This window comes from Triticum aestivum, chromosome 7A (assembly GCF_018294505.1).
Source record: "Triticum aestivum cultivar Chinese Spring chromosome 7A, IWGSC CS RefSeq v2.1, whole genome shotgun sequence".
Lineage (NCBI taxonomy): Eukaryota > Viridiplantae > Streptophyta > Magnoliopsida > Poales > Poaceae > Triticum > Triticum aestivum.
The window spans coordinates 674213193-674285281 of NC_057812.1; the positions used below are offsets into that span (position 1 = coordinate 674213193).

At 44.0% G+C, this 72089-nt stretch overlaps 2 protein-coding genes, 1 long non-coding RNA gene and 1 pseudogene across 3 annotated transcripts; all 4 read right to left on the reverse strand.

Moving 5' to 3' along the window:
* Nucleotides 1-21571: 21571 nt before the first annotated feature.
* Nucleotides 21572-29612, reverse strand: LOC123149187 (MADS-box transcription factor 29-like). The gene is made up of 7 exons (XM_044568746.1): nt 28826-29612; nt 28492-28696; nt 22584-22668; nt 22309-22473; nt 22171-22212; nt 22027-22068; nt 21572-21941 (listed from the first exon to the last, which is right to left on the reverse strand). The coding sequence occupies exons 2-7, from the start codon at nt 28683-28685 to the stop codon at nt 21792-21794; spliced, it is 678 nt and encodes a 225-aa protein (XP_044424681.1). The 5' UTR covers nt 28686-28696; nt 28826-29612; the 3' UTR covers nt 21572-21791.
* Nucleotides 29613-29800: 188 nt separating this feature from the next.
* LOC123149188 (uncharacterized) lies at nt 29801-31204 on the reverse strand. Its single transcript, XR_006474476.1, has 3 exons — nt 31048-31204; nt 30693-30955; nt 29801-30565 (listed from the first exon to the last, which is right to left on the reverse strand). It is a non-coding gene; the product is annotated as an uncharacterized lncRNA (long non-coding RNA).
* Nucleotides 31205-48853: 17649 nt separating this feature from the next.
* LOC123153704 (aspartic proteinase nepenthesin-1-like) lies at nt 48854-51995 on the reverse strand. Its single transcript, XM_044572693.1, has 2 exons — nt 51989-51995; nt 48854-50130 (listed from the first exon to the last, which is right to left on the reverse strand). Exons 1-2 carry the CDS (start codon nt 51993-51995, stop codon nt 48854-48856), a joined length of 1284 nt encoding a protein of 427 aa, XP_044428628.1.
* A 794-nt stretch (nt 51996-52789) lies between these two features.
* Nucleotides 52790-54186, reverse strand: LOC123154931 (aspartic proteinase nepenthesin-1-like; annotated as a pseudogene).
* Between the last annotated feature and the right edge of the window lie 17903 nt (nt 54187-72089).

The window sequence follows — 72089 nt, forward strand, 5'->3', positions numbered from 1 at the left end:
GTGAGTGGGAGCACTATAGTATTTCTGATAAGTATATGTGAATGACATATTGTTGATCAGAGATAATGTAGAATTATTCCGCAAAGCATAAAGAAGTGTTTGAAAGGAGTTTTTCAAAGAAATACCTCAGTGAAGCTGCTTACATATTGAGCATTAAGATCTATAGAGATAGATCAAGACGCTTGATATGTTTTTCAATGAATACATGCCTTGACAAGATTTTGAAGTAGTTCAAAATTAAACAGTCAAAGAAAGAGTTCCTGCCTGTGTTACAAAAGTGTGAAACTAAGTAAGACTCAAAGCCCGAGTACGGAAGAAGATAGAAAGAGAATGAAAGTCATTCCCTATGCCTTGGCCATAGGTTCTATAAAATATGTCATGCTATGTACCAGATCTATTGTATACCCTACACTATTTTTGGAAGGGGAGTACAATAGTGATCTAGGAGTAGATCACTGGACAACGGTCAAAATTATCCTTAGTGGAATAAGGATATGTTTCTCGATTATGGAGATGACAATATAGGTTCGTCGTAAAGGGTTATGTCGATGCAAATTTTGACACTGATCCAGATGACTCTAAATCTTAATCTAGATACATATTGAAAGTGGGAGCAATTAGCTAAAGTAGCTCCGTGCAAAGCATTGTTGACATAGAAATTTGCAAAATACTTACGGATCTGAATGTTGCAGACCCGTTGACTAAACTTCTCTCACAAGGAAAATATGATCACACCTTAATACTCTTTGGGTGTTAAACAAGGCGGCAGCCGTCGCAATAATTTGCTTGTTGACCTGGAGACAAAGTACATTGCTTCATCATTAAAGAAGAAACGCAAAGCATAATGTCTTTATTGAAGTTTCATCCAAAATTTTGGTCCATGGCAACTTCTTAAATCACAATCTTTGTTTTGACATTACAGTCATAACGCTTCAAGACTTTTCGCAATCCCTTACTTATCGGGACGCGGTTCTCTTCAGCCAGCTGTGATTTTTCTCCAGGCACCAAACTTGGCATGCAATTCTGTATGCCCCACATCACCTCCATCACAGCTGGATTATATAGGCACTCTATTTCCTGCAAGAAGTCGCAGCAAAAATGGCGATCAAAGTTGTTCAGAAATATAGTTAAACCAGGAACTTAATTATACTCACCAATCTCTCTTCAATAATTTCCTTATATTCAGGCTTTCCAACTGCCAGTTTCTTCCCGCCGATCCACTTCCTGATCATCTCAGTAAGCCTTTCGTTGACACCAGTGTTTTGATTAATGGCACTCGACTTGTCCTCAAAAGTTTGAAACTCTTTCAGCGGCCTGAGGAAGAAATAAAACAAGGATGAGCATGTTCAGGGGTAAGCAGAAACAATTAATCAAGTATCATGTCATGTCTCTCAATGTCAATGATGAGAGGGGGCTAATTCAGTAGGTATATACTGTACTATATCTCAACAGTAGCGATGTAATAAACTAGTATGTGTTCATGTTCCTCCCTCAAGGGTCAAGGCAAAACAAAGTAAAGTAATAGAAAATGATGATGTAATCATGAACGGTGCAGGATAAGTAGTAGGATTAATTTTGCTGCTGCAAGCAACATGAGGAAATAGAATCAGAAGCAGGGAACCAAAGGAAAGAAGGAGGCACTAACAAGTTTTGCCGTGCAACCGTTGGTGAAATGAGACCATATGTCCTGCAGGAGACGAGGATAAAAAATAAAATTAGGCAAATGACATAGACAACAAGAGGAAGCAAGCAAGCGCATCAGTGACCAAGGAAGAAAGAACATGTAGATAGTACCTCCATAGATTCTGGTCGGTTAATGAATGTCACACAAAAATGGAAAAGTGCAAAGCCAGAGGGTGTCTCGAACAGAAGGAGGATGAAATATTCATCTGCAGACAAGAAGTTATTGGCAAACTTAAGCAAGCATGCATGATTTATTCCACGAAAAAAAGAGAGAGAATAGAATTCAACATATTTCTTCGGTTCCCTTGGCGAGCCCTCGAACCCTAGATAGCATTGCCTTCGTCCCAAATTAGCAGTACCTAGGTACATCGGCATTGAGACAAATCTAAGACAGGCACTCAACTGTTCCATCCCATTCACTGAATGTTCGAGCAATGGAAGGCAACTGTTCCCGCCAGTTGAAATAAACTTCAGACCTAACCTAGGGTGTCCGGATCTGTTGGTCCAGACCCAAATTGATTTGCATGCAGAAACGCCCCCACGGCAGGTATGTGCTAGCTAGGGTGTAGATGAGATTGAGAGGACAGAGGTGGATCACGGCGGGCACCTAAAATGCGCTGGATTGTCGACGAAGGAACTGGAGCACGCCGGCGTCGCCTCTTCATCGCCGGAGGAAACGAGGTTGAGGAGGTCCTCGATCGCGAGGTTCTACATCTACGGAATGGAGTCGGTTAGGTTTAATAGAGACGGATCGATCAATCTTGCTTGAAACGACACGAGCATCGGCCGTCCCAGCTATGGGAAGCGGACGTGTCGGTTTAGTTTGGTTTCCTTCCCATGTGCATATTTCCCATGTGCACATTTTCCAAATTCATGAACGTTTGTTGTGAAAAAAAACATGATTCCTAAAATTAATAGTGAACATTTTAAAATTTATTAAGAACGTCACGAATATTTTTTTATTTTGACATTTTTTTTGAAATTTTAATACCATTTATTTGAATTCGAAAATACGTTTCTAATTTGTGAGCATTTTTATATTCAATTAAAAAATCATGAAGATTTTAGAAAACACAATATTTTTGTAATTTTGTGAAAAAAGTAGTTTGCAATTTATACTTTTTAATACGTTAAAACATTAACCGGTTTTAGAGCTAAACGAAAAGAAAAAAACCTAACTAAAAGAAAAATAGTGTCGGATCTTGGAAAGCATCTTTGCGTTACCTCGACAATTTGACGCGAAGAGCTTTCCCAGGGCGCCAAGGTTGCCGGCTTGCGTGTTTTGGTCCCTGCGGGGCGCTTTGAAACGCGCGCTTATGGGCAACGAAAAACAATAGGGAGAGGTGGCCCCGCGGGCCAATGCGTCATGACTCCCGAGGAAAATCAGTTGAGCGTGGAGAATACTTTGCAATATACTCCCTCGCACGATGTTTCCAGGAAGCCAACGGCGTTAGACTCGCACGAAATTGATGGCACAAAGGGCACTCGCGGGCAACTTTGGCCTCCATCGAGGTGTTCCGTTGTACTCCAAGGCGGAAACGAAGCAAATAATGGATAGATGGCCATATTTACAACATCGTTCACATAAAAGCTTGAGGACATTTCATAGTAAAATGACCAACATGAAGGAAATATGCCTTAGAGGCAATAATAAAGCTATTATTTATTTTCTTATATCATGATAAATGTTTATTATTTATGCTAGAATTGTATTAACCGGAAACTTAATACATGTGTGAATACATAGACAAACAGTATGTCACTAGTATGCCTCTACTTGACTAGCTCATTGAATCAAAGATGGTTAAGTTTCCTAGCCATACACATGAGTTGTCATTTGATTAACGGGGTCACATCAATAGAGAATGATATGATTAACTTGACCCATTCCGTTAGCATAGCACTTGATCGTTTAGTTTGTTGCTATTGCTTTCTTCATGACTTATACATGTTCTTATGACTATGAGATTATGCAACTCCCGTTTACCGGAGGAACACTTTGTGTGCTATCAAACGTCACAACGTAACTGGGTGATTATAAAGGTGCTCTACAGGTGTCTCCGAAGGTACTTGTTGGGTTGGCGTATTTCGAGATTAGGATTTGTCACTCCGATTGTCGGAGAGGTATCTCTGGGCCCACTCGGTAATGCACATCACTATAAGCCCTGCAAGCATTGCAACTAATGAGTTAGTTGCGGGATGATGTGTTACGGAACGAGTAAAGAGACTTGCCAGTAACGAGATTGAACTAGGTATTGAGATACCGACGATCGAATCTCGGGCAAGTAACATACCGATGACAAAGGGAACAACGTATGTTGTTATGCGGTTTGACCGATAAAGATCTTCGTAGAATATGTAGGAGTCAATATGAGCATCCAGGTTCCGCTATTGGCTATTGACCGGAGACGTGTCTCGGTCATGTCTGCATAGTTCTCGAACCCGTAGGGTCCGCATGCTTAAAGTTCGATGACAGTTATATTATGAGTTTATGTGTTTTGATGTACCGAAGGAGTTCGGAGTCCCGGATGAGATCGGGACATGACGAGGAGTCTCGAAATGGTCGAGAAGTAAAGATCGATATATCGGACGACTATATTCAGACATCGGAAAGGTTTCGAGTGACTCGGGTATTTTCGGGAGTACCGGGGAGTTACGGGAATTCGTATTAGGCCTTAATGGGCCATACGGAAAGGAGAGAAAGGCCTCAAAGGGTGGACGCACCCCTCCCCATGGGCTGGTCCGAATTGGACTAGGGAGGGGGGCGCCCCCTTCCTTCCTTCTCCTTTTCCCTTCCCTTTCCATCCCTCCTACTCCTACTACTTGGAAGGGCTCCTAGTTCGACTAGGAAAGGGGGAATCCTACTCCCGGTGGGAGTAGGACTCCCCTAGGGCGCGTCATAGAGAGGGTCGGCCCTCCCCTCCTCCACTCCTTTATATACAGGGGTAGGGGGCACCCCAAAGACACAACAATTGATCTCTTGATCTCTTAGCCGTGTTCGGTGCCCCCTCCATCATAATCCACCTCGATCATAATCCACCTCGATCATATCGTAGCGGTGGTTAGGTAGAACATCATCATCGTCACCACGCCGTCGTGCTGAAACTCTCCCTCAACACTCGGCTGGATCGGAGTTCGAGGGACGTCATCGACTTGAACGTGTGCAGAACTCGGAGGTGTCGTGCGTTCGGTACTTGATCGGTCGGATCGTGAAGACGTACGACTACATCAACCGCGTTGTGCTAACGCTTCCGCTTTTGGTCTACGAGGGTACGTGGACAACACTCTCCCCTCTCGTTGCTATGCATCACCATGATCTTGCGTGTGCGTAGGAATTTTTTTGAAATTACTACGTTCCCCAACAGTGGCATCCGAGCCAGGTTTTATGCGTTGATGTAATATGCACGAGTAGAACACAAATGAGTTGTGGGCGATATAAGTCATACTGCTTACCAGCATGTCACACTTTGGTTCGGCGATATTGTTGGATGAAGCGCCCCGGACCGACATTACGCGTACGCTTACGCGAGACTGGTTTTACCGTCGTGCTATACACACAGGTGACTAGCGGGTGTCAGTTTCTCCAACTTTAGTTGAACCGAGTGTGGCTACGCCCGGTCCTTGAGAAGGTTAAAACAACACAAACTTGACAAACTATCGTTGTGGTTTTGATGCGTAGGTAAGAACGGTTCTTGCCCAGCCCTTAGCAGCCACGTAAAACTTGCAACAACAAAGTAGAGGACGTTTAACTTGTTTTTGCAGGGCATGTTGTGATGTGATATGGTCAAGACGTGATGAGATATAAGTTGTTGTATAAGATGATCATGTTTTGTTGAAGTTATCGGCAACTGGCAGAAGCCTTATGGTTGTCTCTTTATTGCATAAGATGCAAGCGCCAAATAATTGCTTTACTTTATCGCTATGTGATAGCAATAGTTGGCGAGACGACCATGTGACGACACATTGATATAGATCAAGATGATGGAGATGATGGTGTCATGCCGGTGACGATGGAAATCATGATGATGCTTTGGAGATGGAGATCAAAGGCACAAGATGATGATGGCCATATCATGTCACATATTTTGATTGCATGTGATGTTTATCTTTTATGCATCATATTTTGCTTTGATTGACGGTAGCACTATAAGATGATCTCTCACTAAATTTCAAGATAAAAGTGTTCTCCCTGAGTATGCACCATTTCCAAAGTTCGTCGTGCCCAGACACCACGTGATGATCGGGTGTGATAAGCTCTACGTCCATCTACAACGGGTGCAAGCCAGTTTTGCACACGCAGAATACTCGGGTTAAACTTGACGAGCCTAGCATATGCAAATATGGCCTCAGAATACCGGAGACTGAAAGGTCGAGCGTGAATCATATAGTAGATATGATCAACGTAATGATGTTCACCATTGAAAACTACTCGATATCACGTGATGATCGGTTATGGTTTAGTTGATATGGATCACGTGATCACTTAGATGATTAGAGAGATGTCTATATAAGTGGGAGTTCTTAAGTAATATGATTAATTGAACTTAAATTTATCATGAACTTAGTCCTGGTAGTATTAGCATATCTATGTTGTAGATCAATAGCTCGCGTTTAGCTCCTCTGTTTTATTTTTGATATGTTCCTAGAGAAACTAAGTTGAAAAATGTTAGTAGCAATGATGCGGATTGGAACCGTGATCTGAGGATTATCCTCATTGCTGCACAGAAGAATTATGTCCTTGATGCACCGCTAGGTGACATGCCTATTGCAGGAGCAGATGCAGACGTCATGAACGTTTGGCTAGCTCAATATGATGACTACTTGATAGTTTAGTGCACCATGCTTAACATCTTAGAATCGGGATTTCAAAGATGTTTTGAATGTCATGGACCATATGAGATGTTCCAGGAGTTGAAGTTAATATTTCAAGCAAATACCCGAGTTGAGAGATATGAAGTCTCCAACAAGTTTTTATAGCTAAAAGATGGAGGAGAATAGCTCAAGCAATGAGCATGTGCTCAGATTGTCTGGGTACTACCATCACTTGAATCAAGTGGGAGTTAATCTTCCAGATAAAATAGTGATCGACAGAATTCTCTAGTCACTATCACCAAGTTAGTATAACTTCGTGATGAACTATAGTATGCAAGGGATGACGTAAATGATTCCCGATCTTTTCATGATGATGAAATCGATGAAGGTAGAAATCAAGAAAGAGCATCAAGTGTTGATGATTAACAAGACCACTAGTTTCAAGAAAAGGGAAAGGGAAAGAAATGGAACTTCAAGAAGAACGGCAAGCAAATTGCTGCTCAAGTGAAGAAGCCCAAGTCTGGACCTAACCCTAAGACTAAGTTCTTCTACTGCAAAGGAACTGGTCACTGGAAGCGGAACTGCCCCAAGTAATTGGCAGATAAGAAGGATGGCAAAGTGAACATAGGTATATTTGATATACATGTTATTGATGTGTAATTTACTAATTTTTATAGCAACCCCTTAGTATTTGATACTAGTTTAGTTGCTAAGATTAGTAACTCGAAACGGGAGTTGCAGAATGAACAGAGACTAGTTAAGGGTGAAGTGATGATGTGTATTGGAAATGGTTCCAAGATTGATATGATCATCATCGCACACTCCCTATACTTTCGGGATTAGTGTTAAACCTAAAATAAATGTTATTTAGTGTTTGCGTTGAGCATGAATATGATTGGATCATGTTTATTGCAATATGGTTATTCATGTAAGTTAGAGAATAATTGTCGTTCTGTTTACATATCTGGGCTCATCATCGCTTCCTCATAGTTCGTAGGCTCGTCATGGTCAAGTATCATGACCTCCAGAACAGGATTACCGTACCACTCTGGTGCGGATCTCACTCTGGTTTACCTACGAGGTTCGTTAGTAACTTGATCTGAAGTTACATGATCATCATCATTAGCTTCCTCACTAATTGGTGTAGTAGTCGCAGGAACAGATTTCTGTGATGAACTACTTTCCAATAAGGGAGCAGGTACAGTTACCTCATCAAGTTCTACTTTCCTCCCAGTCACTTCTTTCGAGAGAAACTCCTTCTCTAGAAAGGATCCATTCTCAGCAATGAATATCTTGCCTTCGGATCTGTGATAGAAGGTGTACCCAACATTTTCTTTTGGGTATCCTATGAAGATGCACTTCTCCGATTTGGGTTTGAGCTTATCAGGTTGAAACTTTTTCACATAAGCATTGCAACCTCAAACTTTAAGAAACGACAGCTTAGGTTTCTTACCAAACCATAGTTGATACGGTGCCGTCTCAACGGATTTAGATGGTGCCCTATTTAACGCGAATGTAGTTGTCTCTAATGCATAACCTCAAAAGGATAGTGGTAAGTCGGTAAGAGACATCATAGATCGTGCCATATCTAATAAAGTACGGTTACGACGTTCGGACACACCATTACACTGTGGTGTTCCAGGTGGCGTGAGTAGTAAAACTATTTCACATTGTTTTAACTGAAACCCAAACTCGTAACTCAAATATTTTACTTCTGCGATCATATCGTAGAAACTTTTATTTTTGTTACGATGATTCTCCACTTCACTCTGAAATTCTTTGAACTTTTCAAATGTTTCAGACTTGTGTTTCATCAAGTAGATATACTCATATCTGCTCAAATCATCTGTGAAGATCAGAAAATAATGATACCTGCCGCGAGCCTCAATATTCATCGGACCAGATACATCAGTATGTATGATTTCCAACAAATCTGTTGCTCGCTCCATTGTTCCGGAGAACGGAGTCTTAGTCATCTTGCCCATGAGGCATGGTTCGCAAGCATCAACTGATTCATAATCAAGTGATTCCAAAAGTCCATCAGCATGGATTTTCTTCCTGCGCTTTACACCAATATGACCTAAACGGTAGTGCCACAAATAAGTTGCACTATCATTATTAACTGTGCATCTTTTGGCTTCAATATTATAAAAATGTGTATCACCACGATCGAGATCCAACAAACCATTTTCATTGGGTGTATTGATGTCTACTACACAACCTTCTTCTTGTAGACGTTGTTGGGCCTCCAAGTGCAGAGGTTTGTAGGACAGTGGCAAATTTCCCTCAAGTGGATGACCTAAGGTTTATCAATCCATAGGAGGCGTAGGATGAAGATGGTCTCTCTCAAGCAACCCTGCAACCAAATAACAAAGAGTCTCTTGTGTCCCCAACACACCCAATACAATGGTAAATTGTATAGGTGCACTAGTTCGGCGAAGAGATGGTGAAACAAGTGGTATATGGATGGTGGATAAAGGTATTTGTAATCTAAAATAATAAAAACAGCAAGGTAGCAAGTGATAAAAGTGAGCGTAAACGGTATTGCAATGCTAGGAAACAAGGCCTAGGGTTCATACTTTCACTAGTGTAAGTCCTCTCAACAATACTAACATAATTGGATCACATAACTATCCCTCAACATGCAACAAAGAGTCACTCCAAAGTCACTAATAGCAGAGAACGAACGAAGAGATTATGGTAGGGTACGAAACCACCTCAAAGTTATTCTTTCCAATCAATCTGTTGGGCTATTCCTATAAGTGTCACAAACAGCCCTAGTGTTCGTACTAGAATAACACCTTAAGACACAAATCAACCAAAACCCTAATGTCACCTAGATACTCCAATGTCACCTCAAGTATCCGTGGGTATGATTATACAATATGCATCACACAATCTCAGATTCATCTATTCAACCAACACATAGAACCTCAAAGAGTGCCCCAAAGTTCCTAGCGGAGAATCACGACGAAAACGTGTGCCAACCCCTATGCATAGGTTCCCAATGTCACGAAACCCACAAGTTGATCACCTCAACATACATCAAGTGGCACATGGTATCCCATTGTCACCACAGATATCCACGGCAAGACATACATCAAGTGTTCTCAAGTCTTTAAAGACTCAATCCGATAAGATAACTTCAAAGGGGAAACTCAGTTCATTACACGAGAGAAGAGGGGGAGGAGAAACATAAGATCCAACTATAATAGCAAAGCTCGCGATACATCAAGATCGTGCCAAATCAAGAACACGAGAGAGAGAGATCAAACACATAGCTACTGGTACATACCCTCAGCCCCGAGGGAGAACTACTCCCTCCTCGTCATGGAGAGCACCGGGATGATGAAGATGGCCACCGGAGAAGGATTGCCCCCTCCGGGAGGGTGCCAGAACGGGTCTAGATTGGTTTTCGGTGGCTACGGAGGCTTCTGGCGGCAGAACTCCCGATCTATTGTGCGTTCTGCAAGTTTTAGGTCACGTAGGTATATATGGGTGCAGGAGGTACATCAGGGGAGCCACGAGGGCCCCACGAGACAGGGGGCGCGCCCTAGGGGGGGCGCCCCCACCCTCGTGATCACCTCATTCCTTCCTTGACGTGGGGTCCAAGTCCATCAGGTGTGTTTCCTTCCAAAAATAACTTCTCCAGTTGATTTCGTTCCGTTTGGACTCCGTCTGATATTCCTTTTCTTCAAAACACTGAAATAGGCATAAAACAGCAAATCTGGGTTGGGCCTCTGGTTAATAGGTTAGTCCCAAAAGTAATATAAAAGCGGAAAATAAAGCCCAACATTGCCCAAAACAGTAGATAATATAGCATGGGGCAATCCAAAATTATAGATACGTTATAGATATTGCACACCCAAGCTTACTTCCTGCTCGTCCTCGAGTAGGTAAATGATAAAAAAGATAATTTTTGATGTGGAATGCTAGTTGGCATAATTTCAATGTAATTCTTCTTACTTGTGATATGAATATTCAGATTTGAAAGATTCAAGACAAAAGTTCATATTGACATAGAAATAATAATACTTCAAGCACACTAACTAAGCAATTATGTCTTCTCAAAATAACATGGCCAAAGAAATTTATCTCTACAAAATCATAAAGTCTGGCTATGCTCCATCTTCACCACACAAAATATTTAAATCATGCACAACCCCGATGACAAGCCAAACAATTGTTTCATACTTTTGATGTTCTCAAACTTTTTCAATCTTCACGCAATACATGAGCATGAGCCATGGACATAGCACTATGGGTGGAATAGAATGGTGGTTGTGGAGAAGACAAAAAAGGAGAAGATAGTCTCACATCGACTAGGCATATCAACGGGCTATGAAGATGCCCATCAATAGATATCAATGTGAGTGAGTAGGGATTGCCATGCAACAGATGCACTAGAGCTATAAATGTATGAAAGCTCAACAAAAGAAACTAGTGGGTGTGCATCCAACTCGCTTGCTCATGAAGACCTAGGGCATTTTTGAGGAAGCCCATCATTGGAATATACAAGCCATGTTCTATAATGTAAAATTCCCACTAGTATGTGAAAGTGACAGCATAGGAGACTCTCTATCATGAAGATCATGGTGCTACTTTGAAGCACAAGTGTGGTAAAAGGATAGTAGCATTGTCCGTTCTCTCTTTTTCTCTCATTTTTTTATTTTTATATTTGGGCCTCTTTGGCCTCTTTTCTCTTCTTTTTTTAATTTTTGTCCGGAGTCTCATCTCGACTTGTGGGGGAATCATAGTCTCCATCATCCTTTCCTCACTGAGACATTGCTCTACTAATGATGATCATCACACTTTTATTTTTCTTACAACTCAAGAATTACAACTAGATACTTAGAACAAGATATGACTCTATATGAATGCCTCCGGCGGTGTACGGGGATGTGCAATGATGCATGAGTGAAATGTATGGAAGAATTATAAACGGTGGCTTTGCCACAAATATGATGTCAACTACATGATCATGCAAAGCAATATGACAAGGGTGGAGCATGTCATAATAACGGAACGGTGGAAAGTTGCATGGCAATATATCTCGGAATGGCTATGGAAATGCCATGATAGGTAGGTATGGTGGCTATTTTGAGGAAGGTATATGGTGGGTGTATGATACCGACGAAAGGTGCGCGGTATTAGAGAGGCTAGCAAAGGTGGAAGGGTGAGAGTGCGTATAATCCATGGACTCAACATTAGTCATAAAGAACTCATATACTTACTGCAAAAATCTACAAGTTATCAAAGCAAAGTATTACGCGCATGCTCCTAGGGGGATAGATTGGTAGGAAAAGACCATCGCTCGTCCCCGACCGCCACTCATAAGGAAGACAATCAATAAATAAATCATGCTCCGACTTCATCACATAACGGTTCACCATACGTGCATGCTACGGGAATCACAAACTTCAACACAAGTATTTCTCAAATTCATAACTACTCAACTAGCATGACTCTAATATTACCATCCTCATATCTCAAAACAATCATCAAGTATCAAACTTCTCTTAGTATTCAACACACTCATAAGAGAATTTTTATTATTCTTGAATACCTAGCATATTAGGATTTTAAGAAAATTACCATGCTATTTAAGACTCTCAAAATAATATAAGTGAAGCACGAGAGTTCATCTATTTCTTTAAAATAAAACTACGCTCTAAAAAGTATAAGTGAAGCGCTAGAGCAAACGACAAACTACTCCGAAAGATAAAAGTGAAGATCAATGAGTAGTTGAATAATTATGCAACTATGTGAAGACTCTCTAACATTTAATAATTTCAGATCTTGGTATTCTATTCAAACAGAAATCAAAGCAAAATAAAATGACATTCTAAGAATGGAAAACATCATGTGAAGAAGCAAAAACTTAAGATCAACCGATACTAACCGATAAATGTTGAAGAAGAAAGGTGGGATGCCAACCGGGGCATCCCCAAGCTTAGATGCTTGAGACTTCTTGAAATATTATATTAGGGTGCCTTGGGCATCCCCAAGCTTGAGCTTTTCTGTCTCCTTAATTCCTCTCATATCAAGGTCTCCCTAAATCTCAAAAGCTTCATCCACACAAAACTCAACAAGGACTCGTGAGATAAGTTAGTATTAACCATTGCCAAAACCTTATCATACTCTACTGTAGCAAATCACTAAAATTATTATTCAACATTGCAATAAATTCCTCTGCATATTTAATAGTCCTATCCTCAAATAGAATCATTAAAGAAGCAAACATATGCAAACAATGCAAACATAACAGCAATCTGCCTAAACAGGATAGTCTGTAAAGAATGTTGCAACATCCATACTTCCCTAGCTCCAAAAATTATGAAATAAAATTCCCACTGTAGTAAATTTATCAGAGCTTAACATGCAAAAGGTTTCAACATTTTATCACGTTCTGACTTTTCTAGGGAATTATTGCAACAGTGGTAAACTTTCTGTTTTCAAACAGCAACATGTATACTTGTAACATAGGCATAGTAAAGGCTATCAATGCCACTTTTATTGAAATAAAAGATGCAAAACATTGTTCTAAATAACAGCAAGCAAATCCTAACAAAATAAATTGACGCTCCAAGCAAAACACATATCATGTGGCGAATAAAAATATAGCTCCAAGTAAAGTTACCGATGAACGAAGACGAAAGAGGGGATGCCTTCCGGGGCATCCCCAAGCTTAGGCTCTTGGCTATCCTTGAATATTACCTTGGGGTGCCTCGGCCATCCCCAAGTTTATGCTCTTGCCACTCCTTATTCCATAGTCCATCGAATCCTTGCCCAAAACTTGAAAACTTCACAACACAAAACTTAACAGAAAACTCGTAAGCTCCATTAGCGAAAGAAAATAAATCACCACTTCAAGGTAATGTAATGAACTCATTATTTATTTATATTGGTGTTAAACCTACTGTATTACAACTTCTCTATGGTTTATAAACTATTTTACTAGCCATAGATTCATCAAAATAAGTAAACAACACATGAAAAATAGAATCTGTCAAAAACAGAACAGTCTGTAGTAATCTGGATCAAACGTATACTTCTGGAACTCATAAAATTCTAAAATAAATTGCTGGACCTGAGTAATTTATCTATTAATCATCTTAAAAAAGAATTAACTAAATATCACTCTCCAAATAAAAATGGCAGCAATTCTCGTGAGCGCTAAAGTTTCTGTTTTTGACAGCATGATCAACAAGACTTTCCCAAAGTCTTCCCAAAGGTTCTACTTGGCACAAACACTAATTAAAAGCATAAAACCACATATAAGTAGAGGCTAGATGAATTATTTATTACTAAACAGGAATAAAAAGCAAGGAAAAAATAAAATTGTGTTGCCTCCCAACAAGCGCTATCGTTTAACGCCCTAGCTAGGCATGATGATTTCAATGATGCTCACATAAAAGATAATAATTGAAATATAAAGAGAGCATCATGAAGAATATGACTAGAACATTTAAGCCTAACCCACTTCCTATGCATAGGGATTTTGTGAGCAAACAACTTGTGGGAACAACAATTAACTTGCATAGGAAGGTAAAACAAGCGTAACTTCAAAACTTTCAGCACATAGAGAGGAAACTTGATATTATTGCAATTCCTAAAAGCATATATTCCTCCCTCATAATAATTGTCAGTAGCATCATGAATGAATTCAACAATATAACCAGCACCTAAAGCATTCTTTTCATGATCTATAAGCATATAGATTTTATTACTCTCCACACAAGCAAAATTCTTCTCATTCGGAATAGTGGGAGCATCAAAAGAGACTCGAATACTATTAATTGTTTCCACATTAAAAGAGTAATGTTCAGAGAAAGGGTACTCATAATCATGACAAGTTTTATAAATATAATCATCACTACTCTTTATAACATAAGTTTCATCACAATAATCATCATAAGTAGCAACTTTGTTCTCATCATAATCAATTGAAACCTCTTCCGAAATAGTGGATACATCACTAAATAAAGTCATGACCTCTCCAAATCCACTTTCATCAATATAATCATCATAGGTAGAAGGCATGCTATCATCATAACAACTTTGCATATCAAAACTTGGAAGACTAAAAATATCACCATTATTAAACATAGCATCCCCAAGCTTGGGACAAACATTAATTACAGCAAATATATTCTCAAATATGTCATCCTTATCAAACATAGCTTCCCCAAGCTTGGGCCTTTTCGTATCGTAAGCATAATCACTCTCATAATTAATAGTATGAATAGCACCAATGGTATAGCAATTATAGTATTCTTCCAAGCAAGTGCCAAAAAGATTTTCAAGATCATAAGGAGTATCATTATCTTCCCAATCATAATCATCACAACAAGCAATAGGCATAACGAGATCATCATCAAGTGTATCATCTTCATTTTCATGAGGCACAACAATAATAGGAGCAACTTTATTTGGAAGAGATAGCTTTTTACCTCTCTTCCTTTTTCTTTTCTTCTTCTTCAGCACATCATGTGTGGGTTCAATCCTCTTTTTGGAGCTCCTTATTGATGAGATTGGTTGAATAGAAGGCTCCTCCTCGTTACCTGATTCATTATAAGAAATAATAGGAGGATATTGGGAAGTCTCTTCCCTTTCATTAGTATTCTCTTCATCTTCTATTTGTTTTCTTTTCTTTATATAATTGGCAATATAAGGATTTTCAATGCAATTCACCGCACAATACATATAAATCTTCTCTAGATCAAAAATGAAGAACTCTATCAAGATTAAATTTTGGAATACGCTTAGTTATACGTTTCATTTCTTCGTAACCCAAAAGAAGGCTAAGCTCTTTATGATGCTCAAGGGTAATCAAATTATCATAATGTTTGGACACGACTTGATCATGAAACAAATAGCATTGGAGCTTTAAATGACCATGTTCATTGCAAAGTTCACAAGGGGCGCGAAAAATATTGAATTTTTCAGCACAATCATCAAGACTTTCTTGCAACAATTTAGTTTCTAAGTACTTATGCCTCTTGCAATATCTATCTTCCCTATTTGGTGTGTACTTGCAAACCCAGTCTACTCCACAAAAATTGACATGTTTATAGGAGGCATTTTCATCATAACTCGTGCAATCATCATTAGCATCATGGATATTCAAAGAATTTGTACTAACAACATTGCAATCATGCTCATCATTAAAATATTTAGTGCCAAACATTTTATAGATTTCTTCTTCTAGCACTTGAGCACAATTATCCTTCCCATCATACTCACGAAAGATATTTAAAAGGTGAAGCGTATGAGACAAACTCAATTCCATTTTTTATAGTTTTCTTTTATAAACTAAACTAGTGATAAAACAAGAAACTAAAAGACTCGATTGCAAGATCTAAAGATATACCTTCAAGCACTCACCTCCCCGGCAACGGCGCCAGAAAGAGCTTGATGTCTACAACACAACCTTCTTCTTGTAGACATTGTTGGGCCTCCAAGTGCAGAGGTTTGTAGGACAGTAGCAAATTTCCCTCAAGTGGATGACCTAAGGTTTATCAATCCGTAGGAGGCGTAGGATGAAGATGGTCTCTCTCAAGTAACCCTGCAACCAAATAACAAAGAGTCTCTTGTGTCCCCAACACACCCAATACAATGGTAAATTGTATAGGTGCACTAGTTCGGCAAAGAGATGGTGAAACAAGTGGTATATGGATGGTAGATAAAGGTATTTGTAATCTGAAATAATAAAAACAGCAAGGTAGCAAGTGATAAAAGTGAGCGTAAACGGTATTGCAATGCTAGGAAACAAGGCCTAGGGTTCATACATTCACTAGTGTAAGTCCTCTCAACAATTCTAACCTAATTGGATCACATAACTATCCCTCAACATGCAACAAAGAGTCACTCCAAAGTCACTAATAGCGGAGAACGAACGAAGCGATTATGGTAGGGTACGAAACCACCTCAAAGTTATTCTTTCCAATCAATCTGTTGGGCTATTCCTATAAGTGTCACAAACAGCCCTAGAGTTCATACTAGAATAACACCTTAAGACACAAATCAACCAAAACCCTAATGTCACCTAGATACTCCAATGTCACCTCAAGTATCCGTGGGTATGATTATACGATATGCATCACACAATCTCAGATTCCTCTATTCAACCAACACATAAAACCTCAAAGAGTGCCCCAAGGTTCCTACCGGAGAATCACGACGAAAATGTGTGCCAACCCCTATGCATAGGTTCCCAACGTCACGAAACCCGCAAGTTGATCACCTCAACATACATCAAGTGGCACATGGTATCCCATTGTCACCACAGATATCCACGGCAAGACATACATCAAGTGTTCTCAAGTCTTTAAAGACTCAATCCGATAAGATAACTTCAAAGGGGAAACTCAATTCATTACACGAGAGAAGAGGGGGAAGAGAAACATAAGATCCAACTATAATAGCAAAGCTCGCGATACATCAAGATCGTGCCAAATCAAGAACACGAGAGAGAGAGAGAGATCAAACACATAGCTACTGGTACATACCCTCGGCCCCGAGGGAGAACTACCCCTCCTCGTCATGGAGAGCACCGGGATGATGAAGATGGCCACCGGAGAAGGATTGCCCCCTCCGGGAGGGTGCCAGAACGGGTCTAGATTGGTTTTTGGTGGCTACGGAGGCTTCTGGCGGCAGAACTCCTGATCTATTGTGCGTTCTGCAAGTTTTAGGTCACGTAGGTATATATGGGTGCAGGAGGTACGTCAGGGGAGCCACGAGGGCCCCACGAGATAGGGGGGCGCGCCCTCCCAGGGTGCGCCCCCACCCTCGTGAGCATCTCGTTCCTTCCTTGACGTGGGGTCCAAGTCCATCAGGTGTGTTTCCTTCCAAAAATAACTTCTCCAGTTGATTTCGTTCCGTTTCGACTCCGTCTGATATTCCTTTTCTTCAAAACACTGAAATAGGCATAAAACAACAAATTTGGGCTGGGCCTCCGGTTAATAGGTTAGTCCCAAAAGTAATATAAAAGCGGAAAATAAAGCCCAATATTGCGCAAAACAGTAGATAATATAGCATGGAGCAATCAAAAATTATAGATACGTTGGAGACGTATCATGTATGACCATAGAAGGTTTTATTCTCCACGGAATGGCTTGAGGCCATGAAATCTGAGATGAGATCCATGTATAAGAACAAAGAATGGACTTTGATTGACTTGCCCATTGATCGGTGAGCCATTGAGATTAAATGGATCTTCAAGAGGAAGACGGACACTGATAGTAGTGTTACTATCTACAAAGCTAGAATTGTCGCAAAAAGGTTTTCGACAAGTTCAAGGTGTTGACTACGATGAGAGTTTCTCACTCGTATTTATGCTTAAGTCTGTCCGAATCATGTTAGCAATTGCCACATTTTATGAAATCTGGCAAATGGATAAACAAAACTGCATTCCTTAATGGATTTATTAAAGAAGAGTTGTATATGGTGCAACCAGAAGGTTTTGTCAATCCTAAAGGTACTAACAAAATATGCAAGCTCCAGCGATCCATCTATGGACTGGTGCAAGCATCTCGGAGTTGGAATATACGCTTTGATAAGTTGATCAAAGCATATAGTTTTATACAGACTTGCGGTGAAGCCTATATTTACAAGAAAGTGAGTGGGAGCACTACAACATTTCTGATAAGTATATGTGAATGACATATTGTTGATCGGAGATAATGTAGAATTATTCTGCAAAGCATGAAGGAATATTTGAAAGGAGTTTTTCAAAGAAAGACCTCGGTGAAGCTGCTTACATATTGAGCATCAAGATCTATAGAGATAGATCAAGACGCTTGATAAGTTTTTCAATGAGTACATACCTTGAGAAGATTTTGAAGTAGTTCAAAATGGAACAGTCAAAGAAGGAGTTCTTGCCTGTGTTACAAGGAGTGAAGTTGAGTAAGACTCAAAACCCGACCACGGCAGAAGATAGAGAGAGAATGAAAGTCATTCCCTATGCCTCAGCCATAGGTTCTATAAAGTATGCCATGTTGTGTACCAGACCAATTGTATACCCTGCCCTGAGTTTGGCAAGGGAGTACAATAATGATCTAGGAGTAGATCACTAGACATTGGTCAAAATTATCCTTAGTGGAATAAGGATATGTTTCTCGATTATGGAGGTGACAAAAGGTTCGTCGTAAAGAGTTACGTCGATGCAAGTTTTGACACTAATCCAGATGACTCAAAGTCTCAATCTGGATACATATTGAAAGTGGGAGAAATTAGCTAGAGTAGCTCCGTGTAGAGCATTGTTGACATAGAAATTTGCAAAATACATATGGATCTGAATGTGGCAGACCCGTTGACTAAACTTCCCTCACAAGTAAAACATGATCACACCTTAGTACTCTTTGGGTATTAATCACATAGCAATGTGAACTAGATTATTGACTCTAGTAAACCCTTTGGGTGTTGGTCACATGACGATGTGAACTATGGGTGTTAATCACATGGTAATGTGAACTATTGATGTTAAATCACAAGGCGATGTGAACTAGATTATTGACTCTAGTGCAAGTGGGAGATTGAAGGAAATATGCCCTAGAGGCAATAATAAAGTTATTGTTTATTTCCTTATATCATGATAAATGTTTATTATTCATGCTAGAATTGTATTAACCGGAAACATAATACATGTGTGAATACATAGACAAACAATAGGTCACTAGTATGCCTCTACTTGACTAGCTCGTTGAATCAAAGATGGTTAAGTTTTCTAGCCATAGACATGAGTTGTCATTTGATTAACGGGGTCACATCATTAGAGAATGATGTGATTGACTTGACCCATTCCATTAGCATAGCACTTGATCGTTTAGTTTGTTGCTATTGCTTTCTTCATGACTTATACATGTTCCTACGACTATAAGATTATGCAACTCCCGTTTACCGGAGGAACACTTTGTGTGCTACCAAACGTCACAACGTAACTGGGTGATTATAAAGGTGCTCTACAGGTGTCTCCGAAGGTACTTGTGGGTTGGCGTATTTCGATATTAGTATTTGTTACTCCAATTGTCGGAGAGGTATCTCTGGGCCCACTCGGTAATGCACATCACTATAAGCCTTGCAAGCATTGCAACTAATGAGTTAGTTGCGGGATGATGTGTTACGGAATGAGTAAAGAGACTTGCCGGTAACGAGATTGAACTAGGTATTGAGATACCGACGATCGAATCTCGGGCAAGTAACATACCGATCACAAAGGGAACAACGTATGTTGTTATGCGGTTTGACCGATAAAGATCTTCGTAGAATATGTAGGAGCCAATATGAGCATCCAGGTTCCGCTATTGGTTATTGACCGGAGACGTGTCTCGGTCATGTCTACATAGTTCTCGAACCCGTAGGGTCCGCACGCTTAAAGTTCGATGACGGTTATATTATGAGTTTATGTGTTTTGATGTACCGAAGGAGTTCGGAGTCCCGAATGAGATCGGGGACATGATGAGGAGTCTCGAAATGGTCGAGAAGTAAAGATCAATATATTGGACGACTATATTCGGACATCAGAAAGGTTCCGAGTGATTCGGGTATTTTCGGGAGTTACGGGAATTCGTGTTGGGCCTTAATGGGCCATACGGGAAAGGAGAGAAAGGCCTCAAAGGGTGGACGCACCCCTCCGCATGGGCTGGTCCGAATTGGACTAGGGAGGGGGGGCGCCCCCTTCCTTCCTTCTCCTTTTCCCTTCCCTTTCCATCCCTCCTACTCCTACTACTTGGAAGGGCTCCTAGTTCTACTAGGAAAGGGGGGATCCTACTCCCGGTGCGAGTAGGACTCCCCTAGGGCGCGCCATAGAGAGGGTCGGCCCTCCCCCTCCTCCACTCCTTTATATACGGGGGCAGGGGCACCCCAAAGACACAACAATTGATCTCTTGATCTCTTAGCCGTGTGCGGTGCCCCCCTCCACCATAATCCACCTCGATCATATCGTAGCGGTGCTTAGGCGAAGCCCTGCGTCGGTAGAACATCATCATCGTCACCACGCCGTCGTGCTGACGAAACTCTCCCTCAACACTCGGCTGGATCGGAGTTCGAGGGACGTCATCGAGTTGAACGTGTGCAGAACTCGGAGGTGCCGTGCGTTCGGTACTTGATCGGTCGGATCGTGAAGACGTATGACTACATCAACCGCGTTGTGCTAACGTTTCCGCTTTCGTCTACGAGGGTACATGGACAACACTCTCCTCTCTCGTTGCTATGCATCACCATGATCTTGTGTGTGCGTAGGAATTTTTTTTGAAATTACTACGTTCCCCAACACAACAACATTGTAGATGATACGACCAGTTTCAATTGTAGTCGGACCAATGACAACGACGACGTACAAGCTACCCACCAGGATCAAGTTATCGTTGTTCCATTAGTTACTGTTAAGAATGTATATGTGCCAAACTATACTGCCGTTGATAAACAGTACACAAAAAAGATTGCAGAATTTGTTGAAGTTACATGCATGCATATTATGGTATTGACAGAGACACACTTGTTTAAGAAAGAGGGAAATGAGATGTTGGTCGTGCACGCATTACGTGGGGAGAAGTACATGTGCGTACAGCCATGCATGCATAAGAAACTTGAAGCCTTAAGTTACGATGGTGGAGCTAACATGGCCAGACACGTCGATGGAGATAATTTGGAAGGATTTCAGTTTGAGTATTACGAGAAGATATCATCACGTTGGTTCAAACGGAAAAGGAGCAGCAGTCGTTGTATACTATTTCTATTTCTGCCATGTAAAGAGTTTGCACGAGGGAAGACATGTAAATTTCTATTTCTATTTCATTTCTGCCTGACAACATTTTCATGGAAGTATAGGCACAATCTCTAATTTCAGCCCACGTTCTCCGCCCGTCTCTCTCGATCGATCGGCACCAGGCCCGACGGGCCACAATGCTCCCTCTCGCGTGGCAAAGGAAGAAGGAAGCTCCATATCCAAACAGATCCAAGTAGGAAGTAGACATGTTGATCATCAATCCATTCACGTCAAGTATCAACACTGATGTTTAAAAGAACACTGCGGTAAATTTCATATGAACATACGGGAAATCATGTGGAGCCAAAACGGAACACATTTGTACATATGGCGTTGGCAAAATACTGGCCTCTGCCACTACTTGTTACCTATATATATGGCCTCAGAACGTAAGTACTAGTGGCCTGCTACTATTAGTAAGTTTCACTGGCTAAAAATAATTAACCTCCGTCGAATTCCGTCAGTCTATCATCTCCTTCTACTCATCAATCTGGAAAGTAACAGATCCAGCCCCGGGCCAGGGGAGCTGCTACGGCCACAGCCGCAGCGAAGTCACTGCCTCCTCCTCCACCTCCGGGAAGAAGCCCCCGAACAGCGTCGCCGGCTGTATCGGCGCCATGAGCTCCGCCACCACCGCCGACGCCTCCACGGCAGCACGTTGCCGCCCCTCCTCACTCATCTGACAAAGAGTAGAGACGCATTCAGAAGCTCAGTATAGGAGGCAGGCACGGAGGACGCAGCGACGCAAATCACTCCTACCATACCATGTGGCGAAGGAAGCTGTTCTGCTCCTCCAGGATGTGCATCTGAATGACACACCAACAGATGAACAGAGCAGGATCATTCACAGTTGCTTGTCTGCATCTTAAATCATTCCGGTTCCCATACAATTACAGCTACGTACTTACCCTGTTGTGTGATTCGTCCAACTGCTCCTCCATCAGTTTATCCTGCACGCAAGAAAGCCATGTAACCATTCATTCAAACACTGACAGCTACAAGTGAGCCGAAGTGAATTTTGTGCAGGCCGTGGTGTGTATGTGTACCTTCATTTCACGGACTTTATCCAACGCGCATTCTAGCCGCTGCTCCAGATCACGGAGCTCCGCCGCGGTCGCGCCCGATGGCAGGTCTTCTCCGGTGTGCCTCTGCAGGGTGGCCTCGAGATGGTCATGCTCTCGCCTCAACCTTGCGATATCCGTCAACAGTTGCTGTGTGCAAGAATCACATATGTCGATCAGAATGCAATCATGCAGTTAACTCTCAGTGTACAAATTGTACTATGTAGTACATGACTAGATGTGCTTCCTTGTTTGTTAACCTGATGATCATGATGATTTGTGCCCTCATTCCCCTGCAACTGGTCGTTGGTGATGCTGTCGTAGCGCTGAATTAGCTCGGTCCAGCTGAATAGATGACAAGTGAAGTGTGTCATCACTAGACTATTATACATGCACGTGATCAGGTTTATGCATGATCCACAAGTTTCAGTCATCAGGTATCTCTTGTTTTAAGTTATGCTACGATTTCGCATGTACAAATGGAATGCCGGCGACGAGTACTCCCTCCGTGAAGAAATATAAGAGCGTTTAGATCACTAAAATAGTGATCTAAACGCTCTTATATTTGTTTATAGAGGGAGTATTTGTTTACTTTAACAGGTGGTGCTTATGTAAGGTTCAGAAACTAATCATGAATCGTAATCTGAAGACGCCATACGATTGGAATCAGAGGCAAGTTAAAACGCATGTCATTTGACCAACTTGAGCATGAAACACAGCCAGAGCATCCCAATACTGCAGCTACGTACGATGGCATGCCAAAGTTCGTTCTCATACTCTATTTTTTCTTTTTCTTTTTTTGAACGAAGACGCACGAAGCGTCCGGCTTTAAATTAATAAAGCCACAAGGCAGCATCCAACCAGGAATAATCCTCACAGATCTAACATCATAAGTTCAGTGGGCTCGCAGTCCCGGCAAAGTAGATACTGTTAGAAAACGTGAGGAAGAGAGAATGACCGAACAGTTTTCTGTATTGAGGAGGAGAGAGATATATACAAGGTTACATGGGCCTGGGCCTCACTCTAGACTATGGGCCTGGGTCTGTACAAGACAAACACAACATATATACTTAACACCCCCCTTCAAACTTAAGGTGGGTCAGGAGCATCTGATACACCAAGTTTGAGAGTGTGAAACCTATGCTGATCTCTAGTTTGTGCCTTGGTGAAGAAATTTGCGACTTGAAGCTCTGATGGGACATATTGTAACTTGACAGTGAATTGTTGACAATGAGATCGAGTGAAAAAGGCATCCACACCAATGTGTTTGGTCAACTCATGCTTGACTGGATCATTAGCAATCTGAATAGCAGCAGTGTTGTCACAAATAAGAGGTGTTGGTGTATGACATAAGACACCAAGATCATCCAATAGCCAGCGAAGCCATACAATCTCTGTTGTAGTAGTAGAAAGAGCCCTAAGCTCTGCCTCGGCGTTGGAGCGAGACACATCAGTTTGCTTCTTTGATTTCCATGCAATGAGAGATGTACCAAGAAATATGCAATAGCCAGTGACCGAGCGACGATCAATAGGATCACTCGCCCAAGTGGAATCAGAGTAAGCATGAAGCTGGAGCTGACTGGAATTAGCATAGAACAAGCGGCGAGATGTAGTTCCCCTTAAATACCTAAGGACTCGGAATAGGTGACCATGATGAACTGAGGTGGGAGCACAGACAAATTGACTGAGAATATGGACTGCATGTGCGATGTCAGGTCTGGTCACTGTGAGGTACACTAGACTGCCGACAATGTGACGATAGCGAGAGGGATCCTCAAGAGGAGTGCCATCAGTAGGACGCAACTGCAGATGAAGCTCCATAGGTGTAGCAGCAATGCGCGTGTCAGTGAGACCTGAGCAAAGAATCAAATCCTGAGTGTACTTTTGCTGGGAGATATAGTAACCATCATCAGTATGCTCGACCTCAATCCCGAGAAAATAGCTGAGAGACCCCAAATATGACATCTGGAATTGTGCACTCAATTTTTTCTTAACAAAATCAATATACCCAACATCATCTCCAGTGATCAACATGCCATCTACATAAAGTAGAAGCAATGTACGGCCATGCTCAGATGTATGAATGAAGAGTGCAGGGTCATGTTCACAAGGAGAAAAACCGGCAGCTTGAATCACAGAACTAAATCGCTCAAACCAAGCACGAGGGGCTTGCTTAAGCCCATAAAGAGCCTTTCGAAGACAAAAACATGACCTGATGGAACCTTGATACCTGGAGGTGGCTGCATATATACTTCCTCATGTAAATCACCATGAAGGAAGGCATTCTTCACATCCATGTGGGAAATTTTCCATGACTGAGTAGCAACCACAGCAATTAGAGTTCGAACTGAAGTCATGTGAGCAACAGGAGCAAATGTCTCATCATAATCTTTCCCATGAGACTGCCGAAAACCTCTTGCAACAAGGCGAGCCTTGTAGCGTTCCACAAAACCATTTGACTTGGTTTTAACCTTATACACCCATTTGCAAGTGATAGGGACTGAACGAGGAGGTAATGGTACCAAATCCCATGTACCAGTACGCTCTAAGGCTGCAAGCTCCTCAGACATAGCCAGTTGCCACTCAGGTGACACAACTGCCTCCTGATAGGTACTAGGCTCAGAAACAGCCCCTGCATATAAGTCCTTTTTGTATCGCGTTGCTAGAGAAGAGCCGTCAGTGCAAGGATCAGTAGTACTGGCTGGAGGAGTAGAAGACAAAGGCATAGATGACTGCGTGTCACATGGAACTTTAGAACGACGAGTGTAATGGAAAGTATTGACTGGAGGAGTAGAATAACGACGAGTGTAATGGAAAGGAAGACTATCTAGAGGTGGAGCTAGTGGAAGAGAGAAAGGAGCTGGTGAGGAAGGAGATGAAACATGTGGTGGAGATGGTTCTGATGTTAGGACAGAGGAAGGTTGTTCAGCTATGGACTCATCTAAAAAGATAGGTGGAAGTGAAAGAAACGAGGTAGACTCTAAAGAAGTTGAGGATGATGGTTTAGTGGAAGGGGAATAGAAGAAGGGTTGATCCTCAACAGAAGTGACATCGCGAGAAAAGCGAATGCGGCGAGCAGAAGAATCATAGCAACGGTAGCCCTTATGTTCAAGACTATATCCAAGGAAGACACACTGAGCAGACTGAGCAGTCAACTTGGTACGCTCACGAGGTGCTAAAAGAACATAATAAGTACAACCAAAGACACGGAGGTGGTCATACGTGGGAGGAGAACCAAACAAAACCTCACCAGGACACTTGCCTTCAAGGCGAGTAGAAGGTTGGAGATTGATAAGATAAACAGCAGTTGAGATAGCTTCACCCCAAAAATGAGTGGGGACAAAGGAAGAAATTAGAAGGGTACGAGCTGTCTCAACAATATGGCGATGCTTACGCTCAGCAACGCCATTCTGAGCATGGGCACCATGGCATGAAAGCTAAGGGAGAGTACCCTTAGATGAGAGAAACTCACAAAAAGCAGTAGATAGATACTCCCCTCGGAGTCAGAACGAAAAACACGAACAACACTGGAAAACTGAGTATGGACCATATGTACAAAAGCCTTATATATAGAAAACAACTCAGAACGATGCTTCATAAAATAGACCCAAGTATGTCGAGAGTGATCATCAACAAATATGACATAATGTTTGTGGCTACCTTTCGAAACAAAGGGGGAAGGACCCCATACATCAGAGTGCACTAAATCAAAAGGATGACTAGAATGAGTAGTGCTGGAAGAGTATGGAAGCTGTATTTGTTTCCCTAGCTTACAACCCTTACAGTGAAAACCAGCATCTATGGAAACATGACCCAAAACACCTTGTCGAACAAGGGTAGATAAACGAGAACCACACAAGTGACCTAAGCGATGGTGCCACTGGGCAAAAGAAAACGACGAAGTGGATCTTGATGTTGATGCAGCCATCTGGAACGCGGATGTGGTGGAAGCTGAAGGAAGGTGTAAGGTGTCAAGGATGTAGAGGGATGTGGATCCTCTACGGAGATGGCCAGTTCCAATGACCCTCTTGCTCTGACGGTCCTGCACATAACAAAATGAGTCATCAAAACCAACAAAGTAGTTCATATCAGCAAGCTGGCCAACAGACATAAGATTCATGGACAGCTCTGGAGCAAAGGAGATGGCAGGAACAGAAAACTTGGATGTGCAAAGAGAACCCTGATGAGTAATAGAACAAGGTGTACCATCAGCAGTCTGAACAGAGGCACCATCCCGCACTGGCTGGCAAGACACAAGCTGAGAGTGATCAGAGGTCACATGGAAAGAAGCTCCAGAGTCCAGAACCCAAGGCTGGGTTGCAGCAACAGCGGGCTGAGAGAGAACAGATGTAGAAGCACCCCTCGCTTGCTGCTGATAAGGAGCTTGCTGCTGATAAGGAGCCTGGGGTGCACGACGCTGCTGATTGAGGGCCCGTCTAGCCTGAAACTCAGCTAACAGCTCTGGATGAAGCTTGAAACAACCATCTCTGTGGTGTCCTGCCTTCTTGCAGAAGGAGCAGACGACAGTTGAAGGTGTGGCCTTGGAGGCACCTGGCCGCTGAGGAAAAGCCAGAACACTAGTGTGTAGAGTCTGCGCAGAAGTAGCCCCAAGAGAACGGAGACGAGTCTCCTCAGCGATCAAGCTAGCAAGTGCCTCTGTCAAGGTGGGAGGAGTCGTACGACCAAGCAATTGAGTGCGAATGTTCTCAAAGTCTGGCTTGAGACCCATCACAAACTGAAACATGAGAGTCTGATGGTCATACTTTTCCTTTGCTGCACATGACTCACAACCAGAATTACCCTTTGGAACCATGGAACCTAGCTGCCCAGTGATGCGAGTGAAAGCTCCATAGTACTCTTCTATGGACATGTCTTCTGGCTGCCGAGTGTTGTGTAAATTCTGCAACAAGGAGAAATGAAGTGCACTGCTGGGCTGAAGGTAGCGCTGCTCAAAGTACTTCCATATCTCTTTAGCTGAAGTGTGATGCTCAAGACTCATTCGGAGTGAGGGTTCAACACCCAGAATTAAAACTCCCATCACACGATCATCGATCTTTTGCCAAGACTTCCTTGCTGCATCATCATTTGGACTAGGTGGATCATCTGTCAGATGAGAAACAAAACCAGCTGTCCTCAAGACAGTCCGGGCAGAAAATGCCCATTCCCTGTAGTTTGAACCATCAAGCTTGATATCTATGATCAAAGAACCAAATCCGAAATCATTTCTTGCCATAGTGGTGAGCGGTCAGCAGCTGGAAACACCCAATCTGATAGCAGCTGCAGGCAGCAACAAGAGAAGAGCAGCAGACAGCCACAAACAGAAGCTGGATCTGGATCTCACTGGATAGAAGGTGGAGCTTGTTGGATCTTGCTGGATAGAAGGGGAACGCCTGGAGCTTGCTGTAGAGCAGGGAAGGCACCAAGAGCTTGCTGGAGATGGCTGCTGGAGAGCAGGGGAAGTATTCTCACAGAGTAGCTATGAGGACACACAGAGGAGCTGCTGGAGAGCAGCTCCTACAGGTTGATGACGAAGATGGGATGGGGCAGCGATGTGGATGTCTCCTCACCAGACAGATCCGCCTGAATCACCTCACCGGCGGCGATTTCATGGGTGGCGGCTGGAAGAGGGACTAGGGTTTGGTCCTGCTCTGATATCATGTTAGAAAACGTGAGGAAGAGAGAATGACCGAACAGTTTTCTGTATTGAGGAGGAGAGAGATATATACAAGGTTACATGGGCCTGGGCTTCACTCTAGACTATGGGCCTGGGCTTGTACAAGACAAACACAACATATATACTTAACAATACTAATGTCATACTCTCTTTCACACAAATGACAAATCAATGACGTCTGCAAAGCAGATCGGTTGGCATTGGATAACTCTTAAGGTTTTCAAGTGACTTGAGTAAGTTAATCTGAAGAGAATGCAGAATCTCGCTTGTCGAGAATGAATCACCGGTGCACCACACACATATAAACTTGTACTAGTATTAAGAAGAGAGCAATCCGATAGTAAACACGGCAGAGGGGGCACCAAGCTAGACAGAGCATCGCAGAACCAAATCCAGAGTACTAGGCTTGAGTGACAGAGCAATCCGGAATGAACCGAGACGGTGGAGCCATGAGACTGGGCTGAGAAGATGGAGGAAGGAACGGACGGGCGAACCTGGTGTTGGGGCTGCAGTAGTGGGCGTGCCTGCCGCTGCCGGCGCCGTCGAAGACGAGGACGCCGAGGTCGACGTCGCAGAGCACGGCGAGCTCCCGCGCCTTCTTGAGCAGCCCGGCGCTGCGCTTGCCGAAGGTGGCCCGCCGCGAGACGTCGTTGGCGATCCGCCTGATCTCCACCCTCCCGCGGCCCATCTCCTCTTCTCCTGGAGCGGCCGAGCATGCAATGGAAGCGCACGCCGGTCAGTGGCGGCGGTGACGGTACCATCAAGAAGAGATTCGCGGCAGGAGGAGAAGCATTGCGGGTGTCGTAGACAGGTTTGATTGATTTTTACCTTGTGTTGCACGTTTGCTACGCTTGGTCGAACGCGGACGCGGCTGCTTTCCTCTTGATCTTGTCGAGTTCTTGTTCCTTCGGGGCCAAGCCTGAAACTGTACTTCTGAAACGAACCGCAGAGGTAGCAGCAGGAGCAGGGGGGCTATATGCAGGGAGCAGAGCACCAGCTCATCGTTATTCTTTAATTTCCGGCCCTTGTTCTGAAGATTTATTTTGCGGACAAATCATTTCAATTATCTTTTTTTTTAAATCTGATATATTCATCAAACATCATGACAGTACAGAGAAATCGTTCCAACCGATTCACACGAGTATTCGTGTTGGATGGTGCACTGCTTATCATCCTCCGCTGTCTTGTCTCATACTTGAAGCTCACCATTCGTATCTGTATTTTTCAAATTTCATCAAGGAGTATCTGTTTATTACACTTGGATTTTACCTAGATCAAAAATAAATCTTTCACCCCATATAGAGGTTTCTCGGTTGGGCCAAGCAACTCTATCTGTCAAAAAACTGCCCTCAGAGGCGATTACGACGAGCCTCCGTTCCCCACCATCCACAACCGGCCACGTTGAACCCATCCATGCCCCCCACCTATCTCTTATGTGTCATGTGAGGGGTAGGGAACCATGATACCTCTATGCATAGATAGGACCGAATTCCATGATGCCCGACGGAATATCCTTGACGTTGTTGGCCGCCTCAATCTAGGGATAAGTTCTCCTGGCCAACTAGAACAACCGGAAAAACAAGAGTCCCTTATATGTCGCCCCGATAGGTGACTCCGAGGCTCGCCCCCCACCGACATCCCCCCCCCCCCCCCCCCCCCCTCTCTGCCACCACCCTGCCTTCTCTCCGAGATGATAGGTCTACAAGTGTTAGTGTTACAACCTGAAGGGAACCGTAGAGTTCGAGCGGGCACACATGTGGAAATGAGGGGAAACAACACTATCAAAAGCTAAATCCTTCGATATGCGTGCACAAATACGTACAATTTTACTAACCTCTCTCTCCCCAACACCACTCGAACAATTTTGGGTGGTGACAAAGTGACGTCCATTACGACCAATTCATCAATTCGTGGTGTACTCACGTACACTAATCGCGGCCCTCCCATTGAAGCACATATTTTGGATAAGGAAAGCACGTTTGTTGATTTCGACACATGTTCGCATTTTCCCTCGCCTTCGCACAACGAGAAGTCGAGTGTGGTCCCTCACAAACAGCCACTATCTGCACGATGTGAATCCAATGACGGAGAGGCGTGAGCATGCCGGTAATTACAACAAGATGGTGCGCGGGCAGCAAAACATATTTTCCATCGAAAAAATCATTGAAGAATTTTACATAGCAGTAACTGCAGGCATGCAAAACATATATTTAGCCGCCTTTCTGTCCTTCTATTGATGCATGTATATAGATTCGAGCATTTAATCTTTGTCTTATGTGCTGAACAAATCTCCGATAGATCATATTGTACTACAAATCCATAAGAGAGAAATAACCGGCATTATGATGGTAATTGCATTTTTTTCTTAGAAGCATATAAGTAATTTTTTGCTGAACCGACCGAAAGAGAAAATGGTAATTGCATTCTTTTTCTTGGTTTATCACTTCCATTTGAACTTGCCAGAAGACTGTTCTTCATCTTCAGCCAATACAGCTCCAAGTACCGTAACTGCACCGCTAGCGGCACCGGCGAGGAATGAGCCGAAGCCACCACCCTTACCTTTTTTTCCTGCATACATGGTATTTCAATACGTGTCTTATGTATGTCCCAAAATAAGGTTTTGCATTCCGGCCCTTCCTAGCAAGGTAACCATGACAAGCAATGACATGGGGAATGCGAAAGATGTGAAAAATACCTTTCTTTGAAGACTTCTTCTTCGATTTATCATGGACGGCATAGCCAGCGGGCTGCGCATGGCCATGTTGTTGTGGATACCCGGCCGGAGGGTATCCTCCGGGTTGAGGATACGCACCAGGTGGAGCTCCGTACCCTTGCACCGGAACAAATGGCATAGGGTAACCAGGCCAGCCCGGCGGAGGAGGGTATCCGCCGGGGTAGAATGGGGCCGGAGGAGGCAGACCAGGAGGGCCTTGCATGCCTTCCCTCTTTGATAACTACCTGGATGGACCAGAGAATTCACAAGGATGAAGCTATGATCATGGTAATTCGAAATGCATGTGGACGATTTGCAAGAGATGATAAGATGTTACCGGTGAGGCGACGGGGAGAGAACTCCGAAAAAGATGGTGCCGGCGATGATGAAACTGGAAGATTGGCTTGAAACTTGGGAGAGAGATTGGTGCTGGTTTTTCATATGGTAGCTAGTAGGTTCTTCTCCTCATGCCGGGGATAACAACTTGTGAGCACGGCTGAGAGCAAAACCAGGGCCAGTCGGTGCAAAGTTTACTATCTTTAGCCATTCTATTTGTTCATGTGGATGCACATCAAGATAGGGTCCTTGAGGGGTTCATCTTGACTTCTTCACCATGCACAACCTTCTTGAGCCAGACTTCTTTTTGGGGCTTTTGACTGGGCCTTGTGCACACCCGTGTTGGTCTGATCGTCTCCATTTACTTCATTTTACCCGTACTTCTTTACCGGCCGATCCAAGATTCCCAGCCCAAACTTGTATCGCACGTTAAAAAAAGTTGTTACCCACATCGATGTCTGAATTCAGAGCATGGATCGAGGAGTAATCATCTGAATTCCAACGGCCCAGAGAAATGGAGTAGTACTCCTACTACATCTTCTTTTCTTTAGCCACACAGGGAGGGAGTGCATGACCAGCGCAACGACTCCTCTGCCCCGGGGGTGCCTCCCTCCCTGCCCGTACCGTAGCTCCGGACGTACGACACTGCTGGTCTCGGCGAATGGAGGAGATGCGTGTCGGTGCCCTTTGCTCTAGCACCAAAGAGAAGCATCGAGGAATGAATCAGACGCTCTCTCCTCCACATTTTTCGTGCCTTGCACCTGCAGGACTAGCATCTTTGACTGCCCGGCCGGTGCGTCGAGCATCTTCATCCACGTATCTCTAATTCGACCCCTCCAACGTCCGTGGATACATCCGGTCAGTGATCTGGTGTGTTCGTTTTAAGACCCTATTTATTCATCCGCGCAGCTACTCATTTTCTTCCTCATATGTTCGGTCACTTGCACGTGATTGATGGAGATGAAAAAAATATAGAAAAGAAGGAATAAAGAAAGAGAAAAGGTGAAAAGAAGAAATATGTACAGGCAAAAGGAGTCACAAAGCCAAGGCCAACGCAGCTGCCTCCTCCACCAAAAAAGCTAGGGTTTGTACCTCTCGCCGGCTCCGCCGCAGGTTTGCCTCGTCTCCGGTGGTCCTAGGGCCATAGAGGCGAGGTGGATCCTGGCAAGGGCCGGCAGGAGGGCTTCGTTGTTAGTCGTTTCTTTCAGATTTGTTAGGGTTTGTGTCCTGCTCAGAAAGACGAGACGGCGGTGGCTCTCTGAAAATGGAATAAAGGTCTCCCGTCTAGCCCCCGTTCCAATGGTGCGTCTAGCATCATTGGTGGGCGTGTGGTGGTGTGTCTCCGGCGGATCTATCCTCGGTGGATTTGCTCGGATTTGGTTGTTTTTCGTCCATGTTCGTGTGTCGTCGGATTGGATCGTTTCGATCTACGTTATCCTTCATCGGCGGCGGTTGCTGTTTTGGTGCGCTGGTCCTATGGGGCCTTAGCACAATGACTTCCCGACTATCTACTACAACAAGTTGTGCTCGACTCCGGCGAGGGAGGGACGATGACAGCGGCGCGCCTTCGGCTTGCTTCAGTGCTTGTAGTCGTCGTTAGGTGGTCTACGGACCTGGATGTAATTTTTATTATTTTTGGTGTTCGTTGTACTGCCATGATTGAAGATGAATAGATCGAAAGTTTTTCACAAAAAAGAAAGAAAGAGAAAAGGTGATCCGGAGTGGGACCGTGTCCTACGTGGTGGATTGACCAGGCGCGCCCGGCTCTGTGCACGAACCCTCATATCCTCTCCATATTTAAGACGGATATGATGGTTCGCGGACAGTCTGAATATATAGGAAAGATATGAGAGACGGGTCCCGTTGGGTCAACTTTTTACTATTTTTTACTTTTCTCTCCTGTTCGATCAGTGGTTCCTATGTTCGTTCAGTCAATTTAAGAAGTTCGGTTGTAAATGCTTTAAGGGAAATAAAAGATGCGCCAAGAACGCCGTGAGCTGAACGGAGAATTACGGTTCGCAATCATGAGTGTGTGTGATCACTTGCTGTAGCCGTACACCTACGTACCGTCCCGCTATGATAAGCCATGCATGCATCAAAGTTCACATACGGTGGTGAATAGTGATACACACATCTCGTCCAAATGCTCGTCTAATAAGGTGCTCAACAATCGTATATACTTTGATCACATATCTAATTCATTATGCTTCCTAATTTTAGGCCTTCTCGTTTGATTAGTGTTCTATTTTGAATTTGGTTCACGATTTTGACTGGGTTAACTATTTCTCAACGAGCTTTCTCATTTAGTTTGGATATTTTAATTTTGGATTTCATTCACAATTTTAGTTGGGTTAATGATTTCTCAAATTAATTGGCAGCAACCAGCCTGTAAAAACACATTGGTCCTGTCCATCCTCTCATCGTCTAAAAAGAGAAGCACCAAGATCGGACATTATATAGAAACGATATAAGCCTAGCCCTCCGCCGCGAACTTGGCCGCCTCCTAAAGACGTGGCGAGCAACGCAGGAAGCGTGGAGATCTGCGCGGGGCCAAGTTCTTCTCCTTCGTCTTCTTCCCCTCTCCTTTCTCTTCCACCATCTGGCTCGTCCCCTCTCCTAGATCTGGCAGCTCCTCCTCTGTTTCTGTCCCGCTGTCCTCGATCTGGATGGGCACCCAGTGAGTCCCTGGAGTGGGTATGGCCATCAAAGCTCCCACCACGAATTCCTCCGGGCCAGCGGGGAAGCGGCGTCGAGATCTGAACGCCCACCACTTCCTCCTCTGCTCTTGATTTCCTCCCTCTGTCTCCTCCATAGCCCACACCAGCGCTGCCAACGAACTCACCGGCACACCAGTCGGAGTGGTCATCCCATTCGGGGTGAGCCGCTCGTCCTCCTCCACCGTCAAATTCTTAAATACTTTCTTGGCCGCCCTCCGCATTTCCTTCCTGGTGGCGAACCAGGACACCACCTCTCTTGCCCTCTCCAGCTTTTTGCTTCGTCTCCGCTCGCGAGCTCCACCATCGCCCGCTCCATCTTCATCCGCCAATCGGCCATGGTCGCCAATGTCGCCCTCTCCACGCTCTGGATCGGAATATGATGAGTTGGAGGGAGTGGGGATTTTTTGCTTTGGGTGGGTCGTCTCGCCTCCGGGAGTGGGGGATTTATTTCCCACCTTCCCCCCGCATTCATGGCGTCTGCCTCCCTCGAAATCCCCCCCCCCCCCGCCGCTCTCAGCCTCCAATCCAGCCTCCTCGCTGATCCGAGCCACGTGGCAGGGCAACCACACCACCGAACTCCATGAAATTTTCTCCCGGTCTCTCAAGCCTCGACTATCAATAATCCTCCCCTCCTCATTAATCAACAAAATTTGTTGAATCGTACCTTGAATGAGAAGGATTCCTCTTCTGTATTGCAAAATCCCCGCATGAAATAAATTAGGTATGTACAGAACCCGCCAAGCTTCGTCTTCGATCACGCCATATCCCCTCGGCTCGTCGTTGCGCGTGAGAATTTCGCTGCCGCGTTTCTCCCGAGATCCGGTCTCCCTTTTGTTGTCGTCGTCGGTGCAGTCGTCTTCATCAGTGCGGTCATCGTCGGTGCGATCATCTTCGTCGGTGCGGTAGTCTTCGTCGATGCGGTCGTCGTTGATGCGGTCGTCGTTGATGTGGTCATCATCGAGGCAGTCGTCGGTGATGTGGTCGTCGCTGGAGCGGTGTCCGTCTCCGCCCTCCCGGAATTCGCCGCCGATGTGGTGATCGCCGCGCCCCTTGCGCCGGTTGTCTCCGGCACGAGATTAGTCTCCCACACGGAGTTCGTCGTCGATGTGACGATCATCGTCGGCATGGAGGTCATCGCCGATGTCGTGCTTATCTTCGCGATCGCCTCTGAAGTCGCCGCGCGAGTTTCGTGTCAACATCCTGCTCGTCGTCAATTACTCTACTAGTATGCTCACGGTTCGCAATCATGAGTGTGTGTGATCACTTGCTGCAGCCGTACACCTACGTACTCTTCCGCTACGATATGAGCCATGCATGCATCAAAGTTCACATATGGTGGTGAATAGTGATACACACATCTCGTCCAAATGCTCGTCTAATAAGGTGCTCAACAATCGTATATACTTTGATCACATATCTAATTCATTATGCTTTCTAATTTTAGGCCTTCTCGTTTGATTAGTGTTCTATTTTGAATTTGGTTCACGATTTTGACTGGGTTAACTATTTCTCAACGAGCTTTCTCATTTAGTTTGGATATTTTAATTTTGGATTTCATTCACAATTTTAGTTGGGTCAATGATTTCTCAAATTAATTGGCAGCAACCAGCCTGTAAAAACACATTGGTCCTGTCCATCCTCTCATCGTCTAAAAAGAGAAGCACCAAGATCGGACATTATATGGAAACAATATAAGCCCAGCCATCCGCCGCGAACTTCGCCGCCTCCTGAAGACGTGGCGAGCAACGCAGGAAGCATGGAGATCTGCGCAGGGCCAAGTTCTTCTCCTTCGTCTTCTTCCCCTCTCCTTTCTCTTCCACCATCTGGCTCGTCCCCTCTCCTAGATCTGGCGGCTCCTCCTCTGTTTCTGTCCCGCTGTCCTCGATCTGGATGGGCACCCAGTGAGTCCCTGGAGTGGGTATGGCCATCACAGCTCCCATCACGAATTCCTCCGGGCCAGCGGGGAAGCGGCGTCGAGATCTGAATGCCCACCACTTCCTCCTCTGCTCTTGATTTCCTCCCTCTGTCTCCTCCATAGCCCACACCTGCGCTGCCAGCGAACTCACCGGCACAACAGTCGGAGTGGTCATCCCATTCGGGGTGAGCCGCTCGTCCTCCTCCACCGTCAAATTCTTGAATACTTTCTTGGCCGCCCTCCGCATCTCCTTCCTGGTGGCGAACCAGGACACCACCTCTCTAGCCCTCTCCAGCTTTTTGTTCGTCTCCGCTCGCGAGCTCCACCATCGCCCGCTCCATCTTCATCTGCCAATCGGCCATGGTCGCCAATGTCGCCCTCTCCACGCTCTGGATCAGAATACGATGAGTTGGGGGGAGTGGGGATTTTTTGCTTCGGGTGGGTCGTCTCGCCTCCGGGAGTGGGGGATTTATTTCCCACCTCCCCCCCGCATTCATGGCGTCTGCCTCCCTCGAAATCCCCCCCTGCCGCTCTCAGCCTCCAATCCAGCCTCCTTGCTGATCCGAGCCACGTGGCAGGGCAACCACACCACCGAACTCCATGAAATTTTCTCCCGATCTCTCAAGCCTCGACTATCAATAATCCTCCCCTCCTCATTAATCAACAAAATTCATTGAATCGTACCTTGAATGAGAAGGATTCTCTTCTGTATTGCAAAATCCCCGCACGAAATAAATTAGGTATGTACAGAACCCGCCAAGCTTCGTCTTCGATCACGCCATCTCCCCTCGGCTCGTCGTTGCGCGTGAGAATTTCGCTGCCGCGTTTCTCCCGAGATCCGGTCTCCCTTTTGTTGTCGTCGTCGGTGCGGTCGTCTTCATCAGTGCGGTCGTCGTTGGTGCGATCATATTCGTCGGTGCGGTAGTCTTCGTCGATGCGGTCGTCGTTGATGCGGTCGTCGTTGATGTGGTCGTCATCGAGGCAGTCGTCGGTGATGTGGTCGTCGCCGGAGCGGTGTCCGTCTCCGCCCTCCCGGAATTCGCCGCCGATGTGGTGATCGCCGCGCCCCTTGCGCCGGTTGTCTCCGGCACGAGATTGGTCTCCCGCACGGAGTTCGTCGTCGATGTGACGATCATCGCCGGCATGGAGGTCGTCGCCGATGTCGTGCTTATCTTCGTGATCGCCTCTGAAGTGGCCGCACGAGTTTCGTGTCAACATCCTGCTCGTCGTCAATTACTCTACTAGTATGCTCACGGTTCGCAATCATGAGTGTGTGTGATCACTTGCTGCAGCCGTACACCTACGTACGGTTCCGCTACGATGAGCCATGCATGCATCAAAGTTCACATACGGTGGTGAATAGCGATACACACATCTCGTCCAAATGCTCGTCTAATAAGGTGCTCAACAATCATATATACTTTGATCACATATCTAATTCATTATGCTTCCTAATTTTAGGCCTTCTCCTTTGATTAGTGTTCTATTGAATTTGGTTCACGATTTTGACTGGGTTAACTATTTCTCAACGAGCTTTCTCATTTAGTTTGGATATTTTAATTTTGGATTTCATTCACAATTTTAGTTGGGTCAATGATTTCTCAAATTAATTGGCCGCAACCAGCCTGTAAAAACACATTGGTCCTGTCCATCCTCTCATCGTCTAAAAAGAGAAGCACCAAGATCGGACATTATATAGAAACGATATAAGCCTAGCCCTCCGCCGCGAACTTGGCCGCCTCCTGAAGACGTGGCGAGCAACGCAGGAAGCGTGGAGATCTGCGTGGGGCCAAGTTCTTCTCCTTCGTCTTCTTCCCCTCTCCTTTCTCTTCCACCATCTGGCTCGTCCCCTCTCCTAGATCTGGCAGCTCCTCCTCTGTTTCTGTCCCGCTGTCCTCGATCTGGATGGGCACCCAGTGAGTCCCTGGAGTGGGTATGGCCATCACAGCTCCCACCACGAATTCCTCCGGGCCAGCGGGGAAGCGGCGTCGAGATCTGAACGCCCACCACTTCCTCCTCTGCTCTTGATTTCCTCCCTCTGTCTCCTCCATAGCCCACACCAGCGCTGCCAGCGAACTCACCGGCACACCAGTCGAAGTGGTCATCCCATTCGGGGTGAGCCGCTCGTCCTCCTCCACCGTCAAATTCTTGAATACTTTCTTGGCCGCCCTCCGCATCTCCTTCCTGGTGGCGAACCAGGACACCACCTCTCTTTCCCTCTCCAGCTTTTTGCTTCGTCTCCGCTCGCGAGCTCCACCATCGCCCGCTCCATCTTCATCCGCCAATCGGCCATGGTCGCCAATGTCGCCCTCTCCGCGCTCTGGATCGGAATACGATGAGTTGGGGGGAGTGGGGATTTTTTGCTTCGGGTGGGTCGTCTCGCCTCCGGGAGTGGGGGATTTATTTCCCACCTTCCCCCCGCATTCATGGCGTCTGCCTCCCTCGAAATCCCCCCCCCCCGCCGCTCTCAGCCTCTAATCCAGCCTCCTCGCTGATCCGAGCCACGTGGCAGGGCAACCACACCACCGAACTACATGAAATTTTCTCCCGATCTCTCAAGCCTCGAATATCAATAATCCTCCCCTCCTCATTAATCAACAAAATTCGTTGAATCGTACCTTGAATGAGAAGGATTCCTCTTCTGTATTGCAAAATCCCCGCATGAAATAAATTAGGTATGTACAGAACCCGGCAAGCTTCGTCTTCGATCACGCCATCTCCCCTCGGCTCGTCGTTGCGCGTGAGAATTTCGCTGCCGCGTTTCTCCCGAGATCCGGTCTCCCTTTTGTTGTCGTCGTCGGTGCGGTCGTCTTCATCAGTGCGGTCGTCGTCGGTGCAATCATATTCGTCGGTGCGGTAGTCTTCGTCGATGCGGTCGTCGTTGATGCGGTCGTCGTTGATGTGGTCGTCATCGAGGCAGTCGTCGGTGATGTGGTCGTCGCCGGAGCGGTGTCCGTCTCCGCCCTCCCGGAATTCGCCGCCGATGTGGTGATCACCGCGCCCCTTGCGCCGGTTGTCTCCGGCACGAGATTGATCTCCCGCACGGAGTTCGTCGTCGATGTGACGATCATCGCCGGCATGGAGGTCGTCGCCGATGTCGTGCTTATCTTCGCGATCGCCTCTGAAGTGGCCGCGCGAGTTTCGTGTCAACATCCTGCTCGTCGTCAATTACTCTACTAGTATGCTCACGGTTCGCAATCATGAGTGTGTGTGATCACTTGCTGCAGCCGTACACCTACGTACGGTTCCGCTACGATGAGCCATGCATGCATAAAAGTTCACATACGGTGGTGAATAGCGATACACACATCTCGTCCCAATGCTCGTCTAATAAGGTGCTCAACAATCATATATACTTTGATCACATATCTAATTCATTATGCTTCCTAATTTTAGGCCTTCTCCTTTGATTAGTGTTCTATTTTGAATTTGGTTCACGATTTTGACTGGGTTAACTATTTCTCAACGAGCTTTCTCATTTAGTTTGGATATTTTAATTTTGGATTTCATTCACAATTTTAGTTGGGTCAATGATTTCTCAAATTAATTGGCAGCAACCAGCCTGTAAAAACACATTGGTCCTGTCCATCCTCTCATCGTCTAAAAAGAGAAGCACCAAGATCGGACATTATATAGAAACGATATAAGCCTAGCCCTCCGCCGCGAACTTGGCCGCCTCCTGAAGACGTGGCGAGCAACGCAGGAAGCGTGGAGATCTGCGTGGGGCCAAGTTCTTCTCCTTCGTCTTCTTCCCCTCTCCTTTCTCTTCCACCATCTGGCTCGTCCCCTCTCCTAGATCTGGCAGCTCCTCCTCTGTTTCTGTCCCGCTGTCCTCAATCTGGATGGGCACCCAGTGAGTCCCTGGAGTGGGTATGGCCATCACAGCTCCCACCACGAATTCCTCCGGGCCAGCGGGGAAGCGGCGTCGAGATCTGAACGCCCACCACTTCCTCCTCTGCTCTTGATTTCCTCCCTCTATCTCCTCCATAGCCCACACCAGCGCTGCCAACGAACTCACTGGCACACCAGTCGGAGTGGTCATCCCATTCGGGGTGAGCCGCTCGTCCTCCTCCACCGTCAAAATCTTGAATACTTTCTTGGCCGCCCTCCGCATCTCCTTCCTGGTGGCGAACCAGGACACCACCTCTCTTGCCCTCTCCAGCTTTTTGCTTTGTCTCCGCTCACGAGCTCCACCATCGCCCGCTCCATCTTCATCCGCCAATCGGCCATGGTCGCCAATGTCGCCCTCTCCGCGCTCTGGATCGGAATACGATGAGTTGGGGGGAGTGGGGATTTTTTGCTTCGGGTGGGTCGTCTCGCCTCCGGGAGTGGGGGATTTATTTCCCACCTTCCCCCCGCATTCATGGCGTCTGCCTCCCTCGAAATCCCCCCCCCCCCGCCGCTCTCAGCCTCCAATCCAGCCTCCTTGCTGATCCGAGCCACGTGGCAGGGCAACCACACCACCGAACTCCATGAAATTTTCTCCCGATCTCTCAAGCCTCGACTATCAATAATCCTCCCCTCCTCATTAATCAACCAAATTCGTTGAATCGTACCTTGAATGAGAAGGATTCCTCTTCTGTATTGCAAAATCCCCGCATGAAATAAATTAGGTATGTACAGAACCCGGCAAGCTTCGTCTTCGATCACGCCATCTCCCCTCGGCTCGTCGTTGCGCATGAGATTTTGCTGCCGCGTTTCTCCCGAGATCCGGTCTCCCTTTTGTTGTCGTTGTCGGTGCGGTCGTCTTCATCAGTGCGGTCGTCGTCGGTGCGATCATCTTCGTCGGTGCGGTAGTCTTCGTCGATTCGGTCGTCGTTGATGCGGTCGTCGTTGATGTGGTCTTCATCGAGGAAGTCGTCTATGATGTGGTCATTGCCGAAGCGGTGTCCGTCTCCGCCCTCCCGGAATTCGCCAACGATGTGGTGATCGCCGCGCCCCTTGCGCCGGTTGTCTCTGGCACGAGATTGGTCTCCCGCACGGAGTTCGTCGTCGATGTGACGATCATCGCCGGCATGGAGGTCGTCGCCGATGTCGTGCTTATCTTCGCGATCGCCTCTGAAGTCGCCGCGCGAGTTTCGTGTCAACATCCTGCTCGTCGTCAATTACTCTACTAGTATGCTCACGTTTCGCAATCATGAGTGTGTGTGATCACTTGCTGCAGCCGTACACCTACGTACGGTTCCGCTACGATGAGCCATGCATGCATCAAAGTTCACATACGGTGGTGAATAGCGATACACACATCTCGTCCAAATGCTCGTCTAATAAGGTGCTCAACAATCGTATATACTTTGATCACATATCTAATTCATTATGCTTCCTAATTTTAGTCCTTCTCGTTTGATTAGTGTTCTATTTTGAATTTGGTTCACGATTTTGACTGGGTTAACTATTTCTCAACGAGCTTTCTCATTTAGTTTGGATATTTTAATTTTGGATTTCATTCACAATTTTAGTTGGGTCAATGATTTCTCAAATTAATTGGCAGCAACCAGCCTGTAAAAACACATTAGAAGCACCAAGATCGGACATTATATAGAAACGATATGAGCCTAGCCCTCCGCCGCGAACTTGGCCGCCTCCTGAAGACGTGGCGAGCAACGCATGAAGCGTGGAGATCTGCGTGGGGCCAAGTTCTTCTCCTTCGTCTTCTTCCCCTCTCCTTTCTCTTCCACCATCTGGCTCGTCCCCTCTCCTAGATCTGGCAGCTCCTCCTCTGTTTATGTCCCGCTGTCCTCGATCTGGATGGGCACCCAGTGAGTCCCTGGAGTGGGTATGGCCATCACAGCTCCCACCACAAATTCCTCCGGGCCAGCGGGGAAGCGGCGTCGAGATCTGAACGCCCACCACTTCCTCCTCTGCTCTTGATTTCCTCCCTCTGTCTCCTCCGTAGCCCACACCACAGCTGCCAGCGAACTCACCGGCACACCAGTCAGAGTGGTCATCCCATTCGGGGTGAGCCGCTCGTCCTCCTCCACCGTCAAATTCTTGAATACTTTCTTGGCCGCCCTCCGCATCTCCTTCCTGGTGGCGAACCAGGACACCACCTCTCTTTCCCTCTCCAGCTTTTTGCTTCGTCTCCGCTCGCGAGCTCCACCATCGCCCGCTCCATCTTCATCCGCCAATCGGCCATGGTCGCCAATGTCGCCCTCTCCGCGCTCTGGATCGGAATACGATGAGTTGGGGGGAGTGGGGATTTTTTGCTTCGGGTGGGTCGTCTCGCCTCCGGGAGTGGGGGATTTATTTCCCACCTTCCCCCCGCATTCATGGCGTCTGCCTCCCTCGAAATCCCCCCCCTGCCGCTCTCAGCCTCCAATCCAGCCTCCTTGCTGATCCGAGCCACGTGGCAGGGCAACCACACCACCGAACTCCATGAAATTTTCTCCCGATCTCTCAAGCCTCGACTATCAATAATCCTCCCCTCCTCATTAATCAACAAAATTCGTTGAATCGTACCTGGAATGAGAAGGATTCCTCTTCTGTATTGCAAAATCCCCGCATGAAATAAATTAGGTATGTACAGAACCTGCCAAGCTTCGTCTTCGATCACGCCATCTCCCCTCGGCTCGTCGTTGCGCGTGAGAATTTCGCTGCCACGTTTCTCCCGAGATCCGGTCTCCCTTTTGTTGTCGTCGTCGGTGCGGTCGTCTTCATCAGTGCGGTCATCGTCGGTGCGATCATCTTCGTCGGTGCGGTAGTCTTCGTCGATGCGGTCGTCGTTGATGCGGTCGTCGTTGATGTGGTCGTCATCGAGGCAGTCGTCCGTGATGTGGTCGTCGCCCGAGCGGTGTCCGTCTCCGCCCTCCCGGAATTCGTCGTCGATGTGGTGATCGCCGCGCCCCTTGCGCCGGTTGTCTCCGGCACGAGATTGGTCTCCCGCACGGAGTTCGTCGTCGATGTGACGATCATCGCCGGCATGGAGGTCGTTGCCGATGTCGTGCTTATCTTCGTGATCGCCTCTGAAGTCGCCGCACGAGTTTCGTGTCAACATCCTGCTCGTCGTCAATTACTCTACTAGTATGCTCACGGTTCGCAATCATGAGTGTGTGTGATCACTTGCTGCAGCCGTACACCTACGTACGGTTCCGCTACGATGAGCCATGCATGCATCAAAGTTCACATACGGTGGTGAATAGCGATACACACATCTCGTCCAAATGCTCGTCTAATAAGGTGCTCAACAATCGTATATACTTTGATCACATATCTAATTCATCATGCTTCCTAATTTTAGGCCCTCTTGTTTGATTAGTGTTCTATTTTGAATTTGGTTCACGATTTTGACCGGGTTAACTATTTCTCAACGAGCTTTCTCATTTAGTTCGGATATTTTAATTTTGGATTTCATTCACAATTTTAGTTGGATCAATGATTTCTCAAATTTATTGGCAGCAACCAGCCTGTAAAAACACATTGGTCCCGTCCATCCTCTCATCGTCTAAAAAGAGAAGCGCCAAGATCGGACATTATATAGAAACGATATAAGTACATGCGGCATCAATGCAAAAAATTCCCCCACATAAGTATTGGTTGATTAGCAGAAAACACGGAATTACACCGCTGAGAAAGCCCACTAAAACACCACATTAAAAGGGAAGAAATCACACTATCATCTTTCCCACGCGTTAAACCAATTTCTTTTTCTCTTTATGGAATCCTAAGAACATCAATATGGTGCAACGAAGCGCACCCAAACCTTCTAGTAAATACTCTATGCTCCCTATTTTTGGAGCTCTCTCATTCAATTCAATTGAGATGTTCAACTTTGGATTTGTATATAGTAAATCCCAAGCATCCAGAAGTCTGTAAGACCTTAGGAAGGTACTAAAAATCAGCGTAATTAATTCGACCATGGATTAACCTATCGGAGGAAGTGTTCCTACTCCTTCTAGGAGGAGTCACGTTCTGTTATATTGACTGAGGCAGGAACAGCCATTAGCGTGCTTACAAGATTAAACGATCACATAGATTCGGTTGATATACAGAGAACATGATAGCTATGAGAGAGGGGATAGAGATAACGGTAGTTGAGATTACAATGAGTACAAAACGTACCGTCTAACATCTTCCCTTAATCTTAGCTACCCTAAATTTAAATTTCTATTCAATTCTTCAAATGACCTTCTTGGAAGAGCTTTAATGAACCCGTCTGCTATTTGATCCTTCGATGAAATGAATCGTATCTCCAACTTCTTTTATGCAACTCTTCCGCACACAAAGTGAAAAATCAAACTCAATATGTTTTTTCCTGGCATGGAAAATAGGATTAACAGATAAATAAGTTTCTCCTAAATTATCACACCATAAGAAGTGCTCACAAAGTTCCTTGATTCCCAGTTCTGCAAGCAAGGATTCCACCCAATTGATTTCAGCAGTGACATTTGTCTAAGATTTGTATTCAACCTCTGTGCTTGACTTTCACACCGTGGCCTGCTTTCTACCACTCCAAGAAATAAGGTCATGCCAAAAAGTACTGCAAAACCTCCTGTTGATTTTCTTATCATCATCCCAGCAAACACAATCAGCATCAAAGAAAGCACTAACAAGTGTAGAGTTGGATCGCCATTTGAAGCCTAGTACTCATAGTGTGCTTCACATATCGTACAGTTCTTTTGACAGTTGTCACTGTGCAGTGGTAGGTGCATGCAGATATCAACAAACCTACAACACTCATGTATTTCGTGCTCTCTTATTCTTTGAGGGGCTCTCCTTCATATGTTGAAAGCTTTTTTGAGAAAGACAAAGTTGTGGGTGAAGGCTTGCGGTCCTTCATTCTCGTACGAGTCAGAATTTCAACGGCATATTTTTCTTGCTTCAACATTATGCCATTAATCCTCCAAGGCAAACGGTGAGCTCAAATCATGAAGTAGAGCATTAATAGCACATTGTGAGAAGCTTCTAATAATTGTGTCATCAACATATATCAACACAAATATTATAGTGTTTGCCTTGTTATAGACAAATAAAGAGTTGTTAGCTTTGAGTTCAACAAAGCCAAGACATTTTGGGTGTGTTTGGTTTAAGTCTTGGGACACGTTGGCCTGCCCTGGAAGCTGCCTGAGATGTGCCTGGGTGGTGTTTGGTTTGCAACCTGGAATCTCAGACACATGCCTGGCCTGGTGGTCACCTGCTCTTGATTAGTGTGGCTAGTTCTCAGGAAACTTGTTTAGCCTGGTCCAGGCGGATGGAACCGGACGCCTGGGTTCCAGGCATCTTGTTTAGCCTGTACTTGATACATGCATGTTGTACGCTCTGTCACATCACACTGGCAATCTGTAATTTTTAATGTTTAAACATTTCTCCCAGTCCAGGCTTCCAACCAAATAGCACATCCACACACATGCCTGGCTAGGAAAATTTCTTCTTTTTCCCAGGCCAACACGAGGCATTGATTTTTCGCAGGCATGAGATCCAGGACTTGAACCAAACACACCATTTAACTCTGAGCTTAACCTGGAGTATCATGCTCCAGGTGCTTGCTTTAGTCTGTAAAAAACCTTATCCAGTTTGCACACATAGTGACGTGTTTTCTTATCTTCATATCCTGGTGGTTCCTTCATGCGAACCTCCTCTTTCATGACACCCCGTGAAAACGCGTTTTGTGCATATAGCTGACTCATGCTCCACCCCTATCATACAACAAACACATTTCTTTCTAAGTCATTATTTTTCTAGTTTTCTTAGTTTTTATTTTATTTTCATATTTTACCTTTTTGTATTGTGCCCCATATCTTCCAAATACACAAACAATTTCAAACTTGCAATATTTTTGAATTTATCAACAATTTTCAATTCTCACATATTTTTTAAAACCTCAAATATTTTGAATTAACGAACATCGAGTTCGTGAATATTTTTTTTGAATTCATCACATTCTTTGAATTTATGAACTTTTTATATCGCAAACTTATTTTGAATTCATGATTATTTATTGTAATCATTGACATTATGAATTTTGTGAACATTTTCCCACACTTTGTATACTATTTTTTAATTCTTGACATTTTTTAAGTTCACAAACATTTTTGAATTCACGAGCATTATTTGAATTTGTGAATGATTTTTTATTTTTGAAAACATTTACAAATTTGGGAACAACTTTTTAAACGTGTGAACATTTTTTGAAATCATGAACACATTTTGAATTCATGTTTATCTATTCATGAATATTTTTTAAAACATGAACATTTTTTGAATTGCGAACAATTTTTAAATTCTCAATTGTTTTTAAAATCTTGAACATTTTGGAATTCACAAACATATTAAGAGTTCGTGATCATTTTAATTCATGATTTTTCCAATTTCTAAACATTTTTTAATGCGTGAACTACATTTTAAATTTTCAAACCTTTTTTGAAATCGTGAACATTTTTCTTATTTGTTAATATTTTTTCAATACGTGGATATTTTGTGAAACCATGAACAGGTGTTCTATTCTGAAAGATTGCAAGCATTTCTTAATTTGAGTTTTGAAAAAAAATTGAGAACATTTTTTTAATTTGGGAATTTGTTCTTGAAATTTATAGCATTTTTTCCGTTCACGGATGTGTTTAGAAGTCACAGACATTTTGAAAATTCATTAACATTCGGAACCCCATAACTTTTTGTGAAATGCATGGAACACATTTTTCCCCAGTTGTGGCCTAGAGACAGTAGCTGTCCAAAAAATTTCTTTTTCCAATGAGCCGTCGTACAAATCAGCAAACCATATAAACAAGTGGAGCATTGATAAAACTTTAAACAAGCGGATGAGGAAATGGACCGACCCGATGACAGTCGGGGAGCGCTGACGTAACATTGTCGTGAAAGGAAAATAAATGCTCCCCTCTCAACAAGTAATTTTTTTGTTTTTTATTTCTTCTTCTAATGGTAAGTTTAATGCACTCTTCTCTAGGGTTACTCTATAATAGATAAGTGTCTGTGAAAACTATAATAAGAATAGAATGTTTTTATCAACTTTTATTTTAGTTGGTTTTACATAACAATTTATGCTAATATGAAAATATATTACTGTATATTAAAAACAATTTGTGAATTCAAAAAATATTCTTGAAATAACAAATTATATTAAACAATTCTTGATTCACAAAATGCTCATGAACTAAAAAAATGTGGGTGAATTTGAAATGTAATAAAGAATTGGAAAACATGTTCACGAATTAAAAAAATATGGATTCAAGAGACGTTTATTATTTCAAAAAATCTGAATTTTAAAAATATTTGAGAATTTAAAAATATTCTTGTAATAATAAATGTTCACAGATTTAAAAACATGTTCACTGATTTGAAGAAGCATTTGTGAATCTCAGATATGTTTATATACTGGAAATAATATCGGTGAATTCAAGAAATGGCCACAGATGTAAAAATGTTCGAGAATTTGAAAAAGTGTTGACTGATTTCAAATAAAATTGCTAATTAGATAAATATTCACAAAAAGAAAAACATATCCATGAATTTTCAAAATGTTTGTGAATACCAAAAAAAATATTTAAAAAATTCCATGCAATTGAAAAGGTTTCCGATTTGCAAAAAAGTTTGCAAATTCGTGAAATTGAGCCATATTTGCGCTACAAAATATCGCGTCTTTGAAAAATGTTTGTGTGTTTGATTTTTTTTAGAAAATTGAAAAACTTTTACTAACTTATGTTTTTTTTGCCAATTCAAGAAATGTTGATGAATTAAAAAGGGTAATATAAAAACACAAAAGAGAAATCGAACAAAAACAATGATGAAAATGAAGGGAATGTTCCTAAAATCAACACAGAAGCTTCCAAAAATCTGTTCTCGGCTTGTCGCTGATAACGCGAGTGTTTCGGTTCTAATGGCCCGGCCCACCTTGGCATGGTAGTGGCTGATCGCGAAGGATACCGCTATAAACGATAAGCAATACATATCATTTTCAGTGGGGTAGCCGTGCGTTCTCCTGGGGCGTTGATTCGACCATTGGGTTGGGCAGTCATGGTTGGGCCCATTGGACGACGGCGACGATGGCGCCGCTCCGGCACTAGCTCCGGAACTTCCAGTGTTTTGTGCTAGTCCGAGACTGAGGCAGTTTTGTGACGAATGGTGCTTGAAGACCATATTTGCAATGCATAAAAGACCAGGTGTATCTTGGCATGCCCCGATAGTTGCAATCGATACGCTTGATTCTCCACATGTGTCAACATTTGATAGGAGCTGAAATACCTGACGAACTTGGCATTCGCTAGCTACACTAGTGAAGCTTGAATGTAGGGTTGCACTCGAAGGAATACCTAATCACTGGCGATGATGAGCGATCAAAACATTTGCGATTTGCAAACTCCTTCATTTCTGTTGAGCTTGATGCAATGTTGGTGGAGAAGTGCAATCATCAGTTTGCGGTCTTCAAGCCGTTCATGCAAATTGGAGCCACAGGGAGTATGACTCTACGACGCCAAAGTAACAAGGCTGATGTCCATATAGAGGGAAGAACATCATCATCCCAATAGCAGAATCATATGTATCCGGATTTCGTCAACGATATCCGCTTACTCCACTTTACTGGGGCAAGAGCTGATGAAGCATCGCAGGTACCACTCGAAACACTGATTGACCTTTTATGTTTGAAACACTTGCACCGTTTTGAAAGAAATTGGATATGAAGGAAGAGCAAAGTCTACCTTATAATGTACTCCCTCCATTCACACGTATAAAACGTTTTAGATGATTTATTAATACAAAAAGTATACAGACTAAAATGGGTGAACAAACACACTAAAACACATTTCAAAACAGATCGAAGTGAACAAAAGCAACTCAGAGTACAAAGAAAGGGAAAAAGAGGGAGAACAAACAACAACAAAGGGAAGAGCTATACATCCTTTTTTCCTTGCATTCCAAAATGCCAAGTGCATATAACTTTTAAATCAACAATTTAAAACTTGACCACAAAAAATGTTTGATTGAAGCAATTTCTTGGAGAGCAATTGCACAATGCACAAAACCTCAAATTCTAATGATTACCAGATCGAGAATTGCAATTCAACATAGAGTGGTAGCAGCAGGGTGATTGAAGTGGAAACTCGAAATACTTGTCCGAGCAACCTGACGCTAAGCATCACCCAAGGACGGTTATTACATTTCACCTGGCTACTTCACTCTGCAACCTGATGGTAATTTATTACCCGCAAAGCACGATCTAGCTGGAACTAGAAGAGGAGCACCCAGACTAGTAAAAGCGTAGCCAGCGACACCTGCGCCGGCGCTGGCGCTCCCGAGAACGTCAGCTGGCCGCCGCCGTCGCCATGGATGTCGTAGGTCATCGTCCTGCCGGTCTGCAGCAGGCTGCCTAGGACGGACCCGCCGGTGGTCGACGGCAGTATGCTCAGGCACGTCGTCTGCCCGTCAGGGACGGGCAAGAAGTAGTTCTGCGCCTTGAGCTCCATCGTCGCGTGGGCGCCGTCGAACACCAGGGCCAGCTTGGGAACCTTCTTCAGCTTGGAGAAGTGCTGCGTGAGGAAGCACAGGCTGTGGCCGGCCGTAGCGTTCACCGGAGCCAGGCCCTGCGATCGGATCCTGCTCATGAGCTCCCGTCTCAGAACCGTGTACGCGGCCGGCTCGAGGTAGGTGAAGGGCAGGTTGGTGCTGAGGAACACCCCGCCGGAGCCGTTCGGCCGGACGTCGAAGGTCCCCGCCGGGATGTCGGTGAGGAGCTGCCCGTCCACCTGCAGGCCGGTGAGGTTGACGTAGTACAAGTAAGGGTTCTGGTTGGGCCTGGCCGCCAGCAGCGGCGTGTGGCTGCCCTTGACGTCGGCGTGGTGATATGCGGCGTCTCCCCAGCTCAAGCTAACGAAGGCCTTGCCGTTGTCGGGGTCGTCGGGGAGCACGAAGAAGTAGGAGAAGCTGGAGATCTGCCGCTGCGAGACGAGGGAGAGGGGGCCCCTGCTGAATCCGACGAAGCCGGAGACGCCGTCGAGGCCATCCCGCAGCGTGACGTTGTCGCTGCAGCCGAACACCATGTCGGTGAAGACCCTGTTCCCCAAACCGAACGCTTCGGTGGCGAGGTAGCCGGACGTGTTGCCGGCGCCGTAGATGGGCTCTACGTACCCGCAGCGGGCTGCGCAGCCGTGGTCGCCGGGATGGCAAGTCCGGTCGGCGTAGTGGATCTGGCCGAAGGAGCCGGAGTTGTTGCGCACGGATGATGGGCAGGGGGCGATCGGGGCGAAGGTGCGCCTGAGCCCGGGCCCGCACTGCACCCAGACGAGCTCGCTGGAGATGTCCATGACGACCGAGAGGGTCTGCAGGCCGACGGAGAGGTCGAAGGTGAAGGCGCTGAACGTCTGCGCCGGGATGACAAGGCCCTCCTCCAAGTGACCCCTGTTGGCCCAAGCCGACGAACGGACACCATCGATGACGCACTCACCGGCGGCCACCGGCGCCACCAGAAGGAGAAGCAGAAGAAGCGAGCAAGCTGCAGCTGGGGCAGCTGCATTTGAGCAACAAGCCTAGTGACCCTTATATATGCAGCACAGGCACGTTGAAATTTCCATGCGCTCTCCTAGGTTGTGATCCCTTTTCACAAAATAGACCTCCCAAGTCTTTTTTTTCATTTAGGTTAATCTACCTCTTGTTTAAATACACAAATCTGTATAAGAATATATTACAATAGCAAACTAGCCAGATCAACAGGCCCTAGTGATCACTATATATACACACTGCACTATCATCTTTCTAGGTTTAGGCTGTACTCTTCCTCCTGTTTAAATACATCTACTGGGTTAAAGCGTGAAGCTTGAAGGGAATAAATCAAAGGTGTATTTATCAACCATGTAAGCATGTGTTCTGCATTTATCAATGCTGCAAAGGCACCACAGTCCACAGCCCCCCCCCCCTCCCCCCCTCCCCTCTCTCTCTCTCTCTCTCTCTCTCTCTCTCTCTCTCTCTCTCTCTCTCCCCTTCTTCTTTTTTTGCCTGCAGCTAGCACAAGGATAGCTACCTAGAGTGGAAATCAAATCAAATCACTGCCAAGAAAAAAAAGAGAGAGTGAAAATGGAATCAGACATGGCCGGACTAGCTGTTCATGCTTGAGATTAGTAGTATCACCAGCTGGATATCAGACATAATGCATGTGGATGCCACTTCATCAAACCCACATTGTCCAAAACTGATATATATGATCAAGGTGTGAACTCAGCTGGTGGAAATCACAGGGTTCAAAAAATAAGTGGAAATCACACGTCCGATGGGGGTGGTAAGCGAGAACAAATAATTTGCGGGGTTCATGTGAGCGGTGTGAGCCCTATTGTTTTTATCAATAGCATTGACCAATTTAACATCATCATCATCATGTCATAATTTCTTTTTGGTACTTTGCACATAACTATGAACTAGTACCTTGTGAAGCACCTCGCAAGAATATCCATTAAACATGCTCCAAATTTATTCTACCTGAATTAAAACACATATTAGAGATAATGTTGAGGTTTAAAATGCATTTTTGAAAAAAAAATTCATCAAAAGAAAACATAAATCAACATAAATGTGATCAATGAAATGTCAAATTTTCCATGGGCTCATACTATGGCCTTAGGAGATAAGTGAAAAAGCCTAGCGAGGTTTGACACAAGTACGCTTCTACTTTACTTTGTAATGGGTGGATCTCCTAGGATGATACTTATTAAAGTCAAACAATGAGGTCTCTAAGGACAGTTTATTTCCTTTGTACATGTACCTTCGAAAATACACTGAAACATATACTTTACATTAGTATCGATAAATTTAACATCATATTTCAAATCTTTAAATATCTATCCACCATACTCCATACTTTTTTTGCATGATCTAAACGAGTGATTAAAGGTAATGTCAATTTGTAACATTTTCTAGATTCGCATGCTAATTTTTACGATTAAAATGCATTTTACCATTTTCATCCCAAAAATAGAAACTAACTTGATGTGATCAGAAAATTGTAATTTTTTGCATGTGATCATATTTTGTGTGTGCGCACTAGGTAAAAAGTCTCACGATAGGCGGTACACATGATTTTCGGCAGGGTAGCCGTGTGTTCTCCTAGGCCATTGATCCGGTCCATTGGGCAGGCCAGTCATGGCTGGGCCCATTGGACGAGGCGACGCTGGCTGCGCTCCGGCACCTGATCCAGAGCTTTTAGTGTTTTGTGCTCGTCCGAGATCCGAGGCAGTTCCTAATGCATGGTGCTTGACGACCGCTACTACAACACATAGAAGACCAGGTGCTTCTTCGCATGTTCCAATAGTTGTAGTCGATAAGCTTGATTCTCCATAGGTGCCAACATTTGATAAGAGCTGAAATACCCAACGAACTCGGCATTCATACGCTGCAGTAGTGAAGTTTTAATGTAGTGCTGAACTCAAAGGTGGATCTAATCACGGGTGACAACAAGCGATCAGAATGTTTGTAATCTGCAAACTCCTTCATTTTCTATTGAGCTTGATGTACATGTTGATTTGCGGTCTTCAAGCCATTTGTGCAAATTGGTTGGCACGGAACTTATGAGTAACAAGGGTGATGTCCATACAGAGGGAAGAACATCAACGTCTCAATAGCTGAATCATACATACCCGAATTTTGTCAACGGAATTCACTTATGAACGTGGATTAACCTTTTCTATTTGAAACACTTGTACTCCTTAGAAAAATCGGATATGAAGGACGAGCCCGGCCCACCTTATAATATACTCCCTCCGTTCATAAATATTAGATGTTTTAGTTGCTTTAATATGGACGACATACGGACTTATTTGTTAACGGAGGAAGTATTTCAAAACATACCGAAGTGACAAAAACAACTCAGAGTACAAGGAAAGAAAAAAGAGGAGAACGAACAAAATCAAAGCGAAGAGCTACATCCCTTTTTTCGCTTCCATTCCAAAATACCAGGTGCGTGCATTTGGAGTAAGTTTTAGATAAACAATTAAAAACTTGACCATAAAATATAGTTGATTGAAGTAACTTAGGAGAGCAATTGCACAATGCACATAACCTCAAATTCTAAATCAATACCAGATCGAGCACTGCAATTCAACATAGATTGGTAGCAGCGGGATGATTGAAATGAAAACTCGAAATGCAATACAACAATATACTAGTACTTCTCTGAGCAATCCGACTTCACTGAGCAACCTCACGCTAAGGTTATTGCCCGGTGGCATGATCTAGCTGGAACTAGAGGAGGAGCACCCAGATGAGTAAGAGCGTAGCCAGCGACACCTGCGCCGGCGCTGGAGCTCCCGAGAACGTCAGCTGGCCGCCGCCGTCGCCATGGATGTCGTAGGTCATCGTCCTGCCGGTCTGCAGCTGGCTGCCTAAGATGGACCTGCCGGTGGTCGACGGCAGTATGGTGAGGCACGTCTGCCCGCCACTGAAGTTCCAGAAGTAGTTCTGCGCCCTGAGCTCCATCGTCGCGTCGGCGCCGTCGAACACCAGGGCGAGCTTGGGAACCTTCAGCTTGGAGAAATGCTGCGTGAGGAAGCAGAGGCTGTGGCCGGCCGTAGCGTTCACCGGAGCCAGGCCCTGCGATCGGACCCTGCTCACGAGCTCCCGCCTCAGAACCTTGTACGCGGGCTCGTCGAGGTAGGTGAAGGGCAGGGTGGTGCTGAGGAACACCCCACCGGAGCCGTTCGCCCGGACGTCGAAGGTCCCCGCCGGGATGTCGGTGAGGAGCTGCCCGTCCACCTGCAGGCCGGTGAGGTTGACGTAGTACAAGTACGAGTTCTGGTTGGGCCTGGCCGCCAGCAGCGGCGTGTGGCTGCCCTTAGCGTCAGCGTGGTCTGCTGCCCAGCTCAAGCTAACGAAGGCCTTGCTGTTGTCGGGGTCGCCGGGGAGCGTGGTGAAGTAGGAGAACCTTGAGATCTGGAGCTGCGACACGAGGGAGAGGGGGCCCCTGCTGAATCCGAAAGCCGGAAGCTCCGTCGAGGTCGCTCAACATCGTGACGTTGTGGCTGCAGCTGCAGCCGAACACCATGCCGCTGACCTTCGTGTTCCCCAAACCGAACCTGTCGGTGGCGAGGTAGCCGGACGTGTTGCCGGCGCCGTAGATGTGCTCCACGTACCCGCAGCGGGCTTCGCAGCCGTGGTCGCCGGGGTTGCAGGTCCGGTCGGCGTAGTGGATCTGGCCAAAGGAGCCAGAGTTGTTGCGCACGAATGATGGGCAGGGGGCGACCGGGGCGAAGGAGCCGGAGTGGTCGGGCAGGAAGGTGGGCGTGGGCCTGAGCCCGGGCGAGCACTGCACCCAGACGAGCTCGCTGGAGATGTCCATGACGACCGAGAGGGCCTGCCGCCCGACGGAGAGGTCGAAGATGAAGGCGCTGAACGTGCGCTCCGGGATGCCGAGGCCCTCCGTCAACTGCTCCGGGTCGGCCCAAGCGGCCCAACGGACATCATGGATGACACACTCATCGATCTTGGGATTCCGGGCGGCCACCGGCGCCGCCACCACAAGGAGAAGCAGAAGAAGCGAGCAAGCTGCAGCTGGGGCTGGCATTGCTATGGCCATATCGTAGTATCGTCTCTGGATGTACTACAAGCCAAGCTAGGCGTAGTGACCCCTCTATATATGCAGCACCGGCATGTTGAAATTTCCATGCGCTCTCCTAGGTTACGAAAATACACCTCCCAAGTCTTCCTTTTTTCATTTAGGTTAATCTTCCTCTTGTTTAAATACACAAATCTGTATAAGAATATATTACAATACCAAACTAGCCAGATCAACAGCGGAAGTACCTTTCTACACCAATGCTCCTGGTATGAATAGTAAAATAAAAAAATAAAAAAAATGTTCAAAAAATTCTGAAATTATTTTGTGACATACTTTCATATATGTTTGTTGTGCACGCAAAATTTCATCGCGAAATCACATTGGTGGAAGACGTGCCAAAAAAAACAAAATCAGAGCTCCAAAATGCTTTTGGAAGTAACATTTTCAGAGCATAGATTTTGTTTTTTTACCACGCCTTCGACCAATACGATTTTGCGATGAAATTTTGCAGGCACAACAAACATTTGTGAAAATATGGCATAAAAAAATTTCAGAATTTTTTGAATTGCTTTTAGTTTATTTGATTTTACTGTTCACACTAGGAGCATTTGCTCCTGGGTGTAGAAACTCCACGTCCGATCAACAGGATATAGTACTCTCTCCGTCCTACAACGTAAGATGTATTTGCAAGCTGGGGAGTATAATATACAGTTCACTCTCGTCTCTCTAGGTTTTGGCTGTAATCCCTCTTCACAAAATAGGTCTCCCATGTCTTTTTTCTATCTACAGCTAGGTTAATCTTCCTCTTGTTTAAATACATCTATTGGGTGAAAGCGTGAAGCGTGAAAGTATCGAAGCAAATTGGATCAATCATGAAGACGCGGGTGGGAGGAGGATCCGCGAAATTTCTGCTTCAACCAACCAACAAAGATGGAGGCCAAGAATTACTCTACTGCTACTGGGCAACGCATGTGGCACTGGCCATGGCTTTGGCTCTGCTGCCTTAATATAAGTGGCCGGAAATGGTACTACGCGCTTTTGGCTCTGCTTCTACCCATGATGCTACTGTACTCAGCCGTCACATTTACTGCCTCCCTCGTTCACCCTTCCTCTTTTTTTGCCTGCAGCTAGCACAAGGGTAGCTACCTACAGTGGAAATCAAATCAAATCACTGCCAAGAAAAAAGAGAGTGGCACGACTAGCTAGCTGTTCACGCTCCCAAGATTACTAGTATCACCAACGGTATATTAGACATAATGCATGTGAATGCCACTTCATGAAACCCACGTTGTCAAAAACTGATATGATCAAGGAGTGAACTCAACCGGTGGAAATCACACAGTCCAAAAAATATGTGGAAATCACAAGTTTGAAGGGGATGGTAACTGAGAACAAATTGTTTTCGGGGTTCATGTGAGCGGTGTGAGCCCTGTTTTTCTTTTTTTTGTCAATTGCATTGACGAATTTAACATCATACGGCCATTCATCGATCATGTCATAATTTCTTTTTGGTACTTTGCATATAACTAAAAACTAGTACCTTTTGATGCATTTTGCAAGAATATCCATTCAACATACTCCAAACAATTTCTACATGAATTAACACACAAATTAGAGATAATGTCCAAATTTAAGATATCTTATGGCCATGTTTGGTTCGGCTGTGGATTTCTAAAAGCAGCTGTGAAAAATCTGTTGTGGAAAAATAGCTGTGGAAAATCTGATGTGAAAAAGATGTATGTCATTTGGCAAACCAGCTGATACAACTTTTTCAGATTTTGGCCCGCAGCGGAATCAGATTTTGGAAAGGACGTCCTGGGCTGCTTCCGCTTTTGGTTCAAATTTTGGAATCGGATTCTGCTAGATTCGCCGTTTGGTTCAGATTCTGCTGTGCGGCAGCGGAATCCGTCGATAAAAGCTGAACCAAACAGGACCTATATCTCATTCGCTACCTTGGGTTTAAAATAATATTTTGGCATTTTCATCAAAATGAAACAGAAATCAACATAAATGTGATCAGCGAAATGTTAAATTTTTCATGGGCTCATACCGTGGCCTTTAGATGAAAAAGCCTCACGAGATCTGATAAAAGTGTGCTCGTACTTTCATTTTTAATGCGTGGATCTCCTAGGATGGTTCTTAGACATTCAAGTAAAAATATAAGGTTTCTAAGGACAAACTATTTTCTTTGTACATGTAATTAAAACGGATTGAAACATATAGTTTACATTATACTCCAGACTTTTTCTGCATGATCTAAACGACTGATTAAAGATAATGTCAAAATTGTAAGATATTTTAGATGTCTTTCGCTAATTTTTGGAATTAAAATGCTTTTTGGTATTTTTCATCAAAAAATAGAAACTAACCTAATGTGATCAACAAATTGTAATTTTTTGCATGGGATCATATCTTGTGTGTAGGCTCTTGGTGAAAAGTCCCACGATGTTTGATAAAAGCTTTTGTACTTTATCTATATGGATGAATCTCTTAGGATGTTTCTTTGATATTCAACTCAAACTATTACTTTCTAATGACCAATCATTTTCTTTGTACATGCAACTTAAACAATGGTCTAGATCATCTACTTTATCATTAATATTAGCAAATTTAACTTCAAGTTTTCACTCGTCATGTCATGTCATATTTTATTTTTTCCCTACTTTTCAATACCCAAAAACAGGTACCTTGTGAAGCTTGCAACAATATTTTTGCAATGTACTATAGAATTCTTCTACATGAATTAAACTTCATATTAAAGATGATTTCAAATTTTAAGATTTTTTTCATATCTCATTTGGTCCCTTCTAGGCTTTAAGTTCATTTTTGACATTTTTAGTCTTAAAAATAGAGATCAATCTTAACATGGTAAAAAAATGTAAAAATTTGCATGGGCTCATAATATAGGTTTAGTAGATAGATGAAAAAGTCCCATGAGATTTTTCAAATGATTATACTTTACTTTGTAATAGACAGAGACTATTCTTATTTGAAAATATTATCTAGTGCACAAAATAAGCAGTCACCGATAGCCGGGAGGATAAATGATTGTCACCTCATGCCATTGTTTACCTACGAAATTTACTAACTTTTTCATACCTCCCCACCTTCGAGACCAGATGGACTCTATAACTCACCAACGTGTATCCCAATGAAAAGGAAAACAACCCAAGTGTGTAGGTATACATCTCTCCCTCCGCTGAAACCCTAGTCGATCGCTGCATCTCTCCTTTCCCATCCCGTTCTTCCACCTTCTCCCTTCACTGCTAGCGAGGAGGCTGCATTCACCCAAGTGTGTAGGTATACATCTCTCCCTCTACTAACCATCTAAACAGATGGCTCAAGCCGCCGCTAGTGAGGAGGAGGCATGACGATACCGAAACCGTTAGTGATTTCGGTACGATGGAGAGCATGGCCGGATGTACAAGAGGGGATCACACACGACGGGTTTTACCTAGGTTCGGGCCATCATGGTCTAGATAATACCCTACATCTACTTTGATTTTTATTAATAGTAGAAACGCCTCGTCTGATGGGCTTATAGATGGGATGTGGTAATGGCAACCATGTGTCGACCAAAAGTTAGATGCCCCCCGATCTACCCCTGCTCTCGCCTTATAAAGGGGATGAGATCTAGGGTTTACATGTGTCGGTCGAGAGGACCATGGCTTGCATGCTCAGATGGTGATTATACGGAAGTCGGGCTTCCTATCGAATCAAGGTCCATTGCATGAAGCCTAGCATCCTAAGCCCAGAGCCTAGCCCATTGATTGTCATGTTTGCCGATGGGCCACCCCCGATATAGTACACCATCAGTAGTCCCCGAGCCTGTCTCGAGTTTTGAAATGAACCTGTCATCCAGCTTCCTGGTCCTAAGCCCGACCCATTGACGGGCCTACTGGCAATTGGGCCACCCCTGGTACAGTGCATTGTTAGTAATCCCCGAGGGAGCTCTGATCCGCCGCCCCCACACACCAATCTACCACCACCACACGTCCAGGCCCGGCATCTGTGGGGCAACCCGTCAATGAGTCCGGCGTGCGCCCCGACTTGCGAGGAGGGCAGCACGCGTCGCCTAGGGCTGCCAAATCGGCCTTTGCCCCATGCATGCCCAGACCCGAGTAGTGTGTTGCCCCCGCAAGGAGCAGAGCGACCTGTCGAGCCCGGCCTCCATACACCCCGTTTTCACCTGCCGAAACACCTGCACGACGAGACATGACCAGCCATCTCTTGGATCCGTCACTCTCAGCTCTACAGACACTGCAAGGAAGGCCCCTGCCACCACCGTTGGCCGCACGGGCTTCACCAGGGGGCATCCTCCGGCGACGGCATATGGAAGGGGGGGGGGTGCAAGGTTGCGGCTCCCAGGGTTTGGATGAGGAGCGCCCTTGAGACACCCTAGGCTGGGGCGACGCGATGCATGTTGAAATTCCCATGCACTCTCCTGTCCTAGCCTCGATCTCTCTAGGTTGTGATCCCTCTTCACAAAATCGACCTCCTAAGTCTTTTTCCCATTTAGTTTAATCTCCCTCTTGTTTAAATAAATAAATTTGTAGAGGAAACTAGTGCAAGCTAGAACAATCATGGAGACGAGCGGGCGCGAGGAAGGCTCCGCGAAATTTCTGCTTGAACCAACAAAGCGTGGAAGGATGGAGACCAACATGACTCACATGCAGCACTGGCCATGGCTCTGGACGGGCATGCCGGAAATGGAAACCACGTATTTGCAGCAGGAAGAGGACGTTGGCGGGAAGAGTACATACTGCACGCTTTCGCCTCAACGTGCGAGCACTTATTATCCATGATGCCAAGGGCTGCCACATCTGCCTTCGCCCCAGGAACGCTCGTACCCGAGAAGCGTGTCGACCCTGCAAGGAGCGGAGCGACCTGCCAAGCCCGGCCACCATGCACCCCGCCGCCACTTGCCGAAGCACCCGCATGGCGAGACACTACCGGCCGTCGCCTGTATCCGTCGCTATTACCTCCAGAGACACCGCAAGGAAGGCCCCCGCCGCCATTCTTGGCCGCACGGGCTTCGCCCGGCGGTGCCTTCCGGCGATGGCGGCAATGGGAAAAGGGGGAAGGGGTGTCAAGGTTGCGGACTCTTTGGTTTGGAAGAGGAGCGCCCTTGAGCCGCCCTGGGATGGGGCGACGCGATGCATGTTGAAGTTTCCATGCACTCTCCTGTCCTAGCCTCCATCTCTCTAGGTTGTGATCCCTCTTCACAAAATTGGCCTCCTAAGTCTATTTTTTAATTGAGGTTAATCTCCCTATTGTCTATAAATAAATAAAATATGTAGAAAATAGTGCAAGCTAGATCAATCATGGGGACGCGGGCGCAATGAAGGCTCCGAGAAATTTCCGCTTGAACCAACAAGCGTGAGAGGATGGAGGCCAGAATTAATTACTAGGCAGTTGCATGCAGCACTGGCCATGGCCCTACGCTGGAAACGGAACCCAGAATGACTTGAACAGTACATGCAGCACTGGCCATGCCGGAAACGCAAACCATCTTGCAGAAGGAAGAAGACGTCGGAGGGGCGTACTATTACACGATTTTGCCTCAACGTGCGAGCCTCTGCTCTGCATCAATCCATGATGCAGCTACTCTACTCAGCTGGCCAAAGGCACGATGCGTCTCTCTCTCTCTCCCCCGTCACGCATCCTTCCTCTTTTTTCTGCCTGCAGCTAGCACAAGGCTAGCTAGCTATAGTGGAAATCAAATCAAATCACTGCCAAGGAAAAAAGGAGAGTGAAAACTCGGACCAGGCATGGCACGACTAGCTGTTCACACACTCGAGATTAGTAAATAACCAGTGGGATGTCAGAGACAATGCATTAGGATGCCATTCATCAAACCCAAGTTTTTTTTTCTCAATTCTGATTTTTTTTTTGGTAGGGACAGGAAATAGCGGTTTGCAGAAAATCTAAGAATTTTAGGATTTTTTTTGCCTGGAATTTTTAAACGAATTTTGAATTTGAATATTTTTGCTTCAGAATATAAAATTTTTAAGCCCTTTCTCACGCAACATTGTAGCCGTTCGAGTGGTCAGCCCGTCTTACCTTCCTTCGTAAGCTTGCGGGTTCGAACCACCACTCCAGCTCGCTGCTATAATATTGCGCCTTACCACCGAGCTAAGGAACATCTTATGTTTGCAAAGCAATGCGCGCTCTATTTGATATGAGTTAGACGATTAAATTCAAATAAATTCAAAAATTTAGGACGGTATTCAAACGTTTTTGACGGGTAACGGGAAGCCTTGTTTTCGACCGGTTTTCAAAGATCTCGGCCAAGATTAAAAACCCTGATCAAACCCACATTTTCCAAAACCGATCAAGGGGTAAACTCAAGGAAAATCATACAATTAAAAAACGAAGTGGAAATCATATGTCGGAAGGGGATAGTAAGTGAGACCATTATTTCTGGGGTTCATGTGAGAGGTGTGAGCTCTAGTATTTTATAAACAATCTGGTGACCTAGACACACACACATCTATTCTATCTATGTATTATTGTTTATAAATAGTACATCACATTTTAATCAGTGTAGAGCAAAAAATCTAGAAACTCTAAAAGAAAAGTACATTTGGTCGTCTCATTTGCTGGTTCTATATAATTAGATATGTTTAATTAATTGGTTTTTCTGTATATTAAAGAATACACGACAGATTGACCAGAGTAGACAAATAATCTACACACTCTCACAAAATGCAAAGCATCCAGTAGTTGATCTCTGTAAGTGTACTTGGACAATGCACCTAGGGAGCAGCGTAGTAATATACTCCCATCATAATCTAATATAAGAGCGTTTGGATTACTAAAGTAGTGATCTAAACGCTCTTATATTAATTTACAGAGGGACTACAGTTCAATAAATTTTCTCGTTTCCTGATGCAATATTTCTTTCCGTACATAGATTATTTGAAGCATGACAAATGTATCTCAAGGTTATCAAAACAAACAAATAGAAATTCCGAAATGACTAGACAGTAGCTTTTACTCCTCATGCCTTGGGTACTCTACCAAAAGGGATGGAGTAGTCATTGCTTTGCCAGAAAAGAAGGTAGCAGTAGCTAGTGTAAGTTTGCTTATCTTTGGAAATACTATTTATTCACTCTGCTCCACATCAAGAATTCAAAATTGATGCTCCAAAATCTTATTTTCAGACGCATTTTGGTGCATCGATTTTTTTGCCACATTTTTTAAAAATGTCATTACATGATGAAATTTTGTAAAGTTTGAAAATATTGGTCAATGTTTCACACAAAAAAGTTCAAAATTATTTTGATTTTTTTTTATTTTACTGTTCACTCAAGCTTACATGAGCTAAGGCTTGGAGCATCTCTAGCAGACCCCGTATAAGTGGTCAAAGCTGTAAAATAACTATTTTTACAGTTTTAGTCAAAAAAAAACGGATTCGAACAGACCCCTCAAAATTATCCGACCCTTAAATTTTTTTACAAGACCTGCAAACACAGGGACAGGCTAGGTGTCAGTTGACTGATTTTTGTTTTCCTGTCAGTCGACTGACCAATAACATTTTCAGTCGATTTGCTCTACTCGACCGTTCCAGTACTACCTGCTCACTTCATCATCCAACTGCTCATTTCACTTCACGCATGCATGTATTTCTTCCTTGCTGCGTCCGCATGTACGTATCGGAACATTTTTTAACGGAAACTAACTAATCTTATTCTCATGGTGGCAAATATACGTACGTAACATAATCTGATTCTCCTGTGTAATATTCAAGCGACAATCATGCACATCCCTATTCAATTGAGCCTAAAATAAAAATAAACTTTCTAAGATATAATGAATTACGAACATTGGGACTGCCCTTTAAGAAGAAAGAACAAAAAATAAAATTTAATGACAAAATTTGTGCATAATTTACACATAAATTGCGGCTTTTCTTAATATGCAACAATAAGAATATAATAGTGAAATTTTTGCAAAAGATAAGTTGTATACGAAAAATGAATTAGTCGCATTGGTATTACCCGTAAAAAATACAAAAGATATTTAAAAAAATAATAATTTTGTTTCCTAAGGAAGAATGAATTAGTGCTATAACTAGTACCCTTTAAGAATAAACAAAATAAAAAATAAATGATCAAAAAAATTGCACAAAGTTTACGCTAAAATTATGTTTTTTAATAATATGCAAGAATAAGCATATAATAAGTGAATTTTCGCAATAAATTTTTTTCAAGAAGAAATGATTAGTGGCATTGGTATTACCATTTAAGAAGAAGATGATGAAAAAATTGCATACAATTTGCACAAAAATGCCCCTTTTGTAACATGAAAAGCATATAATAGTAAATTTTGTGAAAAATTATTTTCCTATGAAGGAATAAATTGATATTACCCATAAACAAAATCAAAATAATGAAGTTTTCCAAGAAAGAATGAAACCCTTTAATAAAAAAGAAAATGAAAAAGAATTTTTTTTTTGAAACTTACACAACAATTTGCACTTACATTGCACTTTTTGAAATATGCAAAGAATAAGCATATAATAGTGCATGTTTCTCATTCTACTATAGTTTACACATAATGTAACTGAAATAATGTATTTCCTTTAAGAAGTCAAAAAATAAAGAAAAACTTGCGCACAACTTTGCACCGAAATTGCACTTTATCGTAATATGCAAGAATAATCATATAATCTTGAAATTTTGGAAAATGTTATATAGTATTTGTTGTATATAATTACACTCAGCCAAAAAACCACAAAAAAACAATAAATGAAAGAAAAAAAGAATAAACACATAGAAACATAAATAGAAATAAAAAATGAAGCAAAAATACCTACAAAAGACAGAATTAAATTTCCACAAATAGGGGTCAATCGATTCCACATAGCCCAACTCACCATCAAAATGATATTGAAAAAAACAAAACAACACAAATCTCCAAGCAGAATCGGACGGTCACAAAATCGACTGGTCAATTTTTTTCTTAACCACCTTGTAGCCTCATATATTCATCTCAAAGCATGCATGAATACTGTGGACTTTAGCGGCTGAAACTATGTTAGGTTGTGACGCAAGAGCACGTACATATAGGCGCCATGCGCACATAAACATACAGACACACCCACATGCATACACACACAAGCACCACACACACTCATCATTAGCTTTTTGGTTGTGCGGATGGAGCATAATTAATACTAAAACTAATACAAAACTAAAGGAGATTTTTAAAGAGAAAGGAATTAAATTCGCACAAATCATTGCCATTGGTAATACCATTCAGAAAGAAGGAAAATGGAAAATAAATTAAACAAATGATGAAAAAAATTGTAGATAACTTACACAGAAATTGCATTTTTATAATATGCAAGAATATATATATATATATATATATATATATATATATATATATATATATATATATAAGTAAAAACTAAAGCAAAATAAAAAACTGAAATACAAATAAAACAATAAGAAAATGAAGTTTTCTATGAAAGAATGAATTTGTGGCATTGGTATTACCATTTCAGAAAAAAACCTAAAACAAAATCGAAGTAATGAAGTTTTCTAAGAAAGAATGAAACTCTTTAAGAAGAAATAAAATGCAAAAGAAAAAACTTTCAAATCTTGCACACAATTTGTACTGAAATTACACTTTTTGAAATATGCAGAGAATAAGCATATAATAATGCATTTTTCGCATTCTCCTATAATTTACGCATAGTGTAACTAAAATAATGTACTCCCTTTAAGAAGAAGACTTAAAAAAACTTACACACAACTTTGCACTGAAATTGCACATTATCGTAATATGTAGAAATAATCATATAATCATGAAATTTTGACACATATTATATAGTATTTGTTTGTATATAATTACACTCAGCGAAAAACCCACAAAAAACAAAAAATAACAAATAAAGGAAAGAAAAAAAAGGGAAAAGAGAAATGCATAGAAACAGAAAGCAAAAATAAAAAATGAAGCAAAAATACCCATAAAAGAAAGAATTAAATTTCCTAAGGAAGAATGAATGGTCGGCATTGGTATTACCATTTAAGAACAAAAAAAATGGAAAAATGATCTGAAACAAACAATGTCAAAATTTGCACGAAATATACATAAAAATTGTGCTTCTTTACAATATGCAAGAATAATCATACGCCCACGTGCGATATGGCATGTGAAAAAGGGCATGAGAAATTGGCGAGGAAAGGGTGGGAAGTGAGTGGGAGAAATCTGCGAGAAATCCTACTATAATTTCCATAGTGTAACTGAAATATTGTATTTCCTTTAAGAAGAAACACAAAAAAAAAACTTGCGCATAACTTTGCACCGAAATTACACTTTATCGTATTATGCAAAAATAATCATATAATCATGAAATTTGGCACATATTATATAGTATTTGTTTGTATAAAATTAGACTCAGTCAAAAACCCACAAAAAACAATAATAACCAATAAAGGAAAGGAAATGGGAAAAATAAAAACCGATAGAAACAGAAAACAGAAATAAAAAAGTGAAGCAAAAATACCCTTAAATAGAAAGAAAATCGTATAAACAACTCTATAAAAGAATGACAAAATCTGCACATAAATTGCTATTTGCTATAATATGCAAGAATAAACACATAATAGTGAAATTTGTCGCAAAACAAAATTATCTAAAGAAATAATGAATTAGTGGCATTGGTATTTGATCCATGGTTTCTCTACTTCTCCGGATCAAAATAATGAACTAGTGGTATCCGTATTAACCTTTTAAGAAGAAAAAAAAGTAAAGAAAAACAATAATGATAACATTTGCACACGGTTTGAATAGAAATTGCGCTTTTATATAATATGCAAAAATAAGCAGAAACAATGAAATTTCACAAAAAAATCCTAAGTAGGAATGAATTAGAGGTATTGATATTACCCTTGAAGAATAAAGAAAATGAAATAAAAACTTGAACAAAATTAAAATAATGAAGTTTTCTAAGAAACAATGAATTAGTGTCATTGCTTTCACATTAAAGGAGAAAGGAAATGAAATTAATAAAACAAATAATGTATTATTCTGCAAACTATTAGCACAGAAGTTGCGCATTTTTAGTGTACATATAATCATAAAATTTTGACACATATTATATAGTATTTTTTTATATAATTACACTTAGCCAAAAACCCACAAAAAACAAAAATAACAAGGAAAGAAAATGGGGAAAAGAAAAACCCATAGAAACAGAAAACATAAATAAATCAAAAAATATCCAAAAAATACAAATAAAACCAACTAACAAAGAGAATCAGAAAAACAAAAGCAAAAGCACATAAAAACATAAAAGTATTACAAAAATCAAGGGAGAGAGAGGAGGGCTGGATTGCAGAGTTAATGGGCTCCGGCCCAGAAATGAAATCGATTGACCCAAATAAGGGGTCAGTCAAAAAACAAGAGAAGCCCACACAACAGACAACACAGGTCAGAAAAAAAACGCAGCGCGGATCTTACAGAAGAATCCAATGGTCACAAATTTGACTGACCCAAAAGTGAAATTTCAGCTAACTGAAAAGTAGCTAAATTGGCAAACACACACCCGAGACCTGTGTATCTTCAGTTTCAGAGACAATTTTGCCAGGGCTATGAATACCAGTCAACGCTAGCAGTTGGGGAATTTCAACTCCCGCCAACACCTTCCGCCCATAGGCTCGCTGGAGACTGGTCAAAATTCGCGTCGAAGCTTCATGTTGCTGCTGCTTGTGTAGCTGCGCGGACGCGATGGCCGACATCGACCTCACCTTGGCGCCTGCCGCGCCTTTCTCCTGCGGGCCTGGCCAGCAGCGCCCACAGCAATCGCATAGCCCGCATCCGGCCGCTCGGCCTTGGGCGCCGCGCACGCCGCGCGGTACGCCTCGTCCACGACTCGTGCGTCATGGAAGGTGGCGGCAGGGGGAGAAGGAGCCAGCGTGTGCGTGCGGCCATGGCGGGCGGGGGGATGCGGTCTGGGGGCGCCTGCTCACGGCGGCGGTGCCCAGGACTGCAGCGGAGAGCATATGGGCGGCGGGGGATGGGCCAGTCGGAGGCGCAGCCGGAGGGGTAGAGGATGTGTGGCGGCAGCAGGTAGAAGGGGTAGTGGCGGATCAGGCCTCGACCAGTCCGTGTGTGAGGAGGAAGAAAAGAAAAAAAATATATGAAAAAAGTGGGTCCCACGCCTGTTTACAGGTTGATTTAAAGTTTCTAATCTGCTGCGCCTATTTTCGGCCCTTATCCGAGACATGTCGTGAACTGTAAACACAATTTTAGAGTTCGCGATAAAAGGGGTCTGCTAGAGATGCTCTTAGAATAGCACTTTTGAAGAGTACACTACTACTTTCATGTGAAACCAACACTTACAGAAAGCACAACTAACAAATGTGACTCCAACTCAAAATAATGCTCTTGTTTTTCAATTTTTTTCTTTCCAACCAAGTTATTTCAGTTTTATATCACAGAATAAAAGAGTGAACAAATTGTAATTCCAAAATGATGATAAATCTTGTCCTCCTATCCGTTCCACGACCTTGTGAGGTCAACTTACCAATATCTATTATTCTTATACGTTTCAACATTCGAAATGTTGTGTCTGTCAAAGGACATACTATGGTTACTTGAGATTCTCTGATGTATGAGGCATTATCTTTTGTTGTATTTGTTCTTTTTAATAGTTAACAGCGCACAAAGGTCGCAAGATGCCAACGTATTTTGATGATTTCCTAAGCAAGCGACCTAACTCCTCGTATTTTATAGTTCCGCAGCAACACACGGGCATTGTGCTAGCTAGTTGATGTATAAATCTAGGCTTGGAATCTGTGTATGGTATGCAGGAGAAATTGACATTGAGAAAAAAGAACCGCTCCATCATTTAAAAGTCACAAGGCTAATTGCAGTTCTTTTGTATGATTACATCCAGTTCAAGTTACTTGAGTTCGTCCAAATGCACATCTGGCTGCTGGGCTGGATGAGAAGAAATTGAACACACTGGCTTGGTTTGCTGCATATTTACGGCAGTGACTAGAGTGATACAGTATAGTTCATCCAAACATGCAAACTGTCCAACATCTTCTATAGGAGTAGAGATATAGTAAATCCCAAGCATGCAAACTGTCCAACATCTTCTATAGGAAGGCACTACTACTAGAAATTAGCCTAATTAATTTCTACCATGGATTAATCATCGCACACGGTCACTGCCGTCGCTTCCTAGTGGCAGTGGCAGTGGGAGTGGCTCGCCCTCGGCCGACATTGGTCAGGTACTTCTTCGCCTCCGTGACGTGCGAGCTCTCCCGTTGGCGGTGGCGGCTCTTGCACACGAAGTAGACCACCACCTGCGCCACCAGCCCCGCCATCACCGCCGCCCACAGCGCCACCGCCAAGGTGATCCCCGCGGCCACCCGGAGCCGGATGCCGAGGCCCATCCTGTCGTCCACAACCAGCGCCCCGAAAGCCAGCTGCACGGCGACGACGCAGCCGTCGGTCGTCCAGAAGACGGTGGCCGCGGCCCAGTACTTGCCGGCGAGCAGCTCGTCGCTGATGTGCATGCCGGGGAAGCCCCAGTCGTCCTCCAGCACCAGCATCAGGCAGGCGACGCGCCACACCGCGCCGATGTGCGCCGCTCCGGCGAGGTACGCGGCGCTGCCCAGCAGCAGCGCCACCCGGGGAAGCTGGGCGCCGCTCTCCTCCTCAACCGGGGTAGCGGGGGCGAGAAGGTGGTGGTGCGCCAACCATGCGGCGGCGCCGAGGAGTGCGGTGTAGCCGAGGAGGAGGAGGAAGGCGTGGAAGGTTGTGACCGCGAGGCGCCAGGCGACCTTGCGGGCCGTCCGGATGAGGCGCGTGGCGCTGCGGGAGTCGCCTCCGAAGACGGACCAGAGGAACCTGGCCAAGAACCAGGGGACGGTGCGGTAGTCGCGGGCGATCGTGCGCTTGTCGCGGTCGTCGGTGACGCCGTAGCGCGGGGCGACGCAGAAGACGCAGAAGGCGGCGGCGCAGAGCGACTGGGCCACGATGGCGAGGAGGCAGGCGGCCTCTACGAGGAAGAAGAGAGCCCAGTTCGTGTCGAGACGGAGGAGGCTGGCGCCAGCGTGGGAGGAGGAGGCGAGGGCGTCGGAGGAGGGCGCGGGAGACGGCGATGTGGGCGAGCAAGGACAGGGTGAGTACGACCACCTGACCGGCCAAGAAGGCGGAGCCTGCTGGATGGGAGCGGGCGACGCGGAGGGCCTCGCGGCAGATGCCGGCGAGCCCAAGAGCGCCGAGAGCGGCGAACTCTGGGTTCTGCTCCATGGACAAGAGCTGTTGCTTGCTTGTTACTGAGGAAAATAAGTGGGGAAAGGAACAGGGACGAGCGCTGGTAAGGTGATATGTAGTCAGATGTGGCCGCCACAGAGCATGGCGATCATCGCACAGCACGGGCGCATCTTGGTCTCTCGCGCAGCACAGGGCATGGCGATCTGTGGGCTTGTGGCAATCCTGAAAGAAATAACCCTGACAACCCACGCCTCTTTATGCTGGGGACGACACTGCATTATCTTCTTGTGTCGCCGAATGATCCATCATTTAACAGTGAGTATATCTGAAGATCTTCTCTTTAGAGTTTACATGGAACAAGTGATTCCAAGATTTTGAGCTCCCTTGTAAGGATAAAGAAATCTTTGCTACCTGGAATAAACTCATGTCTTGTAAGTTGTAACCATGATTTGTGTGGGAATTATTTCCCATTCTCCCAATTCTACCCGTCTAGTTAAATTGGTTAAATTCGTTTCAATTCCAATCAATTTGTGAAACAACAATTTTAAACGAGTTTAAATTATATCCAATATTGGTCTTGTCATCAGACTTTTAAATATATATATATATATATATAATCGAAACTAAAATTCTACTTAAAAATATATGAACCATCTAAGAAAAAAAAAGAATGCTAGTAACATTTTCGATGAGAGGTGGGATGGAGAATGGCAGAGTCATGCATGCACATTGTGTCATTTACTTTGCCATCAAAAAAGTTAATGGGACCAATGATGTGGCTTAAATTCGGTATACCAAGCGAGAAGCAAAACAAATACGTGGAATACTACATACTCCCTCCGTAAAAAAATATAAAAAAGTTTAGATCACTAAAATAATGTTTCAAACGCTCTTATATTTCTTTACAAAGGGAGTACATGTTACTTCCTCTGTAAAGTAATGTTAACGATCGAACGCTAGAGAGTTTGTACCTCTCGCCAGCTCCGCCTCAGGTTCGCCTCGTCTTCCGTGGCCCTAGGGCTATGGGGGCGCGGTGGATTCTAGCAAGGGCCGGCGGGAGGGTTCCGTTGTTAGTCGTTTCTTTGAAATTTGTTAGGGTTTCTACCTACTCGGGAAGACGAGACGGCGTCGGCTCCCTGAAGATGGAAAAAAGGTCTCCCTTCCTAGCCCCCGTTTCGATGATGCGTCTAGTATCGTTGGTAGGCGTGTGGAGGTCTGTCTCCAGTGGATCTATCCTCAGTGGATTTTCTCGGATCTGGTTGTTGTTCGTCTATGTTCGTGTGTCTTTGGGTTGGATCCTTTCGATCTACATTATTCTTCATGGGCGGTGGTTCTTGTTCTGGTACGTTGCCTATGGGGCCTTAACACGACGACTTCCCGACTATCTACTACAACAAGTTGTGCTTAACACAATGGTGGTGTGCCTTCGGCTCGCTTGTAGTCGTCGCTTAGTGGTCTACGGATCTGGATGTAATCTTTATTATTTCTGGCGTTCGTTGTACTACCATGAATGACGATCAATAGATCGGAAGTCTTTTTGCGAAAAAGGTAATTTAGTGATCTAAAAGCGGAAATTTGCTTTTGGAGGCCTCCAAATGTAAAATTCAAATTTCGTGAATATTCATATTATTACAATTTAAAAAATTGTGTAAAAAAATACAGATATACATGAAGGCATAACGCACAAGTGTGTAAATTTTTAAGAAAAAATACGTTGAAATGAGTGATGAGTAAAAAAGAAATAAATCTGGAGCTTTTGAACCCATGATACTATTCATTCTATCAGACCATGAATTTGTGTTTTTTTGTACAGGCCGCATTTCAGTGTATTTCATTCTGAAATTTTACACACATACTCCTCACATCCTTGTTTACTTGTACAAAAATTGTTAGTCTTTTGAAACAAAAAAATTGAATTTTGAATTTTTCAAAAATTCAGCCTTCATGGAGGCCGAGATCCAAACCGCCATACATATCTAAAAGGTCTTATATTCTTGCGAACCAACCTATGGTTCGATGGTTAGGAGCGCAGTGGTATCTCCAGTCCACTGGAGTTCAAGTCTTGTACTTACATTGGTGCTTGCATTTTTCTGGCTTTATTTCTATTAGTATTTAATTAATCCTATTAATCCCTGTTTTTCCTAACCGAGACAGTTGCCTCGCATCCCGTCAGTCATACCCCTTCGAGGGCTATATATGTGTGTAATCCCATCATCAATGAGAAGGACTGTTCACTTTTACATCTCTGTGTTTGTCTCCTTGGTCTAAATGACGGAGTTTAAATTGAAGGATTTGGGTAAACCAAAATATCGCTCGTTACTACAAATTGAGCATCTTCATTCATACATTATGATGTACTATTTTGAATATATTCAGTTATTCATAATATATTCGAGAAATTCATTGTGGACTAACCTTATCCATCCATAACTCTCATGGTAGTTCATTCTCTAGACGTTGAGATATTGGGACTCAACGTTCCATAATGCCATTGGATCCACCAAACACAATTGTTTGGTACTCAAGAATATCTTTCGATATCTCCAAGGCATCAAACATCTTGTCCTGGTTTTTAGTTTCACATAAATGTGAACACCGATATCATTGGATACATCGATCAGATCGTCACTATGTCAGATCGTAGACAAGCTAAGTATTCCTACTAGATGTGGTAGCCCTCTCATGAAGAGTCTTTGAAACAGACCTCATGGCTACATCCACTAAACCATTATCTCAACGGTAATGTTTCTTGTGTTGTCCGGATGCAAACAGGTTACATAATAAGCAATATTGCTATATTGCATATCTTGCAAGTCAAATCATGTAACTGATTTGCTCATGAAGTCCCTACCAACTTCTATGTTCCAGAAATATATTCATGGAATTGGTATGTGATGGCTTCAAAATTTGCAAGAATCAGGGGAAGTATCTTCCTGAATTGTTCCTATTCAATCCATTATAATATACTTCTTTTCTCTTCATGAGTTTACTATACAGGTTCTCATAAAGGTTTTCAATGAGGTAATATCAACATGAGATCATATGCCATACTTTCTGTTTTCCCCGCCGGGGTTTTTAAGAAAGTATATATGGCATATTTATTGTCCTCTAAATTCTATGGGTTTTCTCATATTGAGTTAAAAGAGGCAATAACTGTTATATGTTGCAGCAATTTCTCCTTATTTTTTCCACTGGGTTTGCAGGAGTTTTAGCAACATATCAAACACATGTATCCTCATTTTTCCCACAAAGTTTTGGAGGAGTTTTCAAGATGATTATACTTACACTAACAAGCATGGATTAGGGAGAGTGTTAGGATTTAATTAATCATATTAATCCCTACTTTTCCTAACCGAGGCGGTTGCCTCGCATCCCTTCGGGGGTTATATATGTGTGTAATCCCATCATCAATGAAAAGGACTGTTCACTTTTACATCTCTGTGTTTGTCTCTCGTTCTCACTCGAAACAATTTCAGGCCTTCCGGCAATGTGCGTTTAGTGAAAGAAGACGTTCCCATCATGTATGGAGGCGTTCATAAGGGTAAGTGTACGAGCGTCTGTGTATGTACTGTGTTAAAGAAAAAGTTTTTATAATATACTTTTCAAAGGCAGTACATGTGATTTCAACATTCTTGGATCTTAAAACAACTGGATGGCGGATGCTTGCCCGGTATAGATCGATA

What these genes read in the sequence shown, in the direction of transcription:
- LOC123149187 (XM_044568746.1), bottom strand. Translation starts at nt 28,685, where the DNA reads ATGGGCCGCGGGAGGGTGGAGATCAGGCGGATCGCCAACGACGTCTCG. An exon ending in ATAAAGTCCGTGAAATGAAG is followed by an intron (nt 22,213 to 22,308) that starts GTACACATACAC and finishes TCTTGCGTGCAG; the next exon opens with GATAAACTGATGGAGGAGCA. An exon ending in ACAGCTTCCTTCGCCACATG is followed by an intron (nt 21,942 to 22,026) that starts GTATGGTAGGAG and finishes ACTCTTTGTCAG; the next exon opens with ATGAGTGAGGAGGGGCGGCA.